General features: G+C 65.8%; 6 protein-coding genes and 1 long non-coding RNA gene across 8 annotated transcripts; 3 read left to right on the forward strand and 4 right to left on the reverse strand.

Moving 5' to 3' along the window:
- Positions 1-6: 6 nt before the first annotated feature.
- Positions 7-20,499, reverse strand: INPPL1 (inositol polyphosphate phosphatase like 1; the record flags this gene model as incomplete). Its single annotated transcript, XM_065664575.1, is given in 28 exon segments — positions 7-356; positions 1,389-1,428; positions 1,431-1,525; positions 2,025-2,109; positions 3,620-3,775; positions 3,850-3,937; positions 4,397-4,485; positions 4,602-4,715; positions 4,820-4,909; positions 5,010-5,091; positions 5,574-5,662; positions 5,739-5,838; positions 5,905-6,002; positions 6,005-6,042; positions 8,476-8,572; positions 8,752-8,869; positions 10,292-10,488; positions 11,226-11,328; positions 12,347-12,453; positions 12,584-12,734; positions 12,876-12,974; positions 13,732-13,821; positions 15,104-15,194; positions 15,269-15,409; positions 15,887-16,007; positions 16,096-16,246; positions 17,380-17,443; positions 20,293-20,499. Coding segments are annotated over 28 exon segments (3,205 nt in total), but the record flags the coding sequence as incomplete, so codon positions are not given.
- A 1,548-nt stretch (positions 20,500-22,047) lies between these two features.
- On the reverse strand, positions 22,048-25,489 carry LOC136006560 (folate receptor gamma-like). 2 transcript variants are annotated; one of them, XM_065664577.1, is made up of 4 exons: positions 25,115-25,489; positions 24,776-25,001; positions 23,820-23,936; positions 22,048-22,384 (listed from the first exon to the last, which is right to left on the reverse strand). In XM_065664577.1, exons 1-4 carry the CDS (start codon positions 25,256-25,258, stop codon positions 22,098-22,100), a joined length of 774 nt encoding a protein of 257 aa, XP_065520649.1. In that variant the 5' UTR covers positions 25,259-25,489; the 3' UTR covers positions 22,048-22,097. The 2 variants fall into 2 exon arrangements, with proteins under 2 accessions (XP_065520649.1, XP_065520648.1); XM_065664576.1 differs by having other exon boundaries at positions 23,820-23,955; positions 24,813-25,001; positions 25,115-25,470.
- Positions 25,490-26,368: 879 nt separating this feature from the next.
- ANAPC15 (anaphase promoting complex subunit 15) lies at positions 26,369-28,244 on the forward strand. The gene is made up of 4 exons (XM_065664578.1): positions 26,369-26,781; positions 27,662-27,721; positions 27,811-27,948; positions 28,045-28,244. The coding sequence occupies exons 1-4, from the start codon at positions 26,662-26,664 to the stop codon at positions 28,090-28,092; spliced, it is 366 nt and encodes a 121-aa protein (XP_065520650.1). The 5' UTR covers positions 26,369-26,661; the 3' UTR covers positions 28,093-28,244.
- On the reverse strand, positions 28,146-32,964 carry LOC136006557 (transmembrane O-methyltransferase homolog). Its single transcript, XM_065664574.1, has 4 exons — positions 31,998-32,964; positions 30,483-30,679; positions 28,902-29,293; positions 28,146-28,164 (listed from the first exon to the last, which is right to left on the reverse strand). The coding sequence occupies exons 1-4, from the start codon at positions 32,521-32,523 to the stop codon at positions 28,146-28,148; spliced, it is 1,134 nt and encodes a 377-aa protein (XP_065520646.1). The 5' UTR covers positions 32,524-32,964.
- Positions 32,965-33,069: 105 nt separating this feature from the next.
- Positions 33,070-39,426, reverse strand: LOC136006564 (uncharacterized). The gene is made up of 3 exons (XR_010609189.1): positions 39,024-39,426; positions 38,595-38,938; positions 33,070-33,181 (listed from the first exon to the last, which is right to left on the reverse strand). It is a non-coding gene; the product is annotated as an uncharacterized LOC136006564 (long non-coding RNA).
- On the forward strand, positions 35,877-39,065 carry LAMTOR1 (late endosomal/lysosomal adaptor, MAPK and MTOR activator 1). The gene is made up of 5 exons (XM_065664581.1): positions 35,877-36,395; positions 36,931-37,076; positions 37,629-37,706; positions 37,837-37,963; positions 38,665-39,065. The coding sequence occupies exons 1-5, from the start codon at positions 36,354-36,356 to the stop codon at positions 38,755-38,757; spliced, it is 486 nt and encodes a 161-aa protein (XP_065520653.1). The 5' UTR covers positions 35,877-36,353; the 3' UTR covers positions 38,758-39,065.
- Positions 39,427-40,587: 1,161 nt separating the features above from the next.
- NUMA1 (nuclear mitotic apparatus protein 1) lies at positions 40,588-55,214 on the forward strand. The gene is given in 24 exon segments (XM_065664579.1): positions 40,588-40,686; positions 41,720-41,789; positions 42,066-42,154; positions 43,718-43,797; positions 44,190-44,272; positions 44,347-44,427; positions 44,587-44,671; positions 45,339-45,471; positions 46,374-46,531; positions 46,752-46,869; positions 47,561-47,678; positions 47,889-48,029; positions 48,178-48,297; positions 48,425-51,097; positions 51,190-51,231; positions 51,735-51,803; positions 51,898-52,008; positions 52,230-52,448; positions 53,435-53,592; positions 53,670-53,913; positions 54,353-54,500; positions 54,503-54,625; positions 54,715-54,851; positions 54,930-55,214. Coding segments are annotated over 23 exon segments (5,421 nt in total). The 5' UTR covers positions 40,588-40,686; positions 41,720-41,747; the 3' UTR covers positions 55,179-55,214.
- Positions 55,215-56,878: the final 1,664 nt, after the last annotated feature.

Consider the following 56,878-nt stretch of genomic DNA (forward strand, 5'->3'; position numbering starts at 1 on the left):
TCAGGCTCTTCGCCATCTGCAGCACGGAGCAGGAGCCGTCGGCGCCGCCCGGGCCCGGCTGCAGCCGCGGGGGGAGCCCGTCGGGGGGGCCGGGCCGGGGCCGCGGCTCCTCCCGGCCCGCGGGCGCCGGGGGCTCCTTGGCCGCGGCTCCGGGGCCCGGCGGCGCCGCCAGGTCCCGCGGCAGCGGCGGGGGGGGGAAGTCGGGCGGGGGGAGGTTGAGCGCGTCCTCGTCCGAGGAGCTCCCGTCCCGCGGCGCGGGGGGGCTCGAGGCGCGGCGCCGGTGCGGGACCCCCTCCAGCACGTAGTAAGCGGGGTTGTTGAAGCTGTTGTGCAGCGGCTCCGCGTCCGGCTTGGGCCTGCGGGCAGCGGGGGGGGCACGGGTCGGGGGGGGCACGGGTGATGGGGGGGTCATGGGTGATGGGGGTCTATGGGTGATGGGGGACCATGGGTGATGGGGAGGTCCCTTGGGTGATGGGGGTGCCATGGGTGGTGGGGAGGTCCCTTGGGTGATGGGGGGCTATGGGTGATGGGGGGTCCATGGGTGATGTGAAGGGTCCCATGGGTGATGGGGGGCCGTGGCTGATCTGGGGACCATGGGTGATGGGGGGCCCATGGGTAATGGGGGGATCCCATGGGTGATGGGGGGAATCCCATGGGTGATGGGGGGGTCCCATGGCTGATCTGGGGACCACGGGTGATGGGGGGGCCATGGGTGATGGGGGGGCCCATGGGTAATGGGGGGATCCCATGGGTGATGGGGGGAATCCATGGGTGATGGGGGGGTCCCATGGCTGATCTGGGGACCACGGGTGATGGGGGGATCCCATGGGTGATGGGGGGATCCCATGGGTGATGGGGGGAATCCCACGGGTGATGGGGGGATCCCATGGGTGATAGGGGGGCACGGGTGATGGGGGGATCCCATGGGTGATGGGGGGATCCCATGGGTGATGGGGGTTCCATGGGTAATGGGAGGCCATGGGTGATGGGAGTGTCCCATGGGTGATGCAGGCTGTCCATGGGTGATGGGGGACCATGAGTGATGGGGAGGTCCTTGGGTGATGGGGGGGCCATGGGTGATGGGGGGGGGTGTCCATGGGTGATGGGGGTCTACAGGTGATGGGGGTCCCATGGGTGATGGGAGGGGCCATGTCTGACGGGCGGTGGTTCCCATGGGTGATGGGTGTCTATGGGTGATCCATGGGTGATGGGGGGGGGTCCCATGGCTGATCTGGGGACCATGGCTGATGGGGGGGCCATGGGTGATGTGAGGGGTCCCATGGGTGATGGGGGGCCATGGGTGATGGGGGGGTCCCATGGGTGATGGGGGTTCCATGGGTGATGGGGGCTCCATTGGTGATGGAGGGTCCCTGGTCCGTCACACGCACCGGCTGGGGGCAGGCTCTTCCCTGCGGTGTGGGGCCGGGGCCGTGGGGCAGGGATGGTGCTGCTCTGCTCCGGCTCCTCCGCAGGCTTGGGAATGGTGGAGGGATCGGCAGCGGCAGCGGGCTTGCGGGTGGAGGATCTGCGGGAGAGCGGATACATGGGGGTGAACGGGGATGGGGTTGGATGCATCGGGATGGGGGCCGGATGCACCAAAAATGGGGGTCAGATGCACAGGGATGGGGCTTGGATCCCTGGGATGGGGCTTGGATCACTGGGATAGTGCTTGAATGTCCCAGGATGGGGCTCAGACCCCAGGGATGGGGCTCAGATGCACTGGAATACTGTTTGGATACACCAGGATGGGGCATGGATGCACTGGGATAGGGACTGGATGCACTGGGATGGGGCTCTCTTCAATGCACTGGGATGGGGCGCAGCTCTCCAGGATGGGTCTTGGATGCACCAGGATGGGCTCAGATCCCCGGGATGGGGCTTGGACCCCAGCACAGGGTGTCGAAGGCACTGAAACCCCATTCCTGCCACAGTCAGCACCGGGACCATCCCCACCACATCCCATTCACCATCCCAGTGGGATGCTCCCAGCACCACCCATGGGACCCCCCCCCCGGCCCCCATACCTGGCACAGTCCTGGGTGGCCCTGGCACCCAGCGGCACCTTCCCCTTGCCGGCGGCGGCCTCATCCTTGTCGATGCTGATCCACTCTGCGGGGCAGGAGGTCACAGGGATGTCCCATACATCCAATGGGGGATCCCATGCATCCCAATGGGGGGTCCCATCATTTCAACGGGAGATCCCATACATTTCAATGGGAAGTCCCATACAACCTAGTGGGGGATCCATACATCCCAATGGAGGATCCCATCACCCTAGTGGAGGATCCCATACATCCCAATGGAGGATCCCATTGGAGGATCCCATACATCCCAAGGGAGCATCCCATCGAAGGATCCCATCATCCCAATGGAGGATTCCATACATCCCAATGGGGGTTCCCATACATCCCAGTGGAGGATCCCATCACCCTAGTGGAGGGTCCCATCATCCCAATGGGGGATCCCATACATCCCAATGGAGGGTCCCATCATCGCAGTGGGGGATCCCATTATCCCAATGGGGGATCCCATGCATCCCAATGGAGGATCCAATCACCCCACTGGAGGATCCCATTGGAGGATCCCATACATCCCAAGGGAGCATCCCATCGAAGGATCCCATCATCCCAATGGAGGATTCCATACATCCCAATGGGGGTTCCCATACATCCCAGTGGAGGATCCCATCACCCTAGTGGAGGGTCCCATCATCCCAATGGGGGATCCCATACATCCCAATGGAGGGTCCCATCATCGCAGTGGGGGATTCCATTATCCCAATGGGGGATCCCATGCATCCCAATGGGGGGTCCTATCATTTCAATGGGAGATCCCATACATTTCAATGGGAGGTCCCATACATCCCAGTGGGGGATCCCATCACCCTAGTGGAGGATCCCATCATCCCAATGCAGGATCCCATATATCCCAAGGGAGGGTCCCATCATCGCAGTGGGGGATTCCATTATCCCAATGGGGGATCCCATACATTTCAATGGGAGGTCCCATACATCCCAGTGGGGGATCCCATACATCCCAATGGAGGATCTCATCACCTCACTGGAGGATCCCATCATCCCACTGGAGGATCCCATTGGAGGATCCCATACATCCAATGTAGGATCCCATCACCCCACTGGAGGATCCCATTGGAGGATCCCATACATCCCAATAGAGCATCCCATCAAAGGATCCCATACATCCCACTGGAGGATCCCATACATCCCAATGGAGGATCCCATCACTCCACTGGAGGATCCCATACATCCCACTGGAGGATCCCATTGGAGGATCCCATACATCCCAATAGAGCATCCCATCGAAGGATCCCATCATCCTAATGGAGGATTCCATCACCCCACTGGAGGATCCCATACATCCCAATGGAGGATCCCATCACTCCACTGGAGGATCCCATACACCCCAATGGAGGATTCCATCACCCCACTGGAGGATCCCATCACTCCACTGGAGGATCCCATACATCCCACTGGAGGATCCCATTGGAGGATCCCACACATCCCAATAGAGCATCCCATCGAAGGATCCCATCACCCCACTGGAGGACCCCATCCACCACCCCAATGGGCTGCCCCGCCTCCCCACGGGGGTCCCTCACCGTAGAGCCTCTCGCGGGTGCCAAGGCGCTCGGCGGGCACCCGCACCCGCATGGAGCCGCGGATGTTGCCGGTCTCCTCGCCGCGGTGCGACAGGAAGGTGAGGAACTGCTGCGCCGTGCTGCCGATCATGGACTTGAGCGCGATCACGCACTCCCCTGCGACGGCAGCCGGGAAGGGGGTGAGCGGCATCCCATGGGAATACCCCCCCCGCCGGGATGGAGGCACTCACCGTAGGACTCGTACCCATCGAGGGACTTGACGGTGAGCAGGAGGTGCTGGTCCTGCAGGTACTCGATGTCCGAGAGGATGGGCTTCAGCTGCGGGGGGGAGTGGGGGGAGATGGACGGGATGGGGTGGGAGATGATGGGATAGAGATGGGATGGGATGGGATATGACGGGGTGAGATGGGATGTGATAGGACACAGTGGGGATGTGGTAGGATGTGATGGTATGAGTTGGGATGTGATAGGATGAGTTGGGATGTGATGGGATGAGTTGGGATGTGATGGGATGAGTTGGGATGTGATGAGATGTGATGGGATGAGTTGGGATGTGATGGGATGAGTTGGGATGTGATTGGATGAGTTGGATGTGATGGGATAAATTGGGATGTGATGGGATAAGTTGGGATGTGATGGGATGTGTTGGGATGAGTTGGGATGTGATGGGATGAGTTGGGATGAGTTGGGATGTGATGGGATGTGATGGGATGTGACGCTGGCTCTTGGGGCTCCCCCTGCTTGTACCCCCCCCCGTCCCCCCCCGTCCCCCCTCACCGTGGGCAGCTGCCGGGACGACCACTGCACCTTGAGGAAGTTGATATTGTCGCTGCTCTGGGCATCGTTCTCGAAGCTCTTCTTGAACTCTGGGGCGATGGGGACATCAAACAGCACCCGTGGGACCCCAACCCCCCCTTGGACCCCAAACCCCCCCCTTGGACCCCAAACCCCCCCCCCGGTGCCCACCCCCGCCCCCCGTCACCTTCCAGGCAGGTGGAGTAGAACTCGATGAAGAACTTGGTGCGGCTCGAAGTCTTCACGATGGCCTCGATGCTCTCGAACTCGATGTGCGCCTGCTCCGAGGACTTGGAGAGCCCTGCGGGGCACACAGGGCATGGGGGACCCCCCCGAGCCCCCCCCCCCCACCGGGCCAAGGGAGGGGTGGGACAGGCGGGGATGGGACGGGGGGGGAGCAGGCACCTTTCTTGGAGACAAACTGGGAGGTGACCCCCACCTCGAAGGAGGCGAAGACGGGAGAGTGGTCACTGGTGACAATGTCATCGGTGCACCCTGAGGGCGAGCAGTGGGGGGGTCAGGGTGCCCATGGGGGGGTCAGGGTGCCCATGGGGGGGTCAGGGTGCCCATGGTGTCCGGGGCTCCCATTGCTCACCATAGGCGTTGCAGTTGATGTGGGTCTCCGGGTAGGACTTCCAGAGGATGCGGTCGCACCATGAGGGCACGTTGGTACGGACCTGAGGGGTGAGGAGCAGTGGGGGTAAATGGGGGAGGTTGGGGGTCCACATACACACACTGAGACCCCCAAACCCAACATGAGCACCCTAATCCCAACCATGACCCATCCCCACCATGACCCCATCCCCAACATGACCCCATCCCCACCATGACAACCCCATCCCCACCTTGACCCCATCCCCACCATGACCCCCCCATCCCCCCCATGCCCCCATCCCACCATGCCCCCATCCCCACCATCCCCACCATGCCCTCATCCCACCATGATCCCATCCCCACCATGTCCCCATCCCCACCTTGACCCCATCCAAACCATGATCCCATCCCACCATGATCCCATCCAAACCATGATCCCATCCCACCATGATCCCATCCCCACCATGCCCCCATCCCCACCATGCCCCCCCCATCCCCACCACGACTCCATTCCCCCCATGCCCCCCCCCCACACACACCCCCATGCCCCCCCATCACCGCTCACCCCCGTTGGCTTCTGCTTGTGCCACACGTAGGTGTCCCTGGAGCCCCTCTCGTAGCGGTAGGTGGGGGGGAACGTGATCTCCTCCTCTCCTGCAGGGACGGGGTTGGGGGTCAGCAGCCCCCGGGCGCGCAGCGGTGCCCGCGGTGCCGCCGGCGCGGTGCCCACCGAAGCGCAGGAACACTTTGTGCTTCTCCTTCTCCAGGTTGAGCTGATCCACCCGGAGCAGCGGCTCCAGCTCCCGGCGCCCGATGTAGTTGAGGATCTCCTGCGGGGGGGCTGGAGGCGGTGAGCGGCCGGGGCCGGGGGGCGCGGGGCGGGCGCGGGGCCTCACCTGGATGTCCATGTCCAGGCGGTAGTTGAGGTCCCCGAACCAGAAGAGGTGGGTGAAGCGCAGGGAGATGTCGAAGGAGCTCAGCTGCTTGTCCCCAGCGAGAGCAGGCGCAGGATGTCCACATAGTTCTGGTTCCGCCTGCGCGGGGACACGGCGCGGTCAGGGTGCTGGGTGCTGCTGATGGGTGCTGATGGGTGCTGCAGCTGGGTGCTGCTGCTGGGTGCTGATGGGTGATGTTGTGGTGCTGTGGATCCTGTATGGGTGCTGATGGGTGCTGCTGATGGGTGCTGCTGGGTGATGTTGTGGTGCTGTGGATCCTGTATGGGTGCTGCTGATGGGTGCTGCTGGGTGATGTTGTGGTGCTGTGGATCCTGTATGGGTGCTGCTGGGTGCTGATGGGTGCTGATGGGTGATATTGTGGTGCTGTGGATCCTGTATGGGTGCTGCTGGGTGCTGCTGGGTGATGTTGTGGTGCTGTGGATCCTGTATGGGTGCTGATGGGTGCTGCTGATGGGTGCTGATGGGTGATGTTGTGATGCTGTGGATCCTGTATGGGTGCTGATGGGTGCTGCTGATGGGTGCTGATAGGTGATGTTGTGGTGCTGTGGATCCTGTATGGGTGCTGATGGGTGCTGATGGGTGATATTGTGGTGCTGTGGATCCTGTATGGGTGCTGATGGGTGCTGCTGATGGGTGCTGATGGGTGATACTGTGGTTCTGTGGATCCTGTATGGGTGCTGCTGGGTGATGTTGTGGTGCTGTGGATCCTGTATGGGTGCTGATGGGTGCTGCTGATGGGTGCTGATGGGTGCTGCAGCTGGGTGCTGCTGGGTGATGTTGTGGTGCTGTGGAACCTGTATGGGTGCTGATGGGTGCTGCAGCTGGGTGCTGCTGGGTGATGTTGTGGTGGTGTGGATCCTGTATGGGTGCTGATGGGTGCTGCTGATGGGTGCTGCTGGGTGCTGCAGCTGGGTGCTGATGGGTGATGTTGTGGTGCTGTGGATCCTGTATGGGTGCTGATGGGTGCTGCAGCTGGGTGCTGATGGGTGATGTTGTGGTGCTGTGGATCCTGTATGGGTGCTGCTGGGTGCTGCTGATGGGTGCTGATGGGTGATGTTGTGGTGCTGTGGATCCTGTATGGGTGCTGATGGGTGATGTTGTGGTGCTGTGGATCCTGTATGGGTGCTGATGGGTGCTGATGGGTGCTGATGGGTGATATTGTGGTGCTGTGGATCCTGTATGGGTGCTGATGGGTGCTGCTGATGGGTGCTGATGGGTGATACTGTGGTTCTGTGGATCCTGTATGGGTGCTGCTGGGTGATGTTGTGGTGCTGTGGATCCTGTATGGGTGCTGATGGGTGCTGCTGATGGGTGCTGATGGGTGCTGCAGCTGGGTGCTGCTGGGTGATGTTGTGGTGCTGTGGAACCTGTATGGGTGCTGATGGGTGCTGATGGGTGCTGCAGCTGGGTGCTGCTGGGTGATGTTGTGGTGGTGTGGATCCTGTATGGGTGCTGATGGGTGCTGCTGATGGGTGCTGCTGGGTGCTGCAGCTGGGTGCTGATGGGTGATGTTGTGGTGCTGTGGATCCTGTATGGGTGCTGATGGGTGCTGCAGCTGGGTGCTGATGGGTGATGTTGTGGTGCTGTGGATCCTGTATGGGTGCTGCTGGGTGCTGCTGATGGGTGCTGATGGGTGATGTTGTGGTGCTGTGGATCCTGTATGGGTGCTGATGGGTGCTGCAGCTGGGTGCTGCTGGGTGATGTTGTGGTGCTGTGGATCCTGTATGGGTGCTGATGGGTGCTGCAGCTGGGTGCTGATGGGTGCTGGTGGGTGCTGCAGCTGGGTGCTGATGCGTGATGTTGTGGTGCTGTGGGTCCTGTAAGGGTGCTGGTGGGTGATGTTTGGTGCTGTTGGGTGCTGGTGCAAGCAGTTGGGTGCTGTTGGGTCCTATTTGTGTGCTGTTTGGGGGGTGCTGTTCACATGCTGGTGGCTGCAATGGGCGTTATGGGTGCTGTGGGTGTTATGGGTGCTCTGTGGGTGGTCTGAGTGCTCTGTGGCTGCTGTGGGTGCTCTATGGGTACTCTATGGGTGCTCTATGGGTGCTACGGGTGCTATAGATGCTCTCTGTGTGCCCTATGGGTGCTCTGGGTGCTCTCTGTGTGCCCTATGGGTGCTCTATGGGTGCTCTCTGTGTGATCTATGGATGCTCTGTGGGTGCTCTATGGGTGCTCTATAGGTTCTCTATGGGTGCTCTGGGTGCTCTCTGTGTGCCCTATGGGTGCTCTATGGGTGCCCTATGGATGCTCTCTGGGTGCTCTCTGTGTGCCCTGTGGGTGCCCTGTGGGTGCCCTATGGGTGCTCTGGGTGCTCTCTGTGTGCCCTATGGGTGCTCTGGGTGCTGTCTGGGTGCTCTGGGTGCTGTCTGGCTGCCCTGTGGGTGGCCTATGGGTGCTCTGGGTGCTCCCTGTGTGCCCTATGGGTGCTCTCTGGGTGCTCTGGGTGCTGTCTGGGTGCCCTGTGGGTGCCCTATGGGTGCTCTCTGGGTGCTCTGGGTGCTCTCGGGGTCTCACCGCGCCGTCTTCTCGCTGCCCGAGGTCAGGTGACAATTGACGAAGCCCAGGGAGGTGCCGTTGAACATGAAGGAGACCCCGACGGCGCCTTTGTTCCCTGCGGGGGCACGGGGGGGGGGGACGGGGGGGGGGCACAGGGACAGCGCCTGAGCACGGCCCCCCCGATGTGCACAGGCACTGCCCCCGCTTGTGCAGCCCCCGCGGTGCAGGACCCCCCCATGACCCCCGCCCCCCCCCCCCCATCCCTCCTCGCCCCCCCCCGTCCCCCCCCCCTACCCAGGGTGTTGGCGATGCCGGTCTTGACGCTGGAGGTGCTGACGTGGCTGATGCGGTTCTCGTGCTCCGGCTTCACCAGCACCACCACCTTGATGCTCCACAGCGCCTGCACCGCCACCTGCGGTAACCCCGGCGTCAGCGGCACCGGCATCCCCAGTGCCACCGGCACCAACACCCCCCCAGTGTCACCAACACCCCCCAGTGCCACTATCACCAACAGCCTCCAGTGTCACCAACACCTCCCGGTGTCACCATCATCAACACCCCCCGATGTCACCATCACCAACACACCCCCAGTGTCACCAACAACCCCCAGTGCCACCAACAACCCCCGGTATCACCACCACCAACACCGCCCCAGTGTCACCAACACCAACACCTCCCAGTGTCACCAACACCCCCCAGTATCACCATCACCAACAGCCTCCAGTGTCACCAACACCCCCTGGTATCACCATCACCAACACCTCCCCAGTGTCACCAACACCCCCAGTGCCACCATCACCAACACATCCCAGTGTCACCAACACCCCCAGTGTCACCATCACCAACACCGCCCCAGTGTCACCAACACCTCCCAGTGTCACCATCACCAACACCCCCTGGTGTCACCAACACCTCCCAGTGTCACCATCACCAACACCCCCCGGTGTCACCAACACCTCCCAGTGTCACCATCACCAACACCCTGCATTGTCACCATCACCAACACCCCCCGGTGTCACCAACACCACCATCACCACACCACGGGTGGCTCCTTGCAGCCACCTTTGCCCACCAAGGGCTGGTCCTTGGGGCACCCCTCAGCCGCCCCAAAGCCCCCAATGATGGGACTGAGTCCCCTGGGACCCCCAGCACCCTTGGGACCCCCCAGCACCCTTGGGACCCCCCAGCACCCCAGGGACCCCCCAGCACCCCCGGGACCCCCAGCACCTTTGGGACCCCCCAGCACCCCAGGGACCCCCCAGCACCCTTGGGACCCCCCAGCACCCCAGGGACACCCAGCACCCCCAGCACCCCCCCCCCCCATAACTCCCAGCACCCCCAAAGACCTCCAAGACCCCAAACCCTACCCAGCACCCTCAGGGCCCCCCAGCACCCCAGGGACCCCCAGCACCCTTGGGGCCCCCAGCACCCCAGGGACCCCCCAGCACCCTTGGGACCCCCCAGCACCCCAGGGACACCCAGCACCCCCAGCACCCCCCCCCCCCATAACTCCCAGCACCCCCAAAGACCTCCAAGACCCCAAACCCTCCCCAGCACCTTCAGGGCCCCCCAGCACCCCAGGGACCCCCAGCACCCTTGGGACCCCCAGCACCACAGGGACCCCCCAGCACCCTTGGGACCCCCCAGCACCCCAGGGACCCCCAGCACCCCCCCCCATAACTCCCAGCACCCCCAAAGACCTCCAAGACCCCAAACCCTCCCCAGCACCCTCAGGGCCCCCCAGCACCCGGCAACCCCTTCAGGCCCCTTCTCCGGCACCCGCAGGACCCCAGCACCCCCGGGCCCCACGGGGCCCCCCCCCCCCGGCTCGCACCGGGCGGTACTCGAGGTCGGTGCAGTCCTTGAGCGCGGCGCGCAGGAAATCCACCCACTCCTTGTCGCCCAGGGAGTTCTCCTGCGTGCCCAGCACGTAGATGTCGTGGGCCAGGGCCACCGACACCTCCTCCAGCGTCTTGCCCAGCCCCTTGGACGTCACCCACGAGGCGATGCTCTTGGGGGGGGGCACGCTGCCTGCGGGAGGGGGGCGCTCGTTGGGGGGGGGGGGGGGGGGGGCACCCAAAGGTGCTCCCGGAGCTCGTGGGACCCCCCCAGACCCACGCTCCCAGCGCGTTCCAACCACGTTCCTGATGTGCTCCCACCGTGTTCCCAGTGCATTCCCAATGCATTCCCATGTTCCCAGTGCATCCCCACCATGTTCCAAGAGCATCCCCAGTGTGTTCCCACCACGTTCCCAATGCGTTCCCACCATGTTCCCTCCACATTCCCATGTTCCCAACATATTCCCAACAGGTTCCTACCACGTTCCCATTGTGTTCCCACCACATTCCCAGCACATTTCCAGCCTGTTCTCAACCATGCTCTCAACACATCACCAGTGCATCCCCACCATGTTCCCAGTTCATTCCCACCATGTTCCCAGTTCATTCCCACCATGTTCCAAGAACATTCCAGTGTGTTCCTACCACGTTCCCAGGGTGTTCCCCCCACATTCCAATCACATTCCCAATGCGTTCCCAGCATGTTCCCAGTGCATTCCCAGTGTGTTCCTACCATGTTCCCAATGCGGTCCCACCATGTTCCCACCACATTCCCAGCACATTCCCAGCCTGTTCTCAGCCACGCTCTCAACACATTGCCGACGCATCCCCACCATGTTCCCAGCGCATCCCCACCACATTCCAGTGTGCTCCCAGTGCATCCCCACCACATTCCAGTGTGCTCCCAGCGCATTCCCAGCACGCTCTCACCCATGTTCCACGTGCCGATGAAGATGGAGATCATGTCGGGCTCATCCTGGTGGGAATGGCGGTTCTTCATCAGCTGCAGGAGCTGGCAGAAGGCCTCTCGCTTCTGTGGGGCACGGGGGGGGTCAGTGGGGACCCCCCCAGCACCCCCCAACCCAGCACCCCATGGGCCAGGCAGGGACCACAGGAGCGCATCCCTCAGCCACCAGCACCAGCACCCGTCCCTATGGGGGGCTAAATCCTGCCCCTCCCATCCCCAGTGGGGACCCCTCCTGTCTCCAGTGGGCACCCCTGACTCCAAAGGGGATCGTCCATCTCCAAGCAGGACCCACATCTCCAATGGGGACCCCACATCCCCAGTGGGGAACCTCATCTCCAAAGGGGACCCCACATCTCCAGTGGAATCCCACATCTCCAATGGACCCCACATCTCCAATGGGGACCCCTCATCTCCAATGGAACCCCAAATCTCCAATGGACCCTGCATCTCCAATGGGAACCCACATCTCCAGTGGGGACCCCTCATATCCAATGGAACCCCCATCTCCAATGGACCTCACATCTCCAATGGGGACCCCACATCTCCAGTGGGGACCCCTCATCTCCAATGGACCATACATCTCCAATGGGGACCCCTCAACTCCAATGGACCCCCCATCTCCAATGGGGACCCCCCATCTCCAATGGACCTCACATCTCCAATGGACCCAACATCTCCAATGGGGACCCCACATCTCCAATGGACCATACATATCCAATGGGGACCCCTCATCTCCAATGGACCCCCCATCTCCAATGGGGACCCCCCATCTCCAATGGACCTCACATCTCCAATGGACCCAACATCTCCAATGGGGACCCCACATCTCCAATGGACCATACATCTCCAATGGGGACCCCTCATCTCCAATGGACCCCCCATCTCCAATGGGGACCCCCCATCTCCAATGGACCTCACATCTCCAATGGACCCAACATCTCCAATGGGGACCCCTCATCTCCAATGGACCCCCCATCTCCAATGGACCTCACATCTCCAATGGACCCAATATCTCCAATGGGGACCCCCCATCTCCAATGGACCCCCCACCTCCAATGGCCCCCCCTTCTCCCGTGGGGCCCACCCTGGCGCTGGCGAACACAAAGTCCTTCCGCTGCGTTTTGTCCTTCTCCTTCTCGAAGACGATGCCCAGCTTGTTCTGCACGCGCTGGGATTTGATCAGCTGCCGGACTGGGAGCGCAGGAGCAGCCGGGATGAGCCGCGGGGCCGGGGGGACACCGGCACCCACCCCACTCCATCCCGGCACGCGGACGGGGACGCCCGAGGGCGCCCAGCCCGGTACCGAAGGGTCCCCCCTCACTCTTGTCGTGGGTGAAGGTGTTCCAGTCCTCCTGCGTGTCCTTCTGCTTCTTCAGCACCACCAGCTTCCCACCCTCCACGTCCACGCTCAGGGTGTACTTCTGGGACTTCCCGATCTTGGTCAGGTCCCCCAGGGTGACGTCCAGCTTCACCTATGGGACACTGGGTGCTGGGGGGACGGGACACCCCCAGAGCCCGCCCCCAGGGCTTCGCGCCCTCGGTGCCGCACTGGATGGATACAGCCGATGCTGACCCCAGGCCAGGTCCGTCCCCGTGGTGGGGATGGGGCTCACCTCGAAGGTCTGCACCGGGATGCTCTTGGCCTTGCGGGACAGGGGCTGCGGGGGGGTGCTGGGGGCGGCCGAGCTCATCTCCTGCAGAGCCTTCAGCGCCTGGGGGAGCCCCCACCACCACCACCATCATCATCATCATCATTCACATCATCATCATCATCATCATCATCACATCATCACATCATCATCATCACATCATCATCATTCACATCATCATCATCATCATCACATCATCATCATTCACATCATCATCATCATCATCATCATCATCACATCTTCATTCACATTGTCATCATCACATCATCATCATTCACATCATCACACCATCATCATCATCATTCACATCATCATCATCATCATCACATCATCATCTTCATCATTATCACATCATCATTCACATTGTCATCATCATCACATCATCATCATCACATCATCATCATCATAATTCACATCATCATCATCACACCATCATCATTCACATCATCATTCTCATCACATCATCATCATTATTCACATCATCATCCTCATCATCTTCATCGTCATCACATCATCATCATCGCCATCACATCATCACACCATCATCATCATTCTCACACCATGGTCAATCCAGCACCAAGCACCCTGTCCACCAACCCATCACCATGGGGTCCATGGCCAACCCAGCACCGCATCCACCAACCCATCACCATGGGGTCAATCATGTCCCACCAACCCATCACCATGGGGTCCATGGCCAACCCAGCACCGCATCCACCAGCCTTCACCCCTGGGACCACCCCATTGCAGCCCCAGCTGGTGCCATACCTGGTCCAGGACCCAACCCATCTCCCCCCATGCTGGGACCCCCCCAGTTCACCTTCTTCTCGATGCTGGAGAGAAAATCCTTCAGCACCGACAGCTTCAGCACCAGCGTCTCCAGCTCCTGCTCCCCTCCCTGCCCCATGGGCTGCAACCGGGCCACAGCGGGATGGGACCGCCAGGGCCACTTCGGACCCCCACATCCACCCCCAGCCCCCACATCCACCCCAGCTCCCTTGGAGCATCAGGATCCACCCCCCCCCCTCCATGGATGGATGTTTCTTAATGGCTTCCCCACCACCCATAGCGGACAGTGGGACCCTCACCACATTCCCAGTATGCTCCCAGCAAATTTCCATCGTGCTCCCACCACATTCCCAGCCCATTCCAGGTGTGCTCCCAGCGTGTTCCCCCCATGTTCCCAGCACATTCCCACCATATTCCCAGCACACTTCCATTACATTCCCACCATGTTCCCACTACATTCCAAGTGTGTTCCCATCACACTTCAACCGTGCTCCCACCCATTCCCACCATGTCCCCAGCGTATTCCCAATGTGATCCCACATTACCAGTGTGCTCCCGGTGAGTTTCCATGTTCCCACCACATTCCCACCATGCTCCCAGTGCATTCCCACTGCCCTCCCAGTGAATGCCCACCATTATCCCACCACGTCCCCAGCACATTCCCATCCTGTTCCCAGTGCATCCCCAGTGTGCTCTCACCACATCCCATGGCTGCTTTCACAGCCATGCAGCCCCCTGGGGTGTCCTGTTGATACCCCACTGACATCCCCATTGATGCCCCCACTGATGCCCCCATTGACTTCTCCATTGATGCCCCCCCATGCTCCCATTGATGCCCCTATTGAAGCCCCCATTGATGCCCCCACTGATGCCATTGACATCTCCATTGATGCCCCCACATGCTCCTATTGATGCCCCCAAAGAAGCCTCCATTTGACACCCCCACTGATGCCCCCATTAACTTCTCCATTGATGCCCCCCCATGCTCGCATTGATGCCCCCATTGACACCCCCATTGATGCCCCCATTGATGCCCCCACTGAAGCCCCCATTGACACCCCTACTGATGCCCCCACTGATGCCATTGACATCTCCATTGATGCCCCCACATGCTCCCATCGATTCCCTCATTGAAGCCCCCATTTGACACCCCCATTGATGCCATTAACTTCTCCATTGATGCTCCCCTATGCTCCCATTGACGCCCCCATTGACACCCCCATTGACGCCCCCATTGACACCCCCATTGATGCCCCCATTGACACCCCCATTGATGCCCCCATTGATGCCCCCATTGACACCCCCATTGATGCCCCCATTGATGCCCCCACTGAAGCCCACATTGACGCCACCGTTGATGCCCCCATTGACACTCCCCCTGACGCCCCCCCCCCGTCCCTCACCTGCTGCAGGGCCCTGCCCACGCCGGGGGCGCTCTGGGGGTCGAACACCTTGGCCAGGGTCTCCAGCCCGGCCAGGACCTTGTCCACCTCACTGCGGGGGGGGGGGGGATCAGCGGGGGCCGCCCCTCCGGACACACCCCCCCCCCCCCCCCGGCCCGCACCCACCTGTGCAGCCGCCGGCAAGAGGCGCTCAGCGCCCGGCTCAGGTGCGGCAGGGACGTGGCCCCCCCCTGCACCCCCGCCAGGTCCAGCGAGTACTGAGCGCTCCGCAGGTACTCGTGGGGCAGCGGGCAGGGACCGTTGGGGCTGCGGGAGGGAGGAACAGCGATGGGAGGGGAGGGATGGGGTGGGGATGGGATGGGGATGGGCAGAGATGGGGCAGGGATGGGGCAGGGGTTGGGGAGGGGCAGGGATAGGATGGGGCAGGGATGGGGATGGGCAGAGATGGGGCAGGGATGGGATGGGGCAGGGATGGGGCAAAGGATGGGCAGGGATGGGGCAGGGGATGGGGGGGGGCAGGGATGGAGAAGAGATGGGACAAGGCAAGGATTGGGCACAGGATGGGCAGGGATAGGGCAGGGGATAGGGAGGGGCAGGGATGAGGATGGTCAGAGATGGGGCAGGGATGGAGCAGGGATGGGGAGGGGCAGGGATGGAGAAGAGATGGGATGGGGCAGGGATGGGGCAAAGGATGGGCAGGGATGGGATGGGGCAGGGATGGGGAGAGAATGGGACGGGGCAGGGACGGGGTGGGCACACGGGGCACGGTGCTGCTGCCCTCACCTCTCGGCTGCCCCATCGGGCACGGCCGCTGCGGGGCCGGCCGGGCTGAGCCCCCCCGCGGTGCTACAGCCGCTGCTGGAGCCGCAGCGCGGTGGCAACGGGGGTTTCTCATCGTCCCCATCTGCAACGGGGCGGCGAGGTCAGGCAGAGCCCGCGGGGCTATGGGGTCCCCAAGGGGCTATGGGGTCCCCAGGGCCCCCTCCCCGTACCCGAGTAGTCCCGGTCCTCGGCGGCGTCGCGGTCCTTGTCGCGCTCGACGGGGAAGAGCAGGGCGCAGACGAGCCCCTGGTTGGGCTGCAGGTACAGCGCGATCAGCTCGCCCAGCGTCTGGAACCGCCGCACCGGCACCCCCTGAGACGTCTGCGGGACACGGGGCTGTGAGCGGCACCCCCATGGCCAAGGGAGACCCCCCCCCCCGAGAGGGGGGCACCCCTGGAGTCACCCAGAGCCCTTGCAAGGTCCCATCCAGGGGCATCCCCCATGTAGGATGAGGGCCGGCCCCATGGTGCTGAGCCCTATGGGGGGCTGCTGCTGCTGCTGGGTGCAGGGCACAGGCAGCAGGCACAGGCAGGGCGCTGGGTGCAGGCAGGGCGCTGTGTGCAGGCAGGGCAATGGGTGCAGGCAGGGTGCTGGGTGCAGGCAGGGTGCTGGGTGCAGGCAGGGCGCTGGGTGCAGGCAGGGTGCTGGGTGCAGGCAGGGCGCTGGGCGCAGGCAGGGCAATGGGTGCAGGCAGGGTGCTGGGTGCAGGCAGGGCAGTGGGTGCAGGCAGGGTGCTGGGCGCAGGCAGGGCAGTGGGTGCAGGCAGGGCTCTGGGTGCAGGCAGGGCGCTGGGCGCAGGCAGGGTGCTGGGCACAGGGCAGGTGCTGGGTGAAGGCAGGGTGCTGGGCGCAGGCAGGGCGCTGTGTGCAGGCAGGGTGCAGGCAGGGTGCTGGGCGCAGGCAGGGCGCTGTGTGCAGGCAGGGCACAGTCAGGGCACTGGGTGCAGGTGCTGGGCGCAGGCAGGGCTCTGGGTGCAGGTGCTGGGTGCAGGCAGGGCACTGGGTGCAGGCTGGGCGCTGTGTGCAGGCAGGGTGCAGGCAGGGTGCTGGGTGCAGGCAGGGTGCTGGGTGCAGGCAGGGCACTGGGTGCAGGGGCTGGGCGCAGGCAGGGTGCAGGCTGGGCGCTGGGTGCAGGCAGGGCACAGGCAGGGCACTGGGTGCAGGCGCTGGGCGCAGGCACCCTCCCGCATTCTCCCCCTCCTGGAAGCGGCTCCTTCCTGCTCCCTCCGGCACAAAGAGCGTTTTGTTGCTCTATAAATACCCGGCGGCGCCGCGGGCCGGGCGGGACGCGGCCGAGGAGCGGCCGCCGCCAGCCCCAGCCCCGGCCCCGGCAGCACCCACAGCGCTGAGCCCCCCGCGGGGCGCACGGGGTGTAACGGGCGCTGCACCCCCGTGTCCCATCCCCAGGGCTCGGGGGGGGGGGGTCCCCATGTCCCGGCCGGGGGTGACCCCCACCTGCACGGCCAGGAAGTCCTCCTCATCCGGCAGGATGCGGTACGTGTGCACGTGCTTCTGGAACCTGCCGGCAACGGGGGCATCAATGGGGTGATGCGGAGGGGTCCCCCCGTCTGCCCCCCACAAGCCATGGGGGGCACCCATCGGGCTGGAACCCCCCCCCCCCCGTAGGGCACCCATGAGCATCGCAAGGGGCTCCAGGGCCACATTCCCTATGGGCTGCCAGGTCTCAGTGTGGATCCCATGGGAAAATGGCTCTTGGGGGGGGATGCTGGGGGTCCTGGATGGGTGCTGGGGGACCCAGAGTGACCCCCAACTTGCCCCCGCCATTGACCCCCATGTCCAGAGCCTGGAGCAGCAGGAAGCAGCTCCTTTCCCAGTGGAAGCCAGATCCCTTCGTGCCACTCACGCCCCACAGCGCCGGGTCCCCCAGTGCCATCCATCCCCATGGCACCAGGCCTCCCCCCAGTGCCACCCCACAGTGACAGGTCCCCTCGTGTCACCCCTTCCTGTCCCCTGCTCCCCATACTGCTGGGTCCCCTCATGTCACCCCATGGTACCAGGTCCCTTCATGTCACCCCACAGACCGGGTCCCCCAGGTCCCCTGCTCCCCACAGTGCAGGGTCCCCCATTTCTGCCCCCCCCCAATACCCAGCCAGGGGGGTCATGGAGGTCCATATGGGATCTGGGGCCATATGAGGCCATGTGAGGCCCCAGTGGGATCTGCGGATGCCCAACTCAATGGAAGCCAGAGGGGGGGGCAACATGGGGTATCCCAAACTGGTGTTGGGGGGGTCCCTCTGGGACCCCCACAACTGATGGGACTGGGGACACACACAGAGATCCCCAAGCCTTAAAGCACCATCAGGGTCCCCACAGCAAGAACCCCACTGGGAGGGTGATGGGGGGCATATTGGGACCCCCAAATTAGGGGGCAAAGAGTCCCCATAGCAGGAACAGCAAGGAGAGATAAGGGGAACACAGGGAACCCCAACACAGGGGTAATACAGGGGCCCCCAAACTGGGGGAGACAAAGGGGGGGCCCATAGCAGGAACTCAAACTGAGGGGTGATGGGGCCCGTACAGGGACCCCAAAATTGGGGAGAACAGAGCCCCAATGGGGGGGTGCATGGGGAGCCCCAGCATAGGCTCAATAGAGGGACCCACCAAACAGGGGGGACAAGAGGGTCCCATAGCAGGAACCCCCATGGGGGGAGAAGCACGGGGGGGGGGGGGGGGGTCCCTGAGTAACGGGGTTGGTACGGGGCGGGGGGGGGGGGGTGGCGGATGGGGGGTGCCGGGGACCCCCATGGGTGCTGCCCCCGGGGTCTCTGCCACCGGGGGGGGGCCCGTCCCCAGCGGCGCCACAGGGGTGCCCCCTTCACGGACTGGGGACCACGGGGAGCCAGGGGCCCGCGCAGGGGCCGCCGCCGCCGCCGGGGGGGTCACAGGAAGCCGCGGCCGCCGCATTCCCGGCGCAATTCCCGTCCCTCCTCCTGCTCCCGAGGCTATTTTTAGGCTCCGGCCGCGGCCCCAACCGCCCCCGCGCGGCACCGGCGCCGCTCCCGCATCCCGGGGCCGGGCCCCGACCCCACGGAGCAGCCGCTCCCGTGGCACCGGCAGCAGAGCCCGAGCAGGGCCCCCCCTCACCGGGCACCCCCAGCACCCGCGGGGGCCGGCACCCGGGTACCAGCAGTGACAGTGGGAGCCGGGGTTGCCGCAGGGGTGGATGGAGGGAGGGAGGGAGGGAGGGATGGATGCATGGATGGGTGGGTGGATGGATGGATGGAGGGATGGATGCATGGATGGATGGATGGAGGATGGAGGGAGGGATGGATGTGGCACATGCTGGGAATTCCCAGTTTTCCCTCTTTTGCCATAAGGAGCCCAAGGGAGCAAAGAGCCAAACTGGAGGTGCCACAACCACAACAGGCCCCGAGGGGGGCCAGAGGCACAGCCCGGAGCACCGGGAGCACCAGGAGCACCTGGAACATGCCAAGAACACCCTGGGACCCCCGAACTCCATAGGGCGAGCCGTGGGCACAGGGATCCCCCCAGCCCTCAGGGACCCCCAGTTATGGGGTAGAGGATGCCCCCCTCCAGCTCCAGAGGGCCTGACCCCTGCCAGTGGCCCCCCACGCAGGGCCCCCGTATCCCCCAGTCTGTCAGTGCCGGGTCCCCCGGGCCCCCAGCCCCAAGTGGGTGCCCCCCAAGTCCCCCCCTTTGGCTCTCCCCAGTTCCCAATCTCCCCCCGCAGTGCTGGTGACCCCCATGTCCCGTGGGTGTCCCCCAGACCCCCCCCCCCCCGGGTGCCCCCCCCGAACCCTCAGGGAAGTCACCGGTGCTCCCCCCACTCCCTGCAGGCACCGCGCGTGCCCCCGGTCCCCCCCGTTCCGGTCCCGATCCCCCCCCAGCTCCCAGTGCTCACAGCAGGCACCCCGGTACCCCCCTTTCACCCCCATTCCCACTTCCCCCGGTCCCACTCCCCCCCGTCCCGGTCCCGCTGCCCCCGGTCCGGTCCCGGTCCCAATCCCCCCGTCCCGGTTCAGTTCCAGTCCCGCTCCCCCCGTCCCAGTCCAGTCCCGGTCCCACTACCCCCGTTCCGGTCCCGATCCCCCCCGCTCCCAGTGCTCACAGCAGGCACCCCGGTACCCCCCTTTCACCCCCATTCCCTCTCCCCCCGTCCCGGTCCCGCTTGCCCTGTCCCGGTCCCGCTCCCCCCGGTCGGGTCCCGGTCCCGATCCCCCCCCGCTCCCAGTGCTCACAGCAGGGACCCCGGTACCCCCCTTTCAGCCCCGCTCCCACTTCCCCCGTCCCGGTCCCGTTCCCCCCGTCCCGGTCCCGTTCCCCCCGTCCCGGTCCCGTTCCCCCCGTCGCGCCCCGGTCCCGCTCCGGTCCCGCTCCGGCGCTCACAGCAGGCACAGCGCGAAGGCCCCGGGGACGCTCTCGCTGTCCCGCACCAGGAAGCTCCCGTCCCGCCCCGCCCGCGCCAGCAGCTCCTCGGCCGCGGCCCGGCTCAGGTCCCGGTGGTACCAGCCCGGGGGGGGCCCCGCGCCGCCCCCCGCGCCCGCCATGCTCCGACCGGGAGCGCGCCGGGGCGGGGCCAGGCGGGGGGCGGGAGGGGGGGGGGGGAGCGGGACCGGGAGGGGGGCGGGGAAAAGAGGGGGGGGGGGGGGAACCGGGGGAGGAAGCGGAGGGCGGGGAGCGGGGGGAGGGGGAACGGGGGAGGGAGGGGGGGAGGGAGCGGGGCAGCAGCCGGGGGGCACCGATGGGAGGGGGGGGGGCACCGATGGGGTCGGGAGCACCGGGGGGGGGGGGATCAGCGGGGGGCACCGGAAGAGGGGGAGCACCGGGGGGGGGGGGGGCGGGGGCACCGGGGAAAGGAAAGCGCCGGGGGGAAGGGGGGAGCCCCGAGAGAGGGGGACACCGGGGGGGGGGGCACCGGGGGCAGAGAGGCCGGGAAGGGCGGGAGGGGGACGGAAGTGGGGGGGCCCGGGCCGAGGGCCCCCCCCCCCCCCCCGGACGTGGGTGACCGCCCCCGAGAGCTGCAGCGGGCACCGGGACACGTTTGGGGTCGGCCTCTGGAGGGAGCCCCCCTTTTCCAGCGCTGATAAGTGGGGTGACACCCGCTTCACCCCCAAAGGGAGCAGGACCCCCCCATATCCCTCCCTACTCCCAGCCCCCCCCAGCCCCACAGCACCCCAGTTCCAAGTGGAGCGGGAGCGTTTCCTTTATTCAATGGGGGGGAGACACGCACAGTTTGGGGGTATCCCATGGGGAGGGCACACAGTGGGGGGGGGTCCCGTGGGGAGGGACACATGGTTCGGAGTGACCTATGTGGAAGGCAGTGTGGGGCTGCCCACGGTGGGGGCACGGTTTGGGGGGGCCCCATGAGGAGGACACAGCCTGGCGGTACCCCATGGGGGGGGGACACGGTCTGGGGGTACCCCATGGGGGTGGGACATGCGGTTTGAGGATGCCCCATGGGGGGGGCACACAGTGTGGGGTATCCCATGGGGACACACACACACACAGCTGGGCTGATCCCATTGGGGAACACACACAGTTTGGGGGTACCCCATGGGGAGGACACAGGCCGGGGGTGTCCATGGGGGGGCGGACACGGTTTGGGGATGCCCCATGGAGATGACACCATCTGGGGGTGCGCTATGGGGGGGAACAGACACAGTTTGGGGGCTCCCATGGTAGGGAGGACACAGTTTAGGGATGACTGGGAGGGGGCACAGTTTGGGGATGCCTATGGGGAGGACACGGTTTAGGGGTGCCCATGGTAGGGGCACGGTTTAGGGGTGCCCATGGGGGGGGCACAGTTTGGGGGTGCCCATGGGGGGGAACGGTTTGGGGGTGCCTATGGGGGGGGGCACAGTTTGGGGGTGCCCATAGGGAGGACACGGTTTAGGGGTGCCTATGGGGGGGCACGGTTTTGGGGTGCCCATGGGGGGGGCACGGTTTAGGGGTGCCTATGGGGGGGGCACGGTTTGGGGGTACCCATGGGGGGGCACGGTTTGGGGGTGCCCATAGGGAGGACATGGTTTGGGGGTGCCTATGGGGGGGGCACAGTTTGGGGGTGCCCATAGGGAGGACACGGTTTAGGGGTGCCTATGGGGGGGCACGGTTTTGGGGTGCCTATGGGGAGGACATGGTTTGGGGGTGTCCATGGGGGGGGCACAGTTTGGGGGTGCCCGGTCCGGGGGCGCTCAGAGCACGCCCCGCACGGCGGGGAGCAGCAGCAGCCCCAGCACCGCGGGTACCGGGAGCCGGGGGGGGCCGGGGGGGGCGGCGCCGCTGGCGTAGAACCGGGCGACGGCGGCGTTGGGGTTGCCCTCGGCCGGGTCCCACCAGAGCCGGATGCAGCGGCCGCTGGCGCGGCCGAGCGCGCTGAAGCGGTAGGAATGGGACCAGACCCGCTCGCACAGCGCCGCCGGCGACGGGAACACGGCCGAGAACCGGCGGCAGAGCGAGCCCCGGGGGCACCGGTTCGTACCTGCGGGGCCAGCGCGGGGCTCAGTGCGGCCGGGGCGGGGGGGGGGGGGGGGGGGCACTGGCACCCGCTCGCGTGCCCCGCTCGCCTGCAGGGGGCTGCGGGGGAGTCCGGGCTCGTCTTGCTGGGGGTGCTCGTGGAGAAACTCAACCCGTGGGGACCCCCCCCAAGATGCCCTCAGAGCCATAGGGCTGGCCATGGAGACCCATGGGGAACCCCAACCCATGGAGACCCCAACCCATGGAGACCCCAACCCATGGGGACCCCCCACCCATGGGGACCCCCAACCCATGGATGGGGAACCCCAACCCATGGGGACCCCCCACCCATGGGGACCCCCAACCCATGGGGAACCCCAACCCATGGAGACCCCAACCCATGGGGAACCCCAATCCATGGGGACCCCCAACCCATGGGGACCCCCCAAGATGCCCTCAGAGCCATAGGGCTGGCCATGGGGACCCCCAACCCATGGAGACCCCCAACCCATGGATGGGGAACCCCAACCCATGGGGACCCCAACCCATGGAGACCCCCAACCCATGGGGACCCCCCAAGATGCCCTCAGAGCCATAGGGCTGGCCATGGAGACCCATGGGGATCCCCAACCCATGGGGAACCCCAACCCATTGAGACCCCCAACCCATGGGGACCCCCAACCCATGGGGAACCCCAACCCATTGAGACCCCCAACCCATGGGGACCCCCAACCCATGGGGAACCCCAACCCATGGAGACCCCCAATCCATGGGGACCCCCAACCCATGGGGACCCCCAACCCATGGAGACCCCTAATCCATGGGGACCCCCCAAGATGCCCTCAGAGCCATAGGGCTGGCCATGGAGACCCCCAACCCATGGAGACCCCAACCCATGGATGGGGAACCCCAACCCATGGGGACCCCCAACCCATGGAGACCCCACCTGAGACCCCCTCAAAGCCACAGGGTTGAAAACAGAGGTTTCCAACCCACGGAGAACTGAGGCCATGGGGAGCCTCCCAAGACCCCCTCAAAGCCACCATGGAGCTGGGATGCAGCCACCTCACCCGTGTCAAGAGGCAGGATTTACCATGGCGACCCTGAACTTATGGGGACCCTTAAGCCCCAAGACTCCCTCACAGCCATAGGATTGCCCATGGGGACCCCCAACCCATGGGGACCCCTCCAAGACCCCCCCAAAGCCGCCTCGCCTGCAGCAAGATGTCGGGTTCACCATGGAGACCCCCAACCCATAGAGACCCCCCCACCCATGGGGACCCACCAAGGACCCCCTCTCCCATAGGGCCGACCACGGAGCCCCCCACCCATGCAGAACCCCCCGAAACCCCCTCAAAGCCACCACGGAAGCGGGACGCAGGCTGTGGCAAGGGGCGGTGGTGACCCCCGGGGGGGTCCCGCTGTGGGACGGGGGGGTCCCCAGTGCCCCCCCCCCTGACCTGAGGTCCAGTTCCAGCCCTTGTGCCAGTTCTCCTTGCAGGTGAAGGCCTCCTTGCAGTCCTCCCACCACTGCTCGCAGTCCTCCCGGCACAGCGGCACGTGCAGGATCCTCTCCCGGCGCCAGCTCGTGTCCGCCTGCGGCACCCCCGGCACCCCCAGCTCACCCCGGGCAGCCCCGGTCACCCCCATCCATCCTCGGTCACCCCACTTCATCCCAATGCACCCCACTTCATCCCAATGCACCCCAGTTCACCCCTGCTCATCCCACTTCATCCCCATTCACCCCACTTCATCCCAATGCACCCCAGTTCACCCCTGCTCATCCCACTTCATCCCAATGCACTCCAGTTCACCCCTGCTCATCCCACTTCATCCCAATGCACTCCAGTTCACCCCTGCTCATCCCACTTCATCCCTATTCAACCCCATTCACCCCAGTTCACCCGTGTTCATCCCAATTCATCCCCATTCACCCCAGTTCATCCCAATGCACCCCAGTTCACCCTTGCTCATCCCACTTCATTCCAATTCAACCCAGTTCATCCCAGTTCACCCCTGTTCATCCCACTTCATCCCCATTCACCCCAGTTCATCCCAATTCACCCCAGTTCACCCCTGCTCAGCCCACTTCATTCCAATTCAACCCAGTTCATCCCAGTTCACCCCTGTTCATCCCACTTCATCCCCATTCACCCCAGTTCATCCCAATTCACCCCAGTTCACCCCTGCTCATCCCACTTCATCCCTATTCAACCCCATTCACCCCAGTTCATCCCTGTTCATCCCAATTAAACCCCATTCACCCCAATTCACCCCTGTTCATCCCAGTTCACCCCTGTTCATCCCGATTCATCCCAATTCAACCCCATTCACCCCAATTCACCCCTGTTCATCCCAGTTCACCCCTGCTCACCCCATTCACCCCAATTCACCCCCGTTCACCCCAGCTATGGGGCACCCCCAGGGGGGCTGTGGGGGGCTCCTGCCCCCACCTGGTCAATCCACGGCCCCAGGTTGGGGGAGCACTCGTACAAGCACGTGTCCTGGATGAAGTGGCGCTTGCACCGCGGGGGCATCACCCCGCAGTGGTCCCAGTTGAAGCTGTACAGGTAGGACTGGTCCTTGTGGGCCTCCAGGCTGGTGTTGGCCGTGCAGCAGGCGTTGTCCTTCCAGAGCGAGCACTGCACCGGCGGCACCGGGGCTCAGCACCGCGGCTCCGGGGCTCGGCACCGCGGGTGCGGACGGGGCTCGGCTCCACGGGCGCAGGGAGAACCAGCGGGGAGCAGGGACCCACCTGCCCATAGAGCTCCCCCTCGGGGCCCGGCTCCGCCTTGTGGTGCTTGGCATCCATGCAGACGTTGAGCACCGAGTCCCGCACGGTGGCCCCGGTGGCCCCCGGCCAGGCCACGAGCAGCACCAGCAGCCACCGAGCCGCCATTGGTCCTGCCGGGAACGGGGCCGCGGGGATGGGGCCAAGCGCCGGTAGCGGGGGATCGGGCCCTTACCTCGGGGGGTGCCGGTGGCAGCGATCTCAAAGGTCGTGGTGCGGAGCAACCCTTGGCCAACGATCGCGGGACGTCAGCGGCGTGTGGGGCACGGGGGGGGGCACGGAGTGGGGCACGGTGTGGGGCACGGTGTGGGGCGGGTGCTGCCGCGTCCTTGCTCCGTCTTCCCGGCGCCGGGTGGGACCCGGCAGCGGCCAAAATCCACCCGGGAATGTTTTTTCCTTCCCTTCTCCACAGGGGAGATGGGGGGGGACAAGGGGGGGGTTCGGGATGGGCCCCATGGGGGAGGTTGGGGGGGGCCTCATGACCTGATCCCGTCATAAGGGGCAGGATTGGACCCCCCCCCACCGAGCTGTGGGGTCCCCCTATGGGTGCTGCGGGGGAAGGGGGCACCGCAGGGGGCTGGAGATGCCCCTGGGGGTAGGAGAGGTGTCCCCAGGGGGGGGCACAGGGGAGCCGGGGAGGGGTGGGTACCACCCTATGGGGTCGCAAATGCCCCTCCATGGGTCACAGATGCCCCCATTGGGGTCACAGAAGCTCCTGCCCTCGGTTCCAGGCACCCCATTGCTGTCACAGATGCCCCATTGCTGTCACAGGTACCCCATAGGGGTCAGAGGTGCCCCATTGCTGTCACAGATGCCCCATTGCTGTCACAGGTGCCCCATAGGGGTCACAGGTACCCTATAGGGGTCCCAGATGCCCCATAGGGGTCACAGGTGCCCCATTGCTGTCACAGGTGCCCCATAGGGGTCACAGATGCCCCATTGCTGTCACAGGTGCCCCATTGCTGTCACAGATGCCCTATTGTTGTCACAGGTACCCCATAGGGGTCGGAGGTGCCCCATTGCTGTCACAGGTGCCCCATTGCTGTCGCAGGTGCCCCATTGCTGTCACAGGTACCCCATAGGGGTCACAGGTGCCCCATTGCTGTCGCAGGTGCCCCATAGGGGTCACAGATGCCCCATAGGGGTCACAGGTGCCCCATTGCTGTCGCAGGTGCCCCATAGGGGTCACAGGTGCCCCATTGCTGTCACAGGTACCCCATAGGGGTCAGAGGTGCTCCATTGCTGTCACAGGTGCCCCATAGGGGTCACAGGTGCCCCATTGCTGTCCCGGGCACTCCCACACCCAGCCGGCAGGGGGCGCCTCTCCCAATCATGACCTCCCCGACTCCGCCCCGCCCTTTGTGGGCGTGGCCTCACCAGCCTCGCCCCTCCCCTCCGCGCATGCGCCGTGCGTGAACCCGCACTTCCGGGTGGGCAGCGGCCGCTCCCGGTGCTCCCGGTGCTGTTCCCGTTCGTTCCCGTTCCCGTTCCCGTTCCCCCCCCCCCCCGCGATGTCCACGCTGTTCCCGTCGCTGCTGCCCCGCGTCACCGAGTCCCTGTGGTTCAACCTGGACCGGCCCTGCGTGGACGAGACGGAGCTGCAGCAGCAGGAGCAGCAGCACCAGGCCTGGGTGCGGGGGGGGGTGAAACCACGCGGGTTTGGTGAAGGAGGCTTCAAGGCTGTGAATGGGGGGGATTTAATGCGGGGGGGGGGGGGAGCGTTAATTACAGCGTTAATTAGGGGTTAATTAACGGGGGGGGCTGGGGCTGAGCTCGGCCCCGCCGGGGGGGGTCCCTAAGGGACACGTGGGGAGCCCCGGGGGGGGCACTGGGAGCACGTGGGGGACTCTTAAAGGGCTCTGGGGGGGGCTCAAGGGATGCTTGGGGGGCACTTGGTTATGGGGGGGGCACCCAAGGACTCTTATGGGGCCCTGGGGGGGCTCAAGGGACGCTTGGGGGGCATTGGGGGCACTTGGATACTGGGGGGGGGCACCCAAGGGACTCTTATGGGGCTCTGGGGGGGCTGAAGGGACGCTTGGGGGACATTGGGGGCACTTGGGTACTGGGGGGGGCACCCAAGGACTCTTATGGGGCCCTGGGGGGGCTCAAGGGACGCTTGGGGGGCATTGGGGGCACTTGGATACTGGGGGGGGGCACCCAAGGGACTCTTATGGGGCTCTGGGGGGGCTGAAGGGACGCTTGGGGGACATTGGGGGCACTTGGGTACTGGGGGGGGCACCCAAGGGACTCTTATGGGGCCCTGGGGGGGCTCAAGGGACGCTTGGGGGGCATTGGGGGCACTTGGGTACGGGGGGGGGCACCCAAGGGACTCTTATGGGGCTCTGGGGGGGCTGAAGGGACGCTTGGGGGACATTGAGGGCACTTGGGTACTGGGGGGGGGACTCAAGGGACTCTTATGGGGCCCCCAGTGCCCCCCACCCCCCGGAACCACCCTGCCTGGGGTGGGGGCGCTTTGGGTGCTCACCCCCTGCTCACCCCCCCCCCCCCCAGCTCCAGAGCATCGCCGAGAAGGACAACACCTTGGTACCCATCGGGAAACCGGCGTCCGAGGTGGGAGCCGGGGCTGGGAACACCGGGAATGGGGCCGGGAGTGGGGGGGCCGGGAGGCGGGGCCGGGACCGGGTCTGCCCCCGCCGCAGCACTACGACGAGGAGGAGGAGGAGGATGACGAGGACGATGAAGACAGCGAGGAGGACTCGGAGGACGACGAGGACATGCAGGACATGGACGAGATGAACGACTACAACGAGTCCCCTGACGACGGGGAGATCAACGAGGTGAGGGGGGTTCGGCTGTGGGGCTGAGAGCCCAAAGAGTGGGGCTGAGACCCCCAGGCTGTGGCTCCCCCGCTCCTTCCCGTTCCTGCTTCCCAGGTGGACATGGAGGGTGCGGAGCAGGACCAGGACCAGTGGATGATCTGAGGGTGCCGAGGCCGTTCCCAACCGGAGCAGCGCTGGGGGGGTCCCTGTGCCCCTCACAGCACTGGGGGGGCTCTGTGGGGCACAGAGAGCCAAAGCCAGGCTGAGGCGCTGCCATTCCTTCCCATTCCCAAATAAACTCTCTTTTTAAGTAACCACCCCCCAGACGTGGCTCCAGCGGCCACCACATTCCCAGTGCATTCCCATCATGTGCCCACCACATTCCCAGTATGTTCCCACCGTGTGCATGTTCCTGCCACATTCCCAGTGCTTTCCCAGCATGTTCCCATCACACTCCCAGTGTGTTCCCCCATGTTCCTAGCGCATTCCCACCACCATCCCAGTCCCTTCCCAGCATGTTCTCATCACATTCCCAATGTGTTCCCACCATGGCCATGTGCCCACCACATTCCCAGTGCTTTCCCAGCACATTCCCAGTATGCTCCCACCATGGTCATGTGCCCACCACATTCCCAGTGTGTTCCCCCATGTTCCTAGCGCGTTCCCACCCCATTCCCAGTGTGTTCTCACCCCATTCCCAGTGCTTTCCCACCCCATTCCCAGTGTGTTCCCACCCCATTCCCAGTATGCTCCCACCCCATTCCTGGTGTGTTCCCACCCCATTCCCAGTATGCTCCCACCATGTCCATGTGCCCACCCCATTCCCAGTATGCTCCCACCCCATTCCCAGTGCTTTCCCACCCCATTCCCAGTATGCTCCCACCCCATTCCCAGTGTGTTCCCACCCCATTCCCAGTGCTTTCCCACCCCATTCCCAGTGTGTTCCCACCCCATTCCCAGTGCTTTCCCACCCCATTCCCAGTGTGTTCTTTCCCCCCACGTCCTTACCCCCTTCGCGCTGGGTTCCCGAGCCGTTGCCGCCTGCGGGCCTGCCGGTGTAGCGCAGCTCGGCGATGCCGTCGGGGATGCCGTGGAAGTACTCGAGGCTGGCGCGGTGCAGGCGGCAGCGGAAGCGGCCGCAGCCCCGGGCGTAGCGCAGGAAGCGCGGCGCTCCCGGGAACAGGACGTGGTCCGCCAGCACCGTGGCCCCCGCCGCCAGCAGCCGGTGCCGCTCCAGCAGCCGCAGGTCCCGCTCGTAGCAGCGCTTCCCGTGCTCCATCAGGATGAAGTCGGCCGCGTCCAGGCCGTGCCGGGCCCGCAGCTGCGGGATCACCTCCTCCGAGGGGCCCACGATCAGCTCCACCTGCGCCGGGAGCGCTGCGCCTGCCCCTGCCCGCTCCACGGGGCTCCGTCCCCGTCCCCATCCCGTTCCCTCCCCATCCTCCGTCCATTCCCTGCCCGTTCCCTCCCCATCCTCTGTCCATTCACTGCCCGTTTCCTCCCCGTTCCCATCCCATTCCCTCCCTCCCCATCCTCTGTCCATTCCCTGCCCATTCCCTCCCCATCCTCCGTCCATTCCCTGCCCGTTCCCTCCCTGTTCCCTGTTTGTCCCATCCCTGTTCCCTGTCCGTGCCATCCCATCCCCTGTCCATTCCCTCCTCATCCCTTGCCCATTCGCTCCCCATTCCTTGACCATCCCCTACCCGTTCCATACCCTGTGCCCTGCCTATCCCCTTTCTCCTGCCCATTCCCATCCCGTCCCCACTCCCATTCCCATCCCATCCCCTCCCTGCCCCATTCCCATGCCCTCCACTGCCCATTCCCATCCCATCCCTGTCTCACAGTCCTTTCATTGAGCCCCACCAGTGCAATGACCTTCCCCTGCCCATTCCCATACCCATTCCCTCCTTAGCGCATTCCCATCTTGTCCCCTACCAATCCTCATTCCCATCCCAGTGCTCACGGTGCTCTCATTGAACCCCACCAGCTGGATGACCTCCTGCCTGTTCCCATCCCATTCACATCCCATTCCTATCCCCATTCCCATCCCATTCCCATCACGATGCTCTCATCGAACCCCGCCAGCCGGATGAGCTCCTGCCTGTTCCCGTTCCCATCCCATTCCCACCCCATCCCAGTGCTCACGGTGCTCTCATCAAACTCTGCCAGCCGGATGAGCTCCTGCCTGTTCCCATCCCATCCCCATCCCATCCCCATCCCATCCCCATCCCATCCCCATCCCATCCCCATCCCATTCCCATCCCATCCCCATCCCATCCCCATCCCATTCCCATCCCATCCCCATCCCATTCCCATCCCCATCCCATTCCCATCCCATCCCCATCCCATTCCCATCCCCATCCTATTCCCATCCCATCCCATTCCCATCCCCATCCTATTCCCATCCCATCCCCATCCCATTCCCATCCCCATCCCATTCCCATCCCATTCCCATCCCCATCCCATTCCCATCCCATCCCCATCCCATTCCCATCCCCATCCCCATCCCCATTCCCATCCCCATCCCGCCCCATTCCCGCCCCACTGCTCACGGTGCTCTCATCGAACCCCGCCAGCCGGATGACCTTCTCTGCCATGGCCGCTCGCCGCGGGTCCCTCTCCACCGTCAGCAGCCGCGCTCCGGGCGGCAGCGCCCGCGCCAGCAGCACGGCCCCGTACCCGCAGGATGTGCCCAGCTCCAGCACCCGCCGCGGGCTCCGCGCGCTCAGCACCCGCTCCACCACGCGCCCTGCGGCAACGGGGACAGGGCGCCGGGCGCCGGCGTCAACGGGGGCGCAGGATGAGGCCAGCGGCGTCGGTGGGGACAGGGGATGGTGACACCGACCCCGTCGCCAGCAGGAACAGGGCTTCCCAGTGGCACCGTGTGGTGTGGGGGGGTGGTTGTGGGGCTGTGGCCCTGGCGTGGGGCTGTGGTGGCAGTGCCGTGGCCATGCCAATGGTGCCAAGGCCAGGATGATGCCAGGGCTGTGCCAGTGATGCTGTGGCCACGCCAATGGTACCGTGGCTGTGTCAACGATGCCGTGGCCACACCAATGGTGCCATGTCTGCGTCAGTGGTACCAAGGCCATGTCAACAGTGCCGTGGCTGTGCCAACAGCATCGCGACCATGCAAGTGATGCTGTGGCCACACCAATGGTGTCACAGCCATGTCAGTGGTGCCATGGCCATGTTGATGGTGCCAGGATCACACCAACAGTGCCGTGGCCATGCCAGTGGTACTGTGGCCATGTCAACAGTGTCTCAGCCATGCTAACAGTGCCATGGCCATAACAATGATGCTGTAGCCACGCCAATGATGCCATGGCCATATTAATGGTTCTGTGGCCATGTCAATGATGCTATGGCCATATTAATGGTGCCATGGCCATGTCAATGATGCTATGGCTGTACTAATGGTGCCATGGCCATGTCAATGGTGCTGTGGCCATAACAATGATGCCATAATGATGTCGATGCCATGGCCATGTCAATGGTGCCGTGGCAAAGCCAATCATGCTATGGCCATATTAATGATGCCATGACCGTGTCAGTGATGCTGTGGCCATGTCAGTGATGCCATGGCCATGCCAATGGTGCTGTGGCCATGTCAATGGTGCTGTGGCCATGTCAATGATGCCATGGCCATGTCAGTGATGCCGTGGCCATGTCAATGGTGCCGTGGCCATGTCAATGATGCTATGGCCATGTCAATGGTGCTGTGGCCATGTCAATGATGCCATGGCCATGTCAGTGATGCTGTGGCCATGTCAATGGTACCGTGGCCATGTCAATGATGCCATGGTCATGTCAGTGATGCTATGGCCATATTAATGATGCTGTGGCCATGTCAATGGTGCCGTGGCCATGTCAGTGATGCTATGGCTGTGTCAATGATGCTATGGCCATATTAATGATGCCGTGACCATGTCAGTGATGCCGTGGCCATGTCAATGGTGCCGTGGCCATGTCAGTGATGCTATGGCCATATTAATGATGCCGTGACCATGTCAGTGGTGCCATGGCCATGCCAACGGTGCCGTGCCCACGCCGTTGCCGCCGGTGCTGACCTTTGTCGGGCCCCACGCAGCTGAGGTGCTCGCAGCGGCGGCTCCACTGGTCGAGGGTGAGCAGCACGTGCCGGGGGTCGCCGGGCACCGCGTGCGCCAGCAGGTACTGGAGGGCGCGGTGCTCGCGCGGCGCGGAGCTGAGCCGGTCCCGCAGCCAGCCCAGTGCCACCCGCGCCACCAGCGCCGCGTAGTGCCGGGAGCGCAGCGCCAGCGCCAGCACCAGCGGCACAAATGCCAGCGCGATGGCCACCGACACCATGGGGCTGTGCGGGGGGAGAGACAGGGATGGACCCATAGACATGGAGAGCACCGTAACAAACACAGCCCCATAGCAAACACACAGCCCCAGAGACACGGACAGCCCCAGAGACATACACAGCCCCGTAGCAAACACAGCTCCATAGGCAAACACAACCTCATAGACACACACAGCCCCATAGCAAACACAGACCCATAGACATGGACATGTCTGTAGACACAGACAGCCCCATAGCAAACACAGCCCCATAGACATGGACAGCCCCATAGCAAACACACAGGCCCATGGACACGGACAGCCCCATAGACACACACAGCCTCATAGCAAACACACACCCCCATAGACACAGCCCCAGAGACACACGGCCCCATAGACACAGACAGCCGCAGAGACACACACAGCCCCGCAGCAAACACAGCCCCATAGACACACATAGCCCCCGAGACACGGACAACTGCATAGCAAACACACCCCCATAGACACAGCCTCAGAGACACACAGCCCCATAGCAAACACAGCCCCATAGACACACACAGCCCCATAGCAAACACAGCCCCATAGACACACACAGCCCCATAGACACAGCCCCGGAGACAAGCACAGCCCCATAGACACACACAGCCCCACAGGCAGCCCCACAGGCAGCATTTGTGCCATGAGCTGCAGTGCTCTGCACCCCCGCAGAGCCTCCTCACCCCACCGGTGCCCCCCAGCCTGTTCCCCCCCCCCCCCCCAGATCCTGCCCCTGCACCCGCACCCGGAGCTTTGGGGGTCCCCAGGAGCAGCAAGGGGCTGGGGGGCACGTACCTGGTCCCAGGCTGCGGGCAGGAGCAGCGGGAGGCAGGGAAGGGGCAGGATGCTGGGAGCAGGAGCTCTCTGGACACTGGGATAAGGAGCTGGGATCAAGGATCGGGATCTCTCCGGGCTGTTGAGATCAGGAGCAGGAGCTGGGGTCAGGATCGGGATCAGGAGAAGGATTGGGAGCACTCAGTGCTGTTGGGATGGGGAGCAGGAGTAGGGATCAGGATCAGGAGAACTCGGTGCTGTTGGGATCAGGACCAGGATGAGGAGCAGGGATCAGGAGCTGGGATCAGGACCGGGATCGGGATCAGGATCAGGACCGGGATCAGGACCGGGATCGGGATCAGGATCAGGACCGGGATCAGGATCAGGACCAGGACCGGGATCAGGATCTCTCCGTGCTGGGCTCCGGCGCTGCCGCCGCTCTCTCAATAATTGATGGAGCCGCGGCCCCGGCTCCGGTTACCGCTGAGCGGGGCCGGGCTGGGGGGGGGCCGGGACTGGGGGGGTTGGGGCTGGATCAGGGGGTGGGGGCTGGGGATGGGTTTGGGGGTGCGGGTTTGGGAGGATCCAGTTTGGGGGTGCAGTTTTGGGGGGTGCAGGTTTGGGGGCGCAGGTTTGGATGTGCAGGTTGGGGGGGTGCAGGTTTGGATGTGCAGGTTGGGGGGGTGCAGGTTTGGGGGTGCAGGTTTGGGGGTGCAGGTTTGGGGGTGCAGGTTTGGGGGGTGCAGGTTGGGGGCTGCAGGTTTGGATGTGCAGGTTTGGGGGGTGCAGGTTTAGGGGTGCAGGTTTGGGGGTGCAGGTTTGGATGTGCAGGTTTGGGGGTGCAGGTTTGGGGGGTGCAGGTTTGGATGTGCAGGTTTGGGGGGTGCAGGTTTGGGGGTGCAGGTTTGGATGTGCAGGTTTAGGGGGTGCAGGTTTGGGGGGGCTCAGGGACCCCCCTGCAGCCCGGGGTCAGGCTCCACAGCCCCGGGGGGGCTCTAAAGCAGGGGTGATTCTTAGGGCGCGGGGGAGCGCTCCTCCGGACTCGCACCCCGCGGGGCTCAGCGGCCGGTACCGGTCAGACACAAACATGAATATTCATGAGGGTCCGAGAGAGAGGCGGGGCTATTCTAATTAGCCCAGGCGCTCGGGACCCCCAGCCTGGTCCCTCTCGGCGCTTGCGCGCTGCCCTCCGGTGGTCACGGGCGAGCTGGAAGCGGCCTCGGAACGGGCAGGGCAGGCACGGGGCAGCCCGGGATGCTCGGGATGCTCGGGAGCTCTGCCTCGGGGGGCTGGGAGTGGGAGGGGTGGACGGGAACAGGGCACCCCAGCAGGGTGCTGGGACCCAGGGCACCCCAGATGGGTGCTGTGACCCGGGGCACCCCAGACGGGTGCTGTGACCCAGGGCACCCCCAGAAGGGTGCTGGGACCCAGGGCACCCCAGATGGGTGCTGTGACCCGGGGCACCCCAGACGGGTGCTGTGACCCAGGGCACCCCAGACGGCTGCTGTGACCCAGGGCACCCCAGGTGGGTGCTGGGACCCAGGGCACCCCCAGACGGGTGCTGGCACCCAGGGCACCCCAAGACGGGTGCTGCGACCCAGGGCACCCCAGACGGGTGCTGTGACCCAGGGCACCCCAGCAGGGTGCTGGGACCCAGGGCACCCCAGATGGGTGCTGGGACCCAGGGCACCCCCAGATGGGTGCTGTGACCCGGGGCACCCCAGATGGGTGCTGGGACCCAGGGCACCCCAGGTGGGTGCTGGGACCCAGGGCACCCCAGGTGGGTGCTGGGACCCAGTTCCCTCTTGTCGGTAGGGCGGTTAAGCTCCCGGTTAAGCTCCCGGTTAAGTTCCCGGTTAAGCTCCCGGTTAAGTTCCCGGTTAAGCTCCCGGTTAAGTTCCTGTATCACCCCGCAGACCCACAAGACCTAAGGGAAGGTCGAGGTATCTTAACCCTGTGTTTTCCAGGCACTGGCTTTCCTTATATCAGTGGGGGCAATGAGGTCAGTGGGGGGCAATGGGGATCATTGGGGTCAATGGAAGCAGTGGGGGGCAATGGGGGTCAATGGTGTCAATGGGGGTGAATGGGAGTCAATGGGATCAGTGGGGACTAATGGGGTCAATGCGGGTCAATGGAGGCACTGGGGTCAATAAGGGCAATGGGGGTCAATGGAGTCAATGGGATCAGTGGGGACTAATGGGGTCAATGCGGGTCAATGGAGGCACTGGGGTCAATAAGGGCAATGGGGGTCAATGGAGTCAATGGGATTAGTGGGGACTAATGGGGTCAATGGGGACTAATGGGGTCAGTGGGGGTCAATGTGGTCAATGGGGGTATTGGGGTCAATGAGGTAATGGGTGTCAATGTGGTCAATGGGGGCCAATGGGGGCACTAGGGTCTATAAGGGCAATGGGGGTCAATAGTGTCAATGTGGGTCAATGGGAGTCAGTGGGGTCAATGTGGTCAATAGGGTCAATGGGGGTATTGGGGTCAATGGGGTAATGGGTGTCAATGTGGTCAATGGGGGTCAATGGGGACTAATGGGGTCAATGGGGGCCAATGGGGGCACTAGGGTCTATAAGGGCAATGGGGGTCAATAGTGTCAATGTGGGTCAATGGGAGTCAGTGGGGTCAATGGGGACGAATGGGGTCAATGGGGGGGCCAATGGGGGCCAGTGGTGGTCAATGCGGTCAATGGGGTTATTGGGGTCAGCGAGGGCAATGGGGGTCAATGGGGCCTGATGGGGTCAATGGTGAGTAATGGGGGGGCAATGGTGGCACTGGGGGAAGCGGAGACTCGTGACCGCGCACGCGTGTTCCGTGCCACGTGACACGGCCCACGCGGGAGCGCAACTCCTCTCCCCTTCCCTTCCCCCACCCCCTCAATGTCACGTGATGCAGGCCCGCGCGCGCTCGCGGCACCGGACACGTGACGGCGGCCGTGCAAGGGCGGGGCCGGCGCGGTGCTCCTCCTGCCCCCAACTGCCAGCGCGCTGATTGGCTGCTCGTCACGTGACCGCGCCCCCTGGCGGATCCTGCCGCTTCCGGCGCCTTGTTTTGCCTCCCTTAGGGCGCGCTGATTGGCAGACGATCACGTGACCAGCGGCGCCCGTACGCAGGGCGGGGCGGGGAGCCGGAAGAGGAGGAGGAGGACGGAAGAGCATGGGAGGGCCCCGCGCTCCCATTGGGTGTCCGTACCCCACGTGACCCAATGTTGTGTCACGGGGGCCAGGCGGGTGTCGGTCCGGCGCTGTCACGTGAGCTGAGCGGCGCGCCCCCTGCCGGAGCCGGTGGTGGTGCCGGCGGTCGCCATGGGCTGCTGCTACAGCAGCGAGGGCGAGGCCTCGGAGCAGGTGAGGGCTTGGGGGGCACGGGGGGGCCCGGGGGCTATGGGGGGGCCCGGGGGCCGCTGTCCCCTGCGCTGCCGGGGGTGCAGGAGCCGGCTCCAGGGAGCGCTGGAGCCCGGAACCCCCCGTGCGCTGCGGGCACCCCCGGAGCGGGAGCAGCGGCTCAGGGCGGGGATCCTGCCCCTGTGCTGCGGGAAGGGGGGACCTGAGAGCAGCTCCAGTGCCTGAAGGGGCTGCAGGGAACCTGGAGAGGGGCTTGGGACAAGGGCCTGTAGGGCCAGGCCAAGGGGAATGGCTTGAACCTGCCCGAGGGGAGACTGAGCTGAGCTCTTAGGCAGAAGCTCTTCCCTGGGAGGGTGCTGAGGCGCTGGCACAGGGTGCCCAGAGAAGCTGTGGCTGCCCCATCCCTGGCAGTGCTCAAGGCCAGGTTGGACACAGGGGCTTGGAGCAAGCTGCTCCAGTGGAAGGGGTCCCTGCCCGGGGCAAGCTCCCTTCACCCCAACCCCCTTCCATGATCCACGACCTCCCCCCATTCCCGCAGGAAGAGGAGACGAAGCGGCTGCTGGAGCCGGCCCCCAGCCCCCCCAACAAGGTGCTGAATGGGGCTGAGCAGAGCTACCACAACCTGCCCTCGGCGCGCACGGACGAGCAGGCCATGCTCTCCTCCATCCTCGCCAAGACCGCCATGTGAGCCCCTGCCGTCACCACCCCCTCCCTGCGCCGTCAGCACCCGGTGCCGTGGGGCACCCACACCGTGGGTCCCAGAGGTGCCAAAGGGAAGGGGGAGCTACTCCTGTGCCCCCCCCAGAATGTCCCTTCCCTCTGGTTTGTGCCCCGTAGGGACACCAAAGGGAGCCCCAGGGTGCAGGCTGGTGCTGGGGGCAGGAGCTGGGAGCCCCTTGTTGTGATTGGGGGTGATGGAATCGGTGTTGGGGGTGCAGAGGGAGTCTGTGGGGGTCTATGTCCTCTATGGGGGGGGTACCCCATAGGCATGGGGGCTGTCCCCAGCCCATATGAGAGGGACTCAGGGTTGCTCATGATGTTCAATGGGGGGCTGTGTGTCCCCCTATGCATGGGGACCATCCGCAGCCCATACAGGGGCTCTTGACTCACCCACCCATGGAGCTCAAACCATCCCCAAGATGTCAATTTTGGGGTGCACCCATGGCGGGGGGGGTTTGACACTCCAGGGGGGGAGCCTGGAGCCCACGATGGGACCTGCTCCCTGCTGCTCCCCAGCAACATCATCGACGTCTCGGCTGCGGACTCGCAGGGCATGGAGCAGCACGAGTACATGGACCGGGCGCGGCAGTACAGGTGGGGCCTGGGGGCTCCCCATAGCCCTGGGGTGCTCCCCATAGCCCTGGGGGGCTCCCCATAGCCCTGGGGTGCCCCCATCCCCCTGGGGGGCTGTGGGTGCCGGTGGTGCTGACCGCGGTGCCCCCAGCACTCGCCTGGCCATGCTCAGCTCCAGCCTCACGCACTGGAAGAAGGCGCCGGCGCTGCCGTCTCTCACCAACCAACCCCACCAGGTCCTGGCCAGCGACCCCGTCCCCTTCGCAGACCTGCAGCAGGTGAGGGGCTGGGGGGGCTCGGGGGGGGGCTGGTGCCACCCCTGAGCACCCAGAGCCGCGTGCTTGGGACGTGGAGCCGTGGGATCAGTGGGGCTGGGGAAGGGCTTCAGGGCCACCCAGTGCAGCCATTGCCCCACGGCCACCCCTGCCCCATGGCACTGAGGCCTCGTCTCCACGGGCTGTGAACCCTTGCAGGGCCGGTGCCTGCAGCCCTGCCCTGGGCAGCCTGTTCCAATGCCTGAGCACCCTCTGGGGCAGGAATTGTTCCTCAGCTCCATCTAAACCTGCCCTGGGGCAGCTTGAGGCCGCTTCCTCTTGTCCCATCCCTTGTTCCTTGGGAGCAGAGCCCAGCCCCTCCTGGCTCCATCCTCCTGGCAGGCACTTGTAGGGAGCCATCAGGTCCCCCCTGAGCCTTCTCTTCTCCACCTGAACCCCCCAGGTCCCTCAGCCGTTCCCCAGCACACTTGGGCTCCAGGCCCTGCACCAGCTCCACTCCCTTCCCTGGACCCCTCCAGCCCCTCAATGTCTCTCTTGGAGCGAGGGGCCCAGAGCTGAGCACAGGATCTGGGGGGTAGCAGCTCCAGAATCCCGGCCTGGTTTGCCATGAGGGGACTTTAAAGCTCATTTTTACCCTTTTGGCCCCTTTTTAACCCAAAGGAGCTGCCCGCGGTGTTTCCCGGGATAACGGCTCTGTCCCGCAGGTGTCCCGGATAGCTGCCTACGCCTTCAGCGCGCTCTCACAGATCCGCGTGGACGCCAAGGAGGAGCTGGTTGTGCAGTTCGGCATCCCCTGAGCCCCGCGGCTGCTCGGGGCCGGGTTTGGGGCTTTTTGGGTTGGATTTCCCCCTTTTTTGTTGTCTTTTCCTCCTCGCGCTGGGATCCGGCCCCAGAGCGGGATTCCCGGCGCTGCTCCGGGGGTTTGGGGGGTGCTTGGCCTGGCGCAGGGATCACCACAAAGGGAATGCTGCCGGAATGCTGCGTTCGGGGGGGGGGGTTAGGGGGCAGTGACCCCCCCTTTGCCCCCCCCCCCCCCGTTTTTACACGGATTTGGGTTTTTTACCTGTTCCTGGGCACAGCCGATAAACCCGCGCAAGGCACGGCCGCCTCCTGCTCCGCTCCTGCTGCTTCCGGCATCAATGGGGGGCACACGGGGCGGGGGGCACAGGGACGAGCCCCGAACCCCGCCATGTGACCCCCCTGTGGGTCAGAACGGGTCTGGGGGTGGTGGCATCCCCTGCCATGGGGCAGGATCTGGTGTGGGGCAGAGCCGGGCCCTTCTGTCCCCAGGGTGTCTGTGTGTGACCCCCCCCCCCCGGTCCCTCAGCCCCGCTGTGGGTCTCTGGGTGTCCCCTGCCTGGTAAAGGGCCCCATACCCACTGCCCCCAGAGCCCCACACGCGTCCCCAGCCCCTCTCTGGGTGTCCGCCGGTTGCCGCATGGCCCCATACACACACATCCAGGGCCCCACACACGGCCCCAGCCCCGCTGTGGGTCTCTGGGTGCCCCCTTGCAGCCACGTACCCCCCCCTCCATGGCCTCCACCCCCCCATGGCCTCCAGTATCCTTCGTGTATCCCCACACCCCGAGTGGGCCCGAGACCCCCATGGGAGGCCCCACGTGTGCCCCATGGCCGAGCCCCCCCTTCCGCCGGTCCCTTTGCCCCACGGGACCCCCGTGCCCCCCTCACGTCCCGCCAGGATACCCCCCCCCCGCCATCTCCAGGCCTCCCTCCTGGTCGCCGCCATTGTTGCCATGGCGACCTGCTCCCGGGGCTTTCCGCCGCTCTCGCGAGAGTTGAACGGCACGCTGGGAACTGTAGTTCCGGCTTGCCCCACGTGACACGCCTCGCAGCCAATAAAGAGGCGGCAGGGGTGGGCGCTGCTGTTTGAACCGGGCGGCGGCGGCGCCGGTACGGGAGGAAGCGGGGGGAGGGGGGGGCGGCGGAGGGGGCGGGGCCAACGGGAGGGGAGGGGCACCGGGCACACGGCGGTGGGGGTGAGGGTCTGGTGGTTCCGGTGCTAGGCCGCGGCCGGGGCCTCGCGTAGCTCCGGTGCCCGCCCCTGGTGAGGCCTAACGGGGGTGGCCGGGCCCGGGGCTCGCGGGAGGCGCGGAGGAGGAGCCCCCGCCCCGGGAGCCGCCGCTCCGGATGGGCGCCCCCCCGCGGCGCCGCCCGCTCCCGCTTCCCCGGGGCTCGCCGCGGCCTCGACCCCACGACGGCGCTGCCCGGGCCCGGCCCGGCCTCCGTATCCGGTAGGAGAGCCCCGCGGGTCGGTGTGGCCGAGCCCCGCTGCCGGTCCCGCTGCTCCCACCCCGGGTCCTGCGTTCTGCTCCGTGTCCCGTCCCCCCCCCGTTCTCCCCCATCCGGTGGCTCCAATGCAGCCCGGACCCGGCTCTGCGGCAGCGGCGCCATCACCGCGTCCGTTCCAGCGCCATGGGGGCACCCGCGGGCCCGTGCGTGCGGGGCGGGGGGGGGGGGCACCGGTACGAGCCCCGAGCCCACGGCTCCTGCGCTGCGATGGGTCGGGATCAGCGGGAGCCTGCACCGGGGACCCCCGCACCCCCCCCCCCCGCCGGCGGCCCCAGCGCGGGCGCCTTTAACGCTTGCGGTGACGTGGAGGTGGCCCGGGGCCAGGAGGGAGCCGTCACCCGCGGCCCCGCGGCTTTGCCTTTGTGCGCGGCTCATGGCGGCCTGAGCCGCTCCGCTGCTCCGGGGGACCCGCGCCGGTACCGAGCGGGACCGGGAGCGCTGCCCCCCGCCAGCGCCCTGCGGCGGCCGCGCTCCCGGTCGGGGGGGGGGGGACGGACCCGGGGTGGTGGTGGGGGGGGGGGGAGGTTGGCCCGGACGGGGCTCCGGGGGCGCCGGTTTCGTAACGCTGCGGGGCCCGGTGCTGGGGCTTTCCCTGCGGCTCCGGTCCCCGGCCCCGTGTCACGGATCCCGGGTGGCACCCGGTGGTGCTGGAGCACGGAGCTGGACGCGGTCCCTGCTTCACCGCGAGGGCCGGGGGGGGGCCGGGAGCCAGCGCTTCCCGGAGGAGCCGATGGAGGCGGCGGCCGCCCCCTCCGGTTCCCCCCCCGCTGTTCGGGTTCCCGGCCCCGTGGGGGGGGGCCCAGTCCCTGCCGCCCGCAGCCGGTGCTGCCCCTGCGCCCCTTGCTGCTTGTTTACAACCGAGCCTCCCAGGGCCCGGCCCCCGGCGCTTCCGGCCCCGCGGCTCCGGCGCCTGCCGCCGGTTTGGCCTTGGGAGCGCTCGGGTGCTCCCGAGGGACGGGGATCCCCTGGGGCTGCAGCCGCTGCGCCCGGGCGCCATGGAGGAGCCCTGGGGAAGGCGGCCCTGGGATTGAGCCCGGGGCAGGAGGAGCAAGGACGGAGCCGGGCTTTACCCCCCTCTCCATAGGGCTTGTGGGGAGGTTTGGGATGGGGGTAAGGGACGGGACATGGCAGGAGGAGCCTGAGCAATGGTTTCCCGTGAGTCCTGAGCCTCTCGATCCCGATCTCCAGGGCTGAATCCCGGGAGGTGCCGCCTGCTCTTCCTCAGCGGGAGATAGGATGGGATTGGGAAGCTTTTCCCTGTACGGCTGCCCCATCCCTGGCAGTGCTCAAGGCCGGGTTGGACACAGGGGCTTGGAGCAAGCTGCTCCAGTGGAAGGGGTCCCTGCCCGGGGCAGGGGTTGGAGCTGGAGGAGCTCCGGTGGAGCGCTGCAGGAGCTGTCAGTGCTGTGACGAGCGTGCCGGGTGCTCATTGCTCCTCCCCTGTTGCAGGTCGGGGCAGTGACCTGGGAGCCTGAGGATGCCTCTGCACGGCGCCAGGGCCGCGGCTCTGCTCGCTTGGGTAACGCTCCCCCCCCCCCCCCCCCCAACCAGGACCGGGAGGTGCCGGCACCGGCACCGGGGAGGGATCGGGGCTGGGGCAGGTCCTGGGGCAGCCACATCCCGGCTGCTCCCGGGCGGGTCGGTGTTTGCCGGGAGTCCTCGCTCCCCGTCCCTGTTGAGCAGCCGCAAGTGCTGGGATGCCTTGGTCCGGCACGGGAGCGGCTCCAGAGCCGGTGCCGGCCCAGCAGGGAATGGTGCCGGCTTCTTCGTCCTGAGCATCCCGTCCTGTCCATAGGTGAACAGCACAAATGCGTGCTCTGAGCCCCTGCGGGAGCTGTCCCAGCTCCGGGACTGCAGCGTCTTCATCCGGATCATCAACGGAATGTGAGTACGGCGCCGGGGGCGTCCGGGTGGGGTTTTGGGGGCAGTGTCTGTCCTTTGAGGCTCCCTGTTCCATCAGGTGCTTGGGAAGTGCTTAATGCCCGTGAGGGCTGCTCAGGTGAGGAAAACCAGGAAGTTTTCCTGAGCCACAGTGGTGGGATCCTGGGGAAGCTTCGGAAAAGCACCACGGCTCCCACCCCAGGGACCGCTGTGGTTCTCTGGGGACACTGGGCTGATCCCCAGGATGATACGAGCAGGATGGAGCCTGTTTGCTCCGTCCCAGCACCTGAGGTGGCCAAACAGGGATGGGAGGAACGTGTCCGTCAGGAGCCACGTTCCTTGTCCATGAGCAAAAGCAATTAGGGCCTGAGCTGTCCTGGGCATGGGAGGGAGAACACAGGGTGCTCCGCTCCGGATGTGTGTCCTGATGGAGCTGGAGGGGAAGAATGGTCCCGAACCAGGGGATTGAGCAACCCCAGCACAAGCACAGGCTGGGGGAGGTGGGATGGAGCCTGAGGAGCAGGACCTGGGGTGCTGGGTGAGGAGCAGCTCCCCATGACCCGGCTTCAGTGAGCGCTTGAGCCCAGAACCCCCCCTGTGCTGGGGGCACCCCCAGAGCGGGAGCAGCAGCTCAGGGAGGGGATCCTGCCCCTCTGCTGCATGAAGGGGGGACCTGAGAGCAGCTCCGGTGCCTGAAGGGGCTGCAGGGAACCTGGAGAGGGGCTTGGGACAAGGGCCTGTAGGGCCAGGCCAAGGGGAATGGCTTGAACCTGCCCGAGGGGAGACTGAGCTGAGCTCTTAGGCAGAAGCTCTTCCCTGTGAGGGTGCTGAGGCGCTGGCACAGGGTGCCCAGAGAAGCTGTGGCTGCCCCATCCCTGGCAGTGCTCAAGGCCAGGTTGGACACAGGGGCTTGGAGCAAGCTGCTCCAGTGGAAGGGGTCCCTGCCCGGGGCAGGGGTTGGGGCTGGAGGGGCTTTGAGCTTCCTTCATCCCAGCCCATGCCCTGATGGGTGCCGTGGGCCGGGCAGGCCGGCTCCCGGCGGGGGCTGGGTGCTATAATTACCCGGTGTAACGGGAGCTGCCCGGGGCAGGGCTGTGCCGGGCGGGAGGCGGCAGCCGCCAGCTCCGGGTTATATTTAGGTGGCTCTCGTTAATCTCCCGGCTCCGCGGGCTCAGGCCATGGCTGCTCCTGAGCACCTCCCGATGAGCTGGGCGCTGGGGAGCTCCCCGGCACCGGGCTGGGAATCCCGTGAGGATGCGGGTCCCCTCTCCCGGTGCTGTTCCCGAGCCAAGCCCCCGCTCTGGGGGTCGCCAGCGGTGCCGGAGCAGCACCAGGCTGGGGCAGGGGTGAGGAGCAGCGTGGCGAGGGGTGGGAGCTGCTGCAGGCGCTGCCAGCGTCCCCCTGCGGTGCCTCCCGCTGCCGGGGCCACTGCCGGCCCCGTGGCGGCAGAGGAGGAAGCGGCACCGAATCGGCACCGATCCAGCAGAGCCAGGGCCAGGCTGGCCCCATGTGCTCGGCTTTGGCTCTGCTGGGGCTGAGCTCCCCACGGTCCCTGCTCTGTCCCAGGCTCCGGAGCGAGGACGCGGAATCGGCGCTGGAGCAGGCGCTGCCGCAGAGGATCAGCTTCATCTGCGCCTTCCTGCAGAGTAAGAGCTTCCGTCGGCGCCGGGTGCCAGCCCCCGGGCTCTGCTCCTGGGTCCCCATCCCTGAGCGCCCGCCCCACACCGCGTCCGGGCTGCCCCGATCCCGCAGGAAGGGAACTTCCCGCTGGGAATCCTCGCCGGAGCGCGGGGGGAAGAGGGCCGGGTGCCGGTGGCGCTGCTCTGAGGCAGCGCTCCCAGCCTGCTCCCGGGCCCCGAGCTGCTTAAATCCCACTGGAAAACCTTTACCCGCGGCAGGATCCGGGGGGGGGGAGGTGGGCAGTGCCCTGTAGTTCCCCTCAGCCCCTTCTCCCCTGGGATGCACCGCGGGGATGGTGGCCGCGTGCCATGGGCAGCGTTCCCAGCGGCCGGGGTTCCGGTGCTGCTTCCCATTGCAGAGCACTGCAAGCACAAATCAGCCCCGGAGAGCCTGATCCCGGCCCAGCAGCTGCTGGAGGGAGAGGAGCTGGCCTTGGCCAAGGTAACCACGGGCTGCGGCGCCGGCGCGGGGCGCTGGTGCCGGGCCGGGGGGTGACGGCTCCCTGCTCGCCGCAGGTGGCTGTGCTGCTCCTGTACCACGCGTCCATGAGCTGCAGGAGCCCCGCGGACTGGAGCGAGTTCGACTACGAGACGCAGGTGATTCCCTGTGCATCCCCTGCGAGGGGCCCTGTGCGGGTGCTCCGGGGCCCCCGCGGCAGGGCGCAGGGGGTGCTGCACTGCTCACCGGGAGTCAGAGCGTGCGGTGCCCTGGGGGCTGCGGCCGAGCCGCTCAGCCCGGGGCTGCTCCTGCCGCAGGTGGAGCTGGCAGCGATCCTCAGGTTCGTGCTGGACAACGAGGAGAGCCTGAGCGAGAACCTGGAGATGTTCCTGCAGAGGAGGGGTGAGCACCGGCCCCTGCCTGAGCCCCGGCCCCAGCCCCAGTCCCAGCGGGAGGTGTCCTCCTGCAGTGGCTTTAACCTGCCCGAGGCGGGGCTGGGATGAGCTCTGCTCTTTCCTGGGAGGGTGCTGAGGCGCTGGCACAGGGTGCCCAGAGAAGTTGTGGCTGCCCCATCCCTGGCAGTGCTCAAGGCCAGGTTGGACACAGGGGCTTGGAGCAAGCTGCTCCAGTGGAAGGGGTCCCTGCCCGTGGCAGGGGTTGGAGCTGGAGGGGCTTTAAGCTCCCTTCATCCCAGCCCATTCCAGGATTCCATGGCACTGTGAGTGCTCGGCACTGCTGGCACCTTCCTGCTCAGCTCCATGCCGGCAGCACCCTCCGGCATGGATGAGTCTCTTCCAGAGCATAACCCCAGTGGAGTTCTCCCTATATTCATGGTTCCAAACACACCCCCCAGCTCCCTGCAGCTCAGGGCTCAGCTGCCTTATTCCCACTGGGCAGTTCCCAGAGCAGAGCCCCTGTGGCACGTGCTGTCTCCCTGGGTGGGATGTGGATGTAAGGCAGGTTTGTGGCTTCCTCAGCCGGGTTGATCCGTCCCTGGGGGAGTTCTCGCTGCTCAGCCCTCCCTCCTGCTACGGCCGTGCCAATCGCTCTTCTCACTTGTTCTTTCCAGCCCCTCCGTCCTCATCCAGCAGCAGCTCCGAGGAACATTCCCCGCTGCTCCCCGTCCCCCAGAAGCGAGAGGTGCGTTTCCTGGAGCTGCAGAAGATCGCTTCATCCTCCTCATCCTCCTCCAGCGCCAACAAGTACGTGCCCTGGCTCCGGTGGGGATGGGCACGGTGGGTTGGGACCTGGAGAGGAAGCACAGAGGCGTGTCCTGTAGGAATCGGCTCCGGCTTGACCTGGGATGTGCGATAGGGAGGATGAAGCTGGGATGTGTGATGGGATGAAGCTGGGATGTGCGATGGGATGAAGCTGGGATGTGCCATGGGTGGGATGAAGCTGGGATGTGCCATGGGTGGGATGAAGCTGGGATGTGCCATGGGTGGGATGAAGCTGGGATGTGCAATGGGGAGGATGAAGCTGGGATGTGCGATGGGGAGGGTGAAGCTGGGATGTGCAATGGGATGAAGCTGGGATGTGCGATGGGGAGGATGAAGCTGGGCTGTGCCATGGGCAGGATGAAGCTGGGATGTGCCATGGGTGGGATGAAGCTGGGATGTGCCATGGGTGGGATGAAGCTGGGATGTGCGATGGGCAGGATGAAGCTGGGATGTGCCATGGGATGAAGCTGGGATGTGCGATGAGGAGGATGAAGCTGGGCTGTGCCATGGGCAGGATGAAGCTGGGATGTGCCATGGGATGAAGCTGGGATGTGTGATGGGTGGGATGAAGCTGGGCTGTGCCATGGGCAGGATGAAGCTGGGATGTGCCATGGGTGGGATGAAGCTGGGATGTGCCATGGGGAGGATGAAGCTGGGCTGTGCCATGGGCAGGATGAAGCTGGGATGTGCCATGGGTGGGATGAAGCTGGGATGTGCAATGGGATGAAGCTGGGCTGGAACTGGCTCCTTTGCCCCTGGCTGATGAGCACGGACCCTGCTCTGAGCTGCTGAGGCCCTTCCCTGTCCTGGGGTGGGACTGGGAGGCCCAGGCTGTGGTTGAAGGGTGCTGGCTCTGTAAGGGGCTCCGTGGTGTCCCCCTGCAGTGTCCTGCCCGGGACCCCCGCCTCGCCCATGGGGGACATCATGCAGACCCCCCAGTTCCAGCTGCGGCGCCTCAAGAAGCAGTTGGCTGCGGAGCGGGAAAACCGGGATGAGCTGGAGGTGGAGCTGGCAGAGAACCGGAAACTCATCACGGAGAAGGGTCAGTCGCTAACGGGACACCCTGGCCTCGGGGGGTCTCTGCGGCTCGGCTGGAGGCCGCGCTCAGGTCCATGCTGCCGGTCCCAGCTCATCCATCTCCCACTGCCGAGGGCTTCCATGCTGCGGCTCCTTCCCCATGGGGAGGGACAGATGGACACGACCCCCCTGGGCACTGGGGGGGTGTGCGCAGGGGGTAATGGACCTGTTCTCCCCCTCCGCAGAGGCTCAGATCACCCTGCTGCAGCAGCGGATCGACCGCCTGGCGCTGCTCAATGAGAAGCACGCTGCTGACCAGCTGGAGCCCAAGGAGATGGAGGAGCTGAGGGAGAAGAACGAGAGGTGAGCCCCTGGGAATGTCCCCTCCTCCTGGCAGGCGGGGCCGGGTCACTCCGGTGTCCCCAGGCTTCTCTGGGCACCCTGTGCCAGCCCTCAGCACCCTCCCAGGGAAGAGCTTCTGCCTAAGAGCTCAGCTCAGTCTCCCCTCGGGCAGGTTCAAGCCATTCCCCTTGGCCTGGCCCTACAGGCCCTTGTCCCAAGCCCCTCTCCAGGTTCCCTGCAGCCCCTTTAGGCACTGGAGCTGCTCTCAGGTCTCCCTGGAGCTCTTCTCTAATCCCAGCACGGGAACAGCCCCCCTCTTGTGGGGAGGCCCCATGGGATGTGCTCTGCGGCAGTGACAGCCCCGGTTTGCCTGGGCCTGGCCTGGGCTCTGTCACTCCTTGCTCCCTGGCGTTGCCAGTTCCTGGTCTTTGCCCTGTCCCTGTTTACCTGGGGAGGATGCCCGGGCTCCCGGTCCTTGGTTTGCCCTTTCCCTATGCAGAGGGGGGGCTGGAGTCCTGCAGCCACCTCTGCCCTTGGCGCGGAGCTGTCGGGCTCTGCCAGAGCACAGGCATCTCCGTGCTCCCCTTTTCCGTGCACTAGGATCCAGTTTAGAGCTGGATCTGTGGGCGTTTGGCCCCGCGGTGTCCTGGGCCGTACCCAGCAGCTTCAGCCCCGCTGGGCTCCTCACCCTCCCTCCCGACCTCCCCTGCAGCCTCATGGTGCGCTTGCACGAGGCGCTCAGGCAGTGCCAGGACCTGAAGACTGAGAAGGGGCAGATGGACCGGAAGATCAGCCAGCTCTCCGAGGAGAACGGGGACCTCTCCTTCAAGGTACGGGCCGCGGGGTCCTGCGCTGCCTGGGGCTGCGCGCAGGGGCCGGGCAGGGCGCTGGGCTCTGCCGTGGGGCCCTGCACCCCGAGCCTGCCTTGGCTCCAGCTCCTCCCGAAGGGAGCCTGGGGCCGCAGGGCGCGAGCAGCCGCACCTGGGCTCTGCGCGGGTGCTCGGCCCTTCCGCTGGGATGGGGGATTTTGCCCTCGGCAGCTCCGGGAGATCGGCAGCCACTTGGTGCAGCTGCAGGAGGCCCTGAACGAGCTCTCGGAGGAGCACAACGCGGCCCTGGCCCAGGCCCAGGAGAAGCAGGGGCAGCTGGAGACGGAGCTGCGGGGAGCCCTGCAGGACAAGGTGAGCGCGGGCCGGGGGGTGCCCGGGGCACGGCTGCTGCCCTGCAGGCACAGCCCGAGGGAAGCCTCTCCCTTCCCCGGGCAGCCTGGGTGCGTGCGCTGGGGGTGGCGCGGCCCTGCTGAGCCTGTCCCGACCCTGCTGTCCCCAGAAATGCTCCGAGGAGAAGATTGAGATCCTGCAGGGGAAGATCTCTCTGCTGGAGGATCAAGTGGCCCAGCTGGGGGAGTGCAGCAGCCAGAAGGGAGAGGTGCTGGGGGATGTCCTGAAGGTACGGCTGCGGCCGGAGCCGTCCCTGCCTCCTGCAGCGCTCCTGTGCGAAGCTGCCTGGAGCCGAGCAGCGGGAGCCACTCCTGAGCCCGTGCGTGTCCTGCTCCCTTCCCCTCTTGTCCCCGCAGCTGGAGGAGCTGAAGCAGGAGGTGTCCGCTCTCAGCAGGGAGGGCGCTGAGCTCCAGGCCGCGGTGCTGCGGCTGGAGGAGGAGAAGCAGCAGCGGGAAGCAGCCCTGCAGTCCCAGCGGGGCCTCTTCGAGGAGGAGAAGCAGCAGCTCGGCAGCCTGGTGAGCAGCCTGCAGGCCGCCCTCGCCGAGGGCCAGCGGCGCCGCGAGGACCTGGAGCGGGAGCTGCGGCAGCGGGAGGCCGACGGCGCCCGGCACGAGCAGAGCCTGCAGCAGCTCCAGCACCTGCAGGAGGCCAACGCGTCCCTGAGCACCCAGCTCCAGGCCGTGGCGCAGGCTGGGGAGTCCAACCAAGCCGCCTGGGATGGGGAGAGGGCAGAGCTGAGCCGCAGGATCCGGGAGCTGGAGGGCAGGATGGCGGAGCTGGGCCCCCAGCAGGCCCAGCTGCAGGAGCTGGAGGCGCGGCTCAAGGAGAGCCAGCAGCGCCTGGCCGAGAGGGAGAGGCTGGCGCGGGAGAACAGCCGCCTGCAGGAGCAGCTCCTCTTCCTGGAGGAATCCCTGCGCAACACCGAGGGCATCCTGGAGGACGAGAAGAGGAGAGCGGCCGAGAGCCTGGAGGGCAGCCTGGCGCGCATCGCCGAGCTGGAGGCGGAGCGGCAGCGCCTGCCGCAGGAGCCGCCCGCGGAGCCGTGGCCCGAGGAGCGCGCGGCGCTGGAGCGGGAGCTGCGGGCGCGGCAGGAGGAGGCGGCGGCGCTGCAGGCGCAGGCGCAGCGCCTGGGCACCGAGCACCGGGAGCGCGAGGCCGCCCTCCGGGCCGACCTGGCCGGCGCCCGCGCGCGGGCCGAGGAGCAGGAGGCCGAGGAGCAGCGGCTGCGGGCCGAGCTGCGCTCCGCGCAGGAGCGCGCGGAGCAGGCGGCGGAGCAGCACCGGGCCGAGGCGCAGCGGGCGGCCGAGGCCGCGCAGGAGCTGGCGCAGGAGCGGCTGCGGCGCGAGGAGCTGGAAGGCGCCGTGGAGCGGCTGCGGGGCGCCGAGGCCGAGCTGCGCCGGGCGGCGGCGGGCGGGCGGCAGCGCGAGCAGGAGGCCGAGGCCGAGGCGCAGAGGCTGCGCGCCCGGCTCGAGGAGGCCCTGCAGGAGCTGGGCAGCCGCGACGAGGAGGCCGCGCGCCTGCGGCAGGAGCTGGAGCGGGGCCGCGCCGAGAGCGGGGCCGAGCGCGCCCGCAAGGCCGAGCTGGAGGCGCAGCTCCAGAACAGCCTCAACGAGCAGCGCGTGGAGCGCGCCCGGCACCGCGAGGAGCTGGCGCGGGCGCGGGCGCTGCTGCAGGAGCAGCAGGGGCTGCTGGAGGAGCTGCGCCGGGACAAGGCGGCGCGCGCGGAGGAGCTGCGGGGGCTGCAGGACGCGGTCGGCAGGCTCCGGGGGCAGCTCGCCGCGGCGGGGGACGAGGAGCAGCGGGGTCCCGCGGAGGCCGCCCGGAGCCGGGCTGTGGCCGGGGCCAGCGCCGCGGAGCAGGAGCCGAGCCGGGCCCCGTCGCCGGAGGCGCGGGCGCTGCGCGCGCAGGTGGAGGAGCTGGAGCGGCGGTGCCGGGAGCAGCGGGAGAGCGCGGCCGCGGCGCTGGAGGCCTCGCGCAGGGAAGGGGCTCAGCACCGGGAGCAGGCGGCGGAGCTGCGGGAGCTGCTGGAGGCGGCGCGGGCGGCGCAGGAGGGCAGCGCCGAGGCGCTGCGCAAGGAGCTGCAGGAGCAGGGCCGGGAGCTGCTGCAGAGCCGGGGCGCCGTCGCGGCCCACGAGAAGGAGCTGGCGGCCCTGCGCGCCGCGGCGCAGGACAGGGCCCGGGCCGAGGAGGGCTGGAAGGAGCAGCTCTCCCAGTGCGTGCAGGAGCTGGAGCGGAAGAGCGGCCTCGTCGGGAGCCTGGAGCACGAGGCGTCCGCCCTGCGCCGGCAGGTGGGCGAGAAGGAAGCGGAGAGCAAGGAGCTGAAGCGCCTGGTCCTGGCCGAGTCGGAGAAGAGCAAGAAGCTGGAGGAGCGGCTGCGGGTGCTGCAGGCGGAGATGGCCACGGCGGCCTCGCGCGCGGCCGAGCGCTGCTCGCTCATGAAGGTGGAGGTGCAGCGCTGCCAGGAGGAGATGGACAAGCAGCGCGCGGCCATCGAGGCGCTCAAGAGGGAGCGGCAGAGCCAGGGCGAGCGCGAGGAGGAGCTGCGCCGGGAGCTGCAGGGCTGCCGGGACGAGCGCCTGCAGAAGGAGCAGCTCGCGGCCGCGCTGCAGCAGGAGCTGGGCGCCGCGCAGGGCCTGGCCGCGGAGCTGCCGCCGCTCAAGCTCCTGTGCCAGCAGCTGCAGGCGGAGCGCGGCGCCCTGGAGAGCCAGCACCGGCAGGAGCTGGAGCAGCGCGGCCAGGCCCTGGGCTCGCTGCAGGCAGAGCTGGCGGCGCTGCGGGAGCGCGCGGCCGAGCAGGACCGCGCCGTGCAGCGGCTGCAGGCGGAGATGGAGCAGGCGCAGGAGCGGCACGGGCGGGAGCTGGAGCGGCTCCGGGCCGCATCCGAGGAGCTGGTGGCCAGGAGCCGGCGGGAGGCGCAGGAGGCGGCGCGGCAGCTGGAGGCCGTGGGCAAGGAGCAGGAGAGCAGCAGAGCGGCGGCGCTGGAGGAGAGGAGGAAGCTGCAGGAGGACAGGCAGAGGCTGGCGGCGCAGGTAAGGGGCTCCCTGCATCCCTGCATCCCTGCATCCCGCTCCTCCTGCGGCTGGGGCACGCTGCCCATGGGCGCTGCGCTTTGTGCCCGCAGGTGGAGCAGCTGGAGGCGGTTCGGAAGGAACAAGGCAAGCAGGTAACGTGGGTGATGGTGCACGGCTTCGGCTGCTTCCCGGCGGCATTCCCCGTCCCCTCGTGCTGTGCTTGTGGTGGGGACGCAGCTCCAGGGCATTGCCTTCATCCCAAACGTGCTGCCTGCAGCTCGGCACCTCCCAGTGTGACCCGTAGGGGACCATTGCTCCTGTGATACCCCCTCAGGCAGATGGGATTTAGGGGGAGCCAGGAGATCCCATCCCTTTTCCCCCCCATCTTTAACCGTGGTCCAGCTCCTTGCCCAGCTGGTGGGAATGGCTGGAGACGGGAAGGGGCCGGATGTGGTCGGTGTGGCCAGAGCTGCGCTGCCTCACAGCAGCCCCGACCTCCGCGGTGGCGTGAGGCTGGCTCTTGGCAGCAGCAGCACTGCAAAAGTCCCATTTTCCCCACAATCCCAGCACAAGCGGCCCCACAGAGGCCTCGTGGCTGGGACCCAGCGGGGGGAATCTTGTCCTGGAGCTGGTTTAACCCAAGGGGTTCCCCCAGGTGGAGGAGCTCAGTAAGAAGCTGACTCAGCACGAGAAGACCGCGCGGAGCCACCAGCAGAGAGTGAAGGTGAAGGTGGAGCGAAGGCCTGGGGCTGAGCTCGGCGCTGGGCAGAGGGGGGGGCTCGGGGGGGTCTCTGAGCCCGGGTCCTCGCTGCCCACAGGCGCTGGAGGGGGAGCTGCAGGCGGAGGCCACGCGCCAGCAGGAGAGGGTGGCAGAGCTGCAGGAGCAGCTTGCGCAGAAGGAGCAGGCGGCCGAGCATTACAAAGGCCAAGTACGGTCCCATCATCCATCCCCATCCCTATCTGTCCTTATCCCTGTCCGTCTGTATCCCCGTCCATCCCCATCCCTATCCCCATCCATCCCTATCCCTGTCCGTCCGTATCCCCGTCCATCCCCATCCATCCCTGTTTGTCCATCCCCATCCATCCCTGTTTGTCCATCCCCATCCTGGTCCACGGGAAGGCCGATGGGTTTCTCTCCTCGCCCTCCTAGATGGAGAAGGCAAAAACTCACTACGACGCGAAGAAGCAGCAGAACCAGGACCTGGCGGAGAAGCTGAAGGCCATGGAGCAGCTCCAGAAGGAGAACAGGGAGCTGCGGGCCGAGTCGGAGCGGTTGGCCAAGGAGCTGCAGCAGAGCGTGCTGCAGGCCAGGGAGTCGGAGCTGAGCTGCAGGAACCTCACCAGCCAGGTCCACAGCCTGGAGGCTCAGGTGGGGGCAGCACAGAGGGGCTTTGCCCTCCTCCCTCCTTCCTCCTCCCTTCTTCCTCCTCCCTGCTTCTTCCTCCCTCCTCCTCCCTTTTCCTTCCTTCCTCCTCCGTCCTTCTTTCTTCTTCCTCTTCTCTTCCTCCTCCTCCCTCCTTCCTCCTCCTTCCTTCCTCCTCCTTCCTTCCTCCTCCTTCCTTCCTCCTCCTTCCTCCCCCTTCCTTCGTCGTTCCTCCTCCCTTCGTCCTTCCTCCTCCCTCCTTCCTTCTCCCTTCTTCCTCCTCCCTTCTTTCTCCTCCTTCCTTCCTCCTCCTTCCTTCCTCCTCCTTCCTTCCTCCTCCCTTCCTCCTCCCTCCTCCCTCCCTTCTCCCTCCTCCCTCCCTTCTCCCTCCTCCCCTCTCCCTCCTTCCTCCTCCCTCCTTCCTCCTCCCTTCTTCCTCCTCCCCTCTCCCTCCTTCCTCCTCCCTCCTTCCTCCTCCCTTCTCCCTCCTCCCTTCTCCCTCCTCCCCTCTCCCTCCTTCCTCCTCCCTCCTCCCCTCTCCCTCCTTCCTCCTCCCTCCTCCCCTCTCCCTCCTTCCTCCTCCCTCCTTCCTCCTCCCTTCTTCCTCCTCCCTCCTCCCTTTTCCTTCCTTCCTCCTCCGTCCTTCTTTCTTCTTCCTCTTCTCTTCCTTCCTCCTTTCTTCCTCCTCCCTTCTTCCTCCTCCCTCCTTCCTCCTCCTTCCTCCTCCTTCCTCCCCCTTCCTTCGTCGTTCCTCCCTCCTTCCTTCTCCCTTCTTCCTCCTCCCTTCTTTCTCTTCCTTCCTTCCTCCTCCTTCCTTCCTCCTCCCTTCCTCCTCCCTCCTTCCTCCTCCCTCCTCCCTCCTTCCTCCTCCCTCCTCCCTCCTTCCTCCTCCCTTCTTCCTCCTCCCTTCTCCCTCCTCCCCTCTCCCTCCTTCCTACTCCCCCCATTGCCATCTCCCTCACAGGATCCATCCCCCCCTGCTTCCCATCCAGGTGGAATTTGCCAACCAGCAGCTCCGGGAGCTCGGCAAGATCCAGGTGCCCAAGGATCCACTGAAGGGCCAGGAGCTGTTCCACCAGAACCCCGCCGACATCAGCACCGACAGCCTGGACCTCAGCCTCGGGGAAGCTCGGTCGCCCCACACCAACAGGTACCGGCACCGCGCCTCGGGGAGCCCACCCTGCGCCGCCGGTGCCGCTGTCGCCCTGACCCGTGCCTGTCCCGCAGGGAGGCCGCGCGCGCCCGCTCGGAGGACTCGGTGGTGGCTGCGGGCGCGGAGGAGTCCCCGGCGTCGCGGCGGCTCCCGCGCAAGGTGGAGTCCCTGGAGAGCCTTTACTTCACGCCCCTGCCCAGCCGCACGCGGGCCCAGCGCAGCTCCAGCGCCGGCTCCTGCGGGGACCTCTCGCTCGACTCCGGCTGCCAGACCCGCTCCGCGCGGCGCCGCACCACCATCAGCATCACCATGACCAAAGTGAGCCGGGCTTGGGGTCACCATGACCCGGCTTCAGGGAGCGCTGGAGCAGCTCAGGGAGGGGATCCTGCCCCTCTGCTGAGGGAAGGGGAGACCTGAGAGCAGCTCCAGGGCCTGAAGGGGCTGCAGGGAACCTGGAGAGGGGCTTGGGACAAGGGCCTGTAGGGACAGGCCAAGGGGAATGGCTTGAACCTGCCCGAGGGGAGACTGAGCTGAGCTCTTAGGCAGAAGCTCTTCCCTGGGAGGGTGCTGAGGCGCTGGCACAGGGTGCCCAGAGAAGCTGTGGCTGCCCCATCCCTGGCAGTGCTCAAGGCCAGGTTGGACACAGGGGCTTGGAGCAAGCTGCTCCAGTGGAAGGGGTCCCTGCCCGGGGCAGGGGTTGGGGCTGGAGGGGCTTTAAGCCCCCTCCATCGCCCCCATCCCGTGCTCTCCCCCCCAGAAACAAGCCAAGCCCGAGGAACCGGACGGCGCCGACGTCTCCTTCTGCAGCCTCCCCGCGGCTCAGCCCGGAGCCGCCCTGGCCCGGAGCCGCCTGCGCTCGGGCTCCTCGCGCTCCCTCGCCAGTTTCCCGTCCCAGGAGTCCCTGCTGCCCCGGACACCTCCTCCCCGCAGGACCCCCCGGCCCACGCCGCGCTCCTGGGGCTCCCCGGCTACCGCCCGGTCACGCGCAGCTCCCTGCGGCGCATGCAGGGGGGCAGCAGCTCCAGCCTCGGTGCGTGGCTATGGGGGGGGGGGGGGGGCTCTGCCTTTGCTTGGGGTGCCAGGAACCCCCCCTTTGACCCTGCCTTGCTCCGCGTTTAGGCCGCAGCAGCCTCTACCTTGGCACGTGCCAGGATGAGCCCGAGCAGTTGGAAGACTGGAACCGCATCGCGGAGCTGCAGCAGCGCAACCGCGCCTGCCCGCCCCATCTCAAGACCTGCTACCCCCTGGAGAGCAGGGTACGGCGCTGGGGGGCAGCCGTGGGGCACGCGGGGCAGGGGGGGGCCTTGGTAACACCTCTCTTGTCACCCCCCCAGCCCTCCAACTCGCTGGCGACCATCACGGACGAGGAGATGAAGACGGGGGACCCGCAGGAGACGCTGCGCCGTGCCAGCATGCAGCCCCTCCAGGGCCCCCCCGCCCCACGCAGCACCCTCGGCGCGGCCTGGCCCGGCATCACCACCCGCCAGCAGCGCAAGAGAGCTTCTGATGAGTCCCACCAGGGCCCCGAGACCCCCGAGGTGAGCACAGAAGGGTCAGACAAGAGCATAGAACACAGAGCATGAAACGGGACATAGAGCATAGAGCATGAAACAGAGTGTAGAGCATGAAACATAGAGCATAGAGAATGAAACATAGAGTATAGAGCATGAAATGTAGAGCATGAAACAGAGCATAGAGAATGAAACATGGGGCGTAGAGCATGAAGCATCGAACATAGAACATAGAACATGAAACATAGAACAGAGCATAGAGCATGAAATAGGACATAGAGCATGAAGTACAAAGAATGGAGCCATAGACCATGAAACGTAGAACATAGAATATGAAACGTAAGAGCCATATAACATAGAGCATAGAACATGAAACATAGAACATGAAACATAGAACATGAAACATAGAACATAGAGTATGAAACAGAGAGAATGGAGCCACAGAACATGGAGCTATAGAGCATAGAACATGAAACGTAAAAGCCATAGAGCCATATAACATAGAACATGAAACAGAGAGCATAGAACATGAAACAGAGAATGAAGCCACAGAACATAGAGCCATAGAGCATAGAGCATGAAACAAAAGAGCCGTAGAGCCATGTAACATGGGACATAGAACATGAAACATAGAACCTAGAGCAAGAAACATAGAACATTGAACTTGAAACATAAGAGCCACAGAGCCGTATAAGATAAGAACCACAGAACACAGAACCCAGCCGGGAGGGGAAAGACCTTTGAGATCACCCAGTGCAGCCGCTCCCAGCCCTGCCAAGGCACCGCTGACCCATGGCCCTGAGGGCTGTGGCTGCGCAGGTTGAGAACCCGCAGAGCACCCGTGCTGGATGCTGGAGAGGGGCTTGGGCCAAGGGCCTGTAGGGCCAGGCCAAGGGGAATGGCTTGAACCTGCCCGAGGGGAGACTGAGCTGAGCTCTTAGGCAGAAGCTCCTCCTGTGAGGGTGCTGAGGCGCTGGCACAGGGTGCCCAGAGAAGCTGTGGCTGCCCATCCTGGCAGTGCTCAAGGCCAGGTTGGACACAGGGGCTTGGAGCAAGCTGCTCCAGGGGAAGGGGTCCCTGCCTGTGGCAGGGGTTGGGGCTGGAGGGCTTTGAGCTCCCTTCATCCCAAACGCTCCGGGGCTCCCAGGATGGCTGTGGCTGGGGCCAGGCACAGGGAGCGGTGCTGGAGCATCCCTGGGGCAGAGCAGCTCCAGGCTGTGCCCGTCTCCCGGTGCCACCCCCCTCTCCCCGCTGTTCCGCAGTCCAAGAGCCCACCACGTGCTTCCCGCGGGCACAGACCCCGCAGCGCCGCAGCGCCCAGCTCCGCCGCTGCGCCCAGCCCGCGCCCGCCAAGCCGGTGAGAGCGGCACCAGCAGCAGCGGTGCTGTGGGGGGGGGGGGAGCAGGGGTGACCCCCCCCGTGCCCCCCCCCCCCTCACTGTGCCCCTCCCCAGCCGAGAGGCGCCAGTCGCTGGCCTTCAGCATCCTCAACACCCCCAAGAAGCTGGGGAGCAGCCTCCTGCGCCGCGCAGCCGCCCGCAAAACCACCCCCAAGGGCTCCCCCCACACCGGCGCCCGCCGCTCGCCCCGCATCGCCACGCCAAGTCCCCCAGGGCAAGGTGAGGACCTGACCCCCCCCGCCACCCCTGCACCCCCCATCCCTGCCCCGGGGGCCATGGGGGCTGTTCCCATCACCAATGCCCCCCCCTTTGCTCTGTCCCTTCCAGGCCAGTCGCCAACAGCTCAAGGACACCAAATTCTGAGCTTTATCCA

The sequence above is a fragment of the Lathamus discolor genome, unplaced genomic scaffold (genome assembly GCF_037157495.1).
Source record: "Lathamus discolor isolate bLatDis1 unplaced genomic scaffold, bLatDis1.hap1 Scaffold_280, whole genome shotgun sequence".
Lineage (NCBI taxonomy): Eukaryota > Metazoa > Chordata > Aves > Psittaciformes > Psittacidae > Lathamus > Lathamus discolor.

Coding starts and splice junctions, on each gene's coding strand:
- LOC136006560 (XM_065664577.1), bottom strand. CDS start 25,258: ATGGCGGCTCGGTGGCTGCTGGTGCTGCTCGTGGCCTGGCCGGGGGCC. Junction 23,937..24,775: donor CCACAGCCCCCCTGGGGGTG/CCCCATAGCTGG, acceptor CGAGCTGGCGCC/GGGAGAGGATCCTGCACGTG. Junction 22,385..23,819: donor GGGCTGGAACTGGACCTCAG/GTCAGGGGGGGG, acceptor CTGGCCCCGCAG/GTACGAACCGGTGCCCCCGG.
- ANAPC15 (XM_065664578.1), top strand. CDS start 26,662: ATGTCCACGCTGTTCCCGTCGCTGCTGCCCCGCGTCACCGAGTCCCTG. Junction 26,782..27,661: donor AGCAGCAGCACCAGGCCTGG/GTGCGGGGGGGG, acceptor CCCCCCCCCCAG/CTCCAGAGCATCGCCGAGAA. Junction 27,949..28,044: donor ACGACGGGGAGATCAACGAG/GTGAGGGGGGTT, acceptor CCTGCTTCCCAG/GTGGACATGGAGGGTGCGGA.
- LOC136006557 (XM_065664574.1), bottom strand. CDS start 32,523: ATGGGGCTGTCCATGTCTATGGGGCTGTGTTTGCTATGGGGCTGTCTG. Junction 30,680..31,997: donor CTGCGTGGGGCCCGACAAAG/GTCAGCACCGGC, acceptor CCGTTGCCGCAG/GGCGCGTGGTGGAGCGGGTG. Junction 29,294..30,482: donor CGGGGTTCGATGAGAGCACC/GTGAGCAGTGGG, acceptor CTCCCGGCGCAG/GTGGAGCTGATCGTGGGCCC.
- LAMTOR1 (XM_065664581.1), top strand. CDS start 36,354: ATGGGCTGCTGCTACAGCAGCGAGGGCGAGGCCTCGGAGCAG. Junction 36,396..36,930: donor AGGGCGAGGCCTCGGAGCAG/GTGAGGGCTTGG, acceptor CCATTCCCGCAG/GAAGAGGAGACGAAGCGGCT. Junction 37,964..38,664: donor CCTTCGCAGACCTGCAGCAG/GTGAGGGGCTGG, acceptor TCTGTCCCGCAG/GTGTCCCGGATAGCTGCCTA.